This window comes from Cajanus cajan, chromosome 4 (assembly GCF_000230855.2).
Source record: "Cajanus cajan strain Asha chromosome 4, NIPB_CcT2T_4, whole genome shotgun sequence".
Taxonomy (NCBI): Eukaryota; Viridiplantae; Streptophyta; class Magnoliopsida; order Fabales; family Fabaceae; genus Cajanus; species Cajanus cajan.
Window position 1 is genome coordinate 14,812,734 of NC_138520.1, and position 61,694 is coordinate 14,874,427.

The 61,694-nt window shown below is 29.5% G+C and overlaps 3 protein-coding genes across 17 annotated transcripts in view; 1 reads left to right on the forward strand and 2 right to left on the reverse strand.

Moving 5' to 3' along the window:
- Positions 1 to 3,776, reverse strand: part of LOC109787669 (putative metal-nicotianamine transporter YSL6) — a 6,672-nt gene extending 2,896 nt beyond the window's left edge. Inside the window, exons 1-4 of the mRNA XM_083072302.1 lie at positions 3,240 to 3,776; positions 2,236 to 2,408; positions 1,272 to 1,369; positions 901 to 1,038 (exon numbers count right to left, since the gene is read on the reverse strand). Of these exons, the coding sequence (XP_082928428.1) occupies positions 901 to 1,038; positions 1,272 to 1,369; positions 2,236 to 2,408; positions 3,240 to 3,585 (755 nt within the window). The 5' untranslated portion in view covers positions 3,586 to 3,776. The remainder of the gene's footprint in view (positions 1 to 900; positions 1,039 to 1,271; positions 1,370 to 2,235; positions 2,409 to 3,239) is intronic.
- A 32,127-nt stretch (positions 3,777 to 35,903) lies between these two features.
- ABCI11 (non-intrinsic ABC protein 14) lies at positions 35,904 to 55,338 on the reverse strand. Of its 14 annotated transcripts, none has more exons than XM_083072305.1 (10): positions 55,034 to 55,332; positions 54,551 to 54,630; positions 54,359 to 54,410; positions 54,106 to 54,239; positions 52,231 to 52,345; positions 51,984 to 52,070; positions 51,775 to 51,823; positions 48,157 to 48,241; positions 45,825 to 45,945; positions 35,904 to 36,483 (listed from the first exon to the last, which is right to left on the reverse strand). In XM_083072305.1, exons 1-9 carry the CDS (start codon positions 55,235 to 55,237, stop codon positions 45,867 to 45,869), a joined length of 885 nt encoding a protein of 294 aa, XP_082928431.1. In that variant the 5' UTR covers positions 55,238 to 55,332; the 3' UTR covers positions 35,904 to 36,483; positions 45,825 to 45,866. The 14 variants fall into 14 exon arrangements, 9 of the variants coding, with proteins under 9 accessions (XP_082928431.1, XP_082928435.1, XP_082928432.1 ...); XM_083072309.1 differs by lacking the exon at positions 35,904 to 36,483 and adding an exon at positions 36,594 to 37,698 and having other exon boundaries at positions 55,034 to 55,333; XM_083072306.1 differs by lacking the exon at positions 35,904 to 36,483 and adding an exon at positions 43,857 to 44,241 and having other exon boundaries at positions 55,034 to 55,333.
- LOC109787667 (protein LAZY 1) lies at positions 37,901 to 44,778 on the forward strand. 2 transcript variants are annotated; one of them, XM_083072303.1, is made up of 5 exons: positions 37,901 to 38,240; positions 38,320 to 38,386; positions 38,991 to 39,760; positions 40,338 to 40,413; positions 44,585 to 44,778. In XM_083072303.1, exons 1-5 carry the CDS (start codon positions 38,235 to 38,237, stop codon positions 44,602 to 44,604), a joined length of 939 nt encoding a protein of 312 aa, XP_082928429.1. In that variant the 5' UTR covers positions 37,901 to 38,234; the 3' UTR covers positions 44,605 to 44,778. The 2 variants fall into 2 exon arrangements, with proteins under 2 accessions (XP_082928429.1, XP_020201794.1); XM_020346205.3 differs by having other exon boundaries at positions 37,902 to 38,240; positions 40,338 to 40,623.
- Positions 55,339 to 61,694: the final 6,356 nt, after the last annotated feature.

Consider the following 61,694-nt stretch of genomic DNA (forward strand, 5'->3'; position numbering starts at 1 on the left):
GCATTAATATTATGCATGTCAGTCATTTAATATTTGTGTTTTGTGTTACATTATACCAGAGGCTGATTAATAAAACTAACCAGTTCTGGGAAAGAAAAACAAAATCAGCAAGTGATCAGGAAGGACACAGCCAACCAATAGCAGCAAGAACACAACACTAGAACTCTACAAACTAAAGGCTAAATTGCAGACCTAGAACCCAATTTCATACTCCTTCCATTTCACTTTATCTATCAATTTGAGAAAATAGTCAACAGATTAAGAATGTAATTTTCTAAAAGTATTTTTAACCACTCTCCCTTGGTCTGTCATTACAACTTGCAATTATTCTCAGGAATTCAAAATAGTTCCAGGATTTCAACTCAAATGTTAATAGTATGGTAGTTAAGGGTTGAGTTTATTAGAAATAACTAGTTGATGTTTGTGACACTGCCCCATTAGTTTCTTAAGAAGGTATTGTTATACATAATCATAATTGAGTTTTGGTGTTTACCAAGTACAGGGAGATATTCATCATGAGGGGAAGTATCTTTTGTTATTTATTGAGTTCATTAAGTTACAAGTATGCTAAGTTCTGTCAATTAAATAATAACGAGTTAAAAGTCTAGCACTAGCTCAAGGACTTCAATCAAATCGAAAATGCTTCTGTTTGTAATGTACCTTAAGGTAGTGTTCCTTAAGGCACAAGTGAATTCATAGAAATGACACAATAACATATAAAAATACAGAAGCAGACTTATATACAATGTAACTCTCAGACTGTTATGGTAGTCATTACTCATTAGATCTCATTAAACAAAGTACACATGTGATACCCAACAACAGATGCTGCATAATTTAATGTAAGTGGGAAATGAATTCAATCATATGAAGAGCAAATCAAATTCACTAAACACTTACGTGTTCTTAAATAGAGTTAAACCAAAGCTAGGGAAGTTGTCAAATCCGCATGAATCCCCAATACCACTGAAGAACCACTTAAAGCAACTCCAGAAGAAACTTATGCTTAGATATTTTCCAAGCTGCCGAACTTGATTCCTGTAAGATTCTCATAGACAATAGATTAATATATATTAAAAGGAAGAAGATGGAAACAAAATAATCAATGCATAAAAAATTTAGAGGGGTTAAAAGGTTAAAGGTGTTTCCACAATGCTTTGATTAATAAGCATTAAGCAGAAAGGTTCAGTTACAATGTGCATGACCTGTATCAGAATGTAAGATATAAAAAGCTTCTGAGTAATCAAATTAAAATAACTTGTAATTCATACCCTGCAAGTTCTGCTCCAGTTTTTGTGTGGAAACTGTTAATTAGCATTGCTGTGGCTGTCCCACTGGGATATGTAAGCTTATAATCCAAGACCATAACCTGAAATTTCATTCACAGATATCAGAATATATTGGCAAAGGAAATGATATATCAAAATATCAAATGTGCAACATATTGAAGTAAACAGAGGTTACACCTATCAGCAAACAAGCCATAACCAAAATTTGCACTTCCAGTTCCACTCTTATATTCACTTTTCTCATTATACACACATACTACCAAATTGATGCAATTTTGTGGGATAAAACCATTTGAAAAATTAAAAGCATTAAATTAAATAATGCCTCTTTAATTAAACTTTTCTATTTAGTTTTGATCGTTGACAGCCACATATTTACACAAACTTTTTAATCCCTCACAACAGATAAAATATTCATATCTTTGCCCCCTAAATAAATAAATAATTCATATGAGTTGGACTACATATATGATTCCTTCCATGTCCATGCTTTCAGCCAAAGCAACAAAATGAACATGATGAAGAGAGCATTATTTGTAGTACATGGGAAAATAATACATCCTCTAAAAATATTCTGTATAGTTTTTTTTACGACAAATAAATAAACCAACAGAAAACGCATAGAATGCCAAATATTCAGCAATAAAACCACAAACATTGAAGTTCATGAAGAAAAATACACTCATCATATAAATAGTTCCAAAGATAGTCTAAAACCCTAAAGAAAAACTTCTATAATGATTAACATTTCAAAGTTTGACAATGTTTTATCATGTGATCTTCCGTATCACAAGGGATAAAATTCTTGAATCCTATTTCATTCTCCTGCCTGTTTTATCTTAGCTCTCCACTTTAAATGCAATTTCCTTATGATAAAAAGAAAAGGAGCAAAGAAAGAAATAGAATTCTAGCAAATCTAACACAAATTTCAAATCACATAGATTACCTTACGAAGTGGCACAAGACTAAAAAGTCCAAGGAAACTGACAACAAACATGAAACCCATCATCCAACCCAAGCCTGGGTTTTTAACATCTTCAGCTCTATTACCAGGGTAATTAGGGCCTATGAGTTCATACGTTCTCTGATCCATGGCAATCAAGGATGAACCAAACCCCCCTGTCAACAACATCACAGTTTCACATTAGAAAAATTTATGGGAAAAAAGCTCACCCATATAAGCAACGCCCATGACCAAGATGTTTGAAGTTATAAACCAGAGTGCTTAACTAGAAATGAGACAACAGAAAAGAACATCACAGATAGATAACAAAATATTTTCACCTTGTACAATCAAGTAAATAACCACATTTCAACATTCACTATTTATTGTATAGAGAACGATTATATGATTGTTTTAAAGCGTTTCAACAGATTGCTTTCCTAAGACAATCAAATTCCATGATTTTGAACACAAATGCAATCTCACAGTCTATTAACATTCCAAGAAAAACATATATATTAAAATATCTGGAGTGTAGAAGGATGTCATCTTCATTTCCTGCTACATTGTCAATTCACCACAAAACTCTCACAACCTCTAACCTTCACAACACTAACTCCAACCTGAGACGCACCTTCCAATAAAGCACGAAGCTCATGCATCGCATAACAGGTAAAGAAAACAGAAGCACATCCCAACAGAGTAAAAAAAAAATAAAAAAATAAAAACAACTTTTCCCATGTTTGAGATTCTAAAGTGAATTCAACAGTAAGAATCCACAAGAATATTCTGCAATCAAGGCTTTAAATTGCGATCAGTTACGGCTTCATCACAATCTTCAATATTCCTTAAAACTACGGAAAAGTAAAGATTCTAAAAACCTAGCCTTTTTGGCAGACCTTAGTTGCTGCTAAGCCAATCCAAGGCAAGACAACTGAATCCAAAACAAACAAACAAAGTGAGAAATAGATAGATCGAGAGAGAGAGAGAGAGAGAGAGAGAGATACCACTAAAGGCAAGGCCATAGCAAGCAACAACACATGTCTGAATAACAGTGTTCTCCTGTCTGGTGAAGGGTTTGGTGAAAAATCCCATCTTGGTCAAGAAACTAGTCCAAGTCTTCACTAAGAAGAACCCCAACAAGCCAGCAGCAACGTTAAGAGAAGGGATGATCCCAACAGTGAGGTTGAGTTTGTGTGTGATGATGCAGAACAAGCTCCCCAACACAGCACTCACCACCAACCCTCTTAAGGTAATTTGCTCCTTCCATTCAGGAACCTCCTTTTCCTCGTTGCTGTGAGGCTCCCCAAGCAAGGGTTCTATAACATCCACCGATGATGTCTCTGTACCCATTCCGAAGAAATCGAAGAAAAGAGAGATTGTGGGGTTTTACTCTTCTGGGGTGAATCAGAATAAGGATAAGGGCATGTTGAGGATTCAGATGTAATGAACAATGATTGGGTTATGTGAGCTTTATTCTAATAGGAACAACTCTGATTCTGTTTAGGGAAGTGACAGCAATGACACGCAACTTATCTTGGGACTCCAACCTAACACTCTGTCATCACGTTGCTTAGATTATTGTTAACCAAGTTGTCCACTATTCTGGTTCCAGCATAAATTAGAATCTCTAATTAGAGGTTCTTAATATTTTATTTTTGAGAGGTGTATTTTTATTTTTCCATATTTTATTTGAAAAACATAAATTTGTTTCTTAAATATACAAAGTAAGTTTCATCTCAACCGATATATTTAGAAAACATTTAATTTTGTTTATTAAATATATGGTAAGTTTCATCTCAAGTGGTATGCACAGAAAACATTTGTCGGAAGAATTTAATCCTAAAATAAGTCTAAATACTTTGACATACTTATATAATACTTTTTTACATTGTATTTATATAATACTTCAACTATATAATCTACCCCATATGATTTATTTATTATATCTTTTTTTTTAATCAGTGTTTTACCTTAGATTAATTTGAGTTAATCGAAAAAAATTAAAGTTTAGTTAAAAATTATTTTTATCAAATATCAAATTCGACTAGAATTCGAACATTCAGATTTGAGTTGATAATTTCCTCTTTATTTATTTTAGGAACATAATTTATTCTTTGTATATACATTACATATTATATACATATATGATTTATAGTGTTTTCATTTCATGTGAAACATAATTTTAATTAAAAAAAAACTCTAAATTTATGTACATTTATTGGAGAAAATAATGGATTGAGATCCCTGCCGTTACTTTTCAAGCTGCATGCATCATAACCTTTAAAAGAAATTTTTTTTTTTGTTTCGTAAAATATTTTAAAATAAATATATGCTGTTAGTGAGAGCCATTAGATCTAAACGGTACAAGGTGCAGTTCATTTGTGAACTCCAGAGGATCCATATCCAAAATAATTGTTTACAATAATTTTTTAGTGAATTATAAAATAAAAAAAACAATTATTTAATAAAAATTAAACAACTATATATATGTTTCTAATAATTAGCCAAAAAAATATTTATAAATATGTCTTACAATGAATTAAATAATAGCTATACGAATGTATATAAAGAATGAATCATGTGCTGTAAGTTTTAAGGTAGCTTAAAAAATTAGTCATAATAAATACTGTAAATTAAAATAATGTGTGTATGTTTTACTTACTTCAAGAAATATTCTGAGTTAGAGTTTTGTGCACCTGAAGTAAAAAACTCATCGGAAAAACTAATGTTGTTATACTAAAAAATGATTTTAATTCAAATAAAATTGACTCATGAAATTAAATTTAGTTTGATTTAATATTATAATCATAATAATTATTATTAAATATATTAGATGTCACAAAATTTAATATATATATATATATATATATACGATAAATATTTTGAGTATTATATGGACACTTGTAAATGACTTATGTAACACTATACTTAGGTAAGTTGGGTAAGTGTAAGGGTCTCTTGTCATAGGTCGAATTGACCCTGAGCAGAAAAGTATATAAGGTTCTATTTTGAATAGGATTTATAATCATTTGCTCTTTAGAAACTTTAGAGAGAGAGTGATCTACAGAGAGGAGTTGTGATTCTTCTTTCCTTCTTCTTTTTAGGTTCCTCTGGAGTGAGAGATTTGTAGTTGGGAGTGTTAGATTCAAAGATATTAGGGTTGAGAGTTGGTGCAGAGCTTGTCTTCTTTAGGCTCAGACTGATTCTTCCTTCTCCTTCCTCTCTTTCGGATTCCAGTTGCCTGAAGATTGAGATAAAGCGAGCTAGGACGATTTGGTTGTTTGATTTGATGAATTGTGTTGTTTCTTTCATCAAATGTAGGTAGAATATGGTTGGAATCAGATTGAAGGGTAGGATTTTGGTGTTGTTGGGTGTCAAGGTGAAATTTTTTGTGATTTACTTAATTTGTTGTTGCATGTGTTGTTTTTTGTTACAAATGTGTTGTATATGGTGGATATACATGATTGGTTGCAATGCACATTGATGGGTTTTTTGAGTTCCAGGTACTTGGGGCAATTTTCGTGATCTACAATATGTAGAAATTACAATCACATCAGGCACGCCCTCATGGTACCGAATGTAGTTCTAATCATAGATCTTTGCCTCAATCATGTTAGGCATAAGATTGGAGGCGTCGAGTGTGAGGTGAGAGAGTCATCTTAGATTGGGATGACGTTGAGCATGGTTTGAACGATGTCAGGTGTGAGAGAAAGGGGAAGTCTTTGACTTGGTGTAGTCAAGCACTACTAAGGTGACATTGGGTTGGGTTTTGTCATGCCAGGCACGAGACCCCATGGGATCTCCACCTTAGTTACACCTGGCACAACTTGAATGGCATTGAGCGTGAGCAAGGCAAAGAGCTCCCTGCCTTGATAGTGTTGGGCATGAGGTAAGTTGTGTCAAGCGCAAAATGTCTAGATGATATAGTGTTTTGGTGGATTTGTATAATGTATGAAGATTGTTCTGTATATGTTAATTGGATATGACATGTGTAGATGTTTGTATGATGTTGGAAGATGGTGAATATATATCTACGTTGTATGATGAATGATTTGTAGAGCATTAATATGCCATGTGTGGATGATATTGTCGTTAATCCCTATATACATTGACCGGATATGATATATATAGTAGATGTATGATAAGGTGTGTAGATGCTAAAAATGTGATATGACATTAAGGCATGTTAGCTAACTTAGGACTTAAGGTGAGGAAATTAGTTTAAAAAATTGAAGATCCCATATAGGGTATCTTGAAGATGTGCTCAGGTGGGTCACTATTGGAAAACCTTCCTTAAGTAGGTGTATCTCTTGGAGTAGGTTTTTGAGACGTATTGAGTCTTTTATAGGTCCTTAGTTAGTGGCTGGGTAAGATAGGAGGTCAATGACTACAACCCTTAACCGAGTACTTGGAGGATTGTGTGGTTCCTTGAGGATGGTCAATGGGCTAACTCCACATATGACTTGGTAATATATGTCAAGGTTGTGGTACGTTTATACCCAGTTGTACTACTCCTAACGATGGAACCAAACTTTTCTAGTATAAGTGATAAGATCCGAGAAATCAGAAGAGGGATTGGTATGCCATTTTTGTTGTGATCAAGCTGGTGCTGCGGGTGTGAAAACGATTGGGTTGGTTCGATAGGGTGAAAATTACTTAGATTGTTCATGTTGTTAAGAGATCTTCGTAGGTGAATGTGTAATAGCACGTTAGTTGATATGTTTGCATATGATGGGTGTTTAGGTGTTTTCATATGCATTATTGATGTCTAGCGTGACATGATTTGAATAATATACATGTTTGCTTGGAGTGTTATAATTTTCATGTATGGTTGTGGTATGATGTTGTATATTATAAGATTGTTTTCTATGTGTACATGTTTTCAAACTCTAGCTTAATCTTTTTTATTTCCATGATGGTTTGGACTACGATAATCATACATTATTGTATATGAACAAATCAAGGCTAGGCTTGAGGAACTGTTGTGAGTAAATGGTGTGATCTTTTGTTGATGACAATGCTACTACATGTAGCTTGTATAGATGTGTTTGACTAACTCTAGAATATAAGATTATTTAGGATTATTGTATACATGTATATATCTTATTTATATTAGTTTAATTGTTTTAATTATATATGCATGTTATATATATGTATATCATGTTCCTTTTCTTAATCTTGTATATTCTAGTAGTATAGTTTCTGCTACTAGGAGTAGTGATTCCGTTGAGTATAGCGACCATGACAGATTATTACAACTTAAATATATTTTTAATCTCTCAAATTTACAGTAAATTTATTTTTGATTTTGTAAATTTAAAACTATTATTTTTAGTTTTTGTAATTCTCAAAAATCTTATTTTAGTCATTCAAGTCAATAATAACATATCTAAAAGTGATAAATTAAGATCGTTATGTAATATCAGTCAGATTTAATATGATATTTTCACTAATAAGAACATTAATATGTAGATTTTATGTGACAATATTTAACAAATTCTTTCAAAAGAAATTTGAGTATAAGAATTAAAACAAGATTTTTTGAAAGAGAGAATATAAATATAAATATAAGACTAACTTGAATATATATATATATATATATATATATATATATATATTCACAAGAAAGAGAGAATATAAATATATTATTTTATTTTTAAAATATAAATTGAATTTATATTTAAAATATAACTTTAGAGAATTAGAGTTCTATTTTTTTAGTAAATTAGAATTATTTTTATTTAAACAAGTAGGATTGAAGTACTTCGTGTCTCTATATTTTATTTAATGAAAGTATTTAAAATTTATCAACATTTGTTAGATTAATTGGTGTTGTGTCTATGTCTCAAATCTTAGGATGTTAAGTTCGAGTTTGTGTTTATAAAAGTAATTAATTTTTAATAATAATTTTTATTATTTAAAAATTTACATGTAAAATTGTCTATAAAATATGTACACTAAATCAAACTACTTTATATATGTTATAGATTAAAAATAAAATAAATAAAATAAAAAAAAAACCAATATAGGTGTATACATAAAGAATGAATTATATACATAATAGATTTCATAGTTTAAGTTTATAGCAAGTGCTATTGTGGACCACTTTTATAAATGGTCTATGTGGACCATCTTAATTAACCATCTTAATTAGCCATTAGATGTATCTAGCACTAATAATAATATTGTACTTTTCTTGTATCGATTTATTTTTCTCTATTTAACACTAACCTAATTATCTTCTATATCACGTAAGTAATTATTTTTTTATTTTTATTTTTTTGTAAATGTTAATTGTTAGTTATTATGTCACTGAGAAAATTTGAACCAACATCCTCATTATCACTCCAATCTTGTATCCCTCCTCCAAACTACTCTGGCCACCTTATAACTCCACCTTTTCTTGTTATTCCCCACCATCTAAATCCACCTCAAAACTATGAATATAAAAATAAAAAAACAATTTGATGTAAAGGTCCACCATGTGAATATTATATATGCGTTTGAGGGTTAATAAAGGTTGTGCATGGTAGACCACATGTAAAGATGATCTATTGTAACACTCATCTTAGTGTATATGATATAAATCGATAATTTTATTACTTATTAAATACATATCATTCATGATTTGAACTCATTATAGTTTTAATCATATATATATTTCAAATTGTTTTTTTATTTATATAGTTAGTTGTCTTAACTATGTATGCATTTTTAATTTTAAAATAACTTTATATCATATTTTATTATTTATTTTAAATATAAAATACAAGTAATTATATGTTTTAAAATATTATAAATTTTAATTATAATATTTTATAAATTTAAAACATTTATTTATTATGAATTATAATTATACATAAATAAATTTTGTGAAATGTGTAGAATAAAATAATAATTTAATATATATTTTAGAGAAAAAAGACGTGATATATAATTTACAAATTGAGGGTGAAATTCACAAACAAATAAAAAATAAGGACAAAATTTGCACAACAGTATGATTTTGAAGGTAAAAGGACAATTAAATCTTATAATTTTAATATTATTCTCAAATCCTTAAAAGTTAAAAAAGAACAATTAACAATAGATTTTTTAAATTAAATACTAAAGTGTTTGGCGTAATTCATCTTTAAAGAAAAAGCCTAAAAAAAAAAAATAGGTCAACTACACTATAAAGTTGAAAATGTTACTATTTATAAATGATAATTGACATTTAATTTTTATGAAAATAACAATATTAACTAAATTAGTTATCATTTGACCTTTTTATACTTTTTCTTAAAATTAATAAATGATTAGCTCATAATATAAGTATGCGAAAGTGATACTCTGCAAAAATAAAATATAAACAACTAAAAGTAATCATATAAGTTCACAAAATATAAGTAATTGAATATAAATATATTGGTAAATAAAAGTACCAACATTATACTATATAAGTACCAACAACATTATTCAAAATATAGGTAAATATATAACGTTTAAAGCATTACTGGTTAATGTTATTAAAATAAGAAAATAATAAAATTTAAAAATATCTATTTTTATAAGAAGATATTTAAGTTGTCTTGATAAATGCAAATATAATTTTTTATTATTTCATTTTTAGCAGGTATGAACCATTATAATAATATAAATTTTAGGAATACACCCTTTTAAAACATTTTATTTTAGTGATTAAAATTTATTTAAAAAAATAAGAAAAGGACATTAAATAGAATATAAAGCTTACAAAAAAAATTTCATTTGTAAATTTAATGCCTCGATTTGGTGTCCATTCAAATGATAATTTTCAAAAAATAAATATAAAAAATATATATTTTTTACTACATTATGTTAACATATTCACTAGAATTAATTTAAAATTTATTATGTTATAGATTATGAGAAAAACTATGCTCTCGCCAATACCATACTTTAAGCTTTATATTTAATGAGAAAATTGGAAAATTTTCGTTAGCTTTATATTCTATTTACTGTCCTTAAAAAGCAAAAAAGAGTGAAACTTATTAAATAAAAATTAAATTTATATAAATTTTAATTGAAAGTAAAAAGAAAAAAAAAAAAGAAGTTTAAAAGTATGTTTGACTCATTATTCTTCTATTTTCAAATGAGTACAAGAACAACATAACTTTTCAAATAAGATAACAGTTTGATGTTTTGGTCATTGTCTTAAGTCTATTTTTCTTTATAGATGTTACGTGAATCAATAAAATAGTAAAAGTTGAGACATCTTCGAATAAAGCACCATGTAGCACACCACAAATGCAAAGAAAATAAAAGCAAGTTTCAAAATTGAAAAGGCAACAACTTTCAAGATTCGTGAAGTTTAAAAGTGAATTCAACGGCAACAATCAACAGGAACGTTGTTATCAGCGTTAAATTACATTTATAGTTGCAGTTTTATTGCAATTCTTGGTATCGCTAAAAAATCATGAACAAAGATTCTAAAAACCTTGGGAACACTATCTTTAAAAAAACAAAGTTATTAACGACAGAGATCTTTCATTAACCAGGAATAAGGTTATAATATCGTATATAAGTATGGGAACAATTCTCATCTTCCAAGTTAACTTTATAAGGTTGAGTTACATTCTTAACACACTTTCGGGTGAGTTACATTCTTAACACACTTTCTTAAGATGATATATCAAAGTTTATCCTAACAAGTGTTATTAGATTTATTATGTCATATGTTATTGAGTCATTATCGGATCACCCGTAGATGTTCAGTCCTCAACATGAATATGATGTGTTGAAAATCACATATCGATTAGAAATAAGGTCATAATAATATATACAAATGGAGAACAATCCTCACCTTATAAGTCATTTTTGTAAGGTTGAATGAGGTTCTTAACCTACTTTCTTAAAAAGCAACTCTCACTCAAATACTCTATTACTAACACTTTCTATATTATCAGTTGAAAATCAAAAATTTTGGTGGGTCTACTACTAAATTAGGAGAGAAACTCATTAAATAAAATGTGGGACCAACTAATTTGTGATTTCCAATAACTATCAACTCATAAGAAAGAGTGTTACATAGAACTAGAAAGTGTTAGAGACAATGCAACTAACCTTCTTCTACTTTTTCCTGCTTTTAAAAACTTCAATTACTATTATGGCAAGACAATTGAATACAAAACAATACAGGTGGGGAATACAGAGAAAGGTACCACTAAAGACAAGGCCACAACAAGCAACAATGCATGTTTGAATGACCGTGTTCTCTTGTCTGGTGAAGGGTTTGGTGGAAAATTCGATCTTGGTCAAAAAAGCAGTCCAAGTCCTCACAAAAAAGGATCTCAACAAACTAGCAATGATGCTAAGAGGAGGGATGATCCCAATGGTGAGGTTGAGTTTGCAAGTGATGGTGCAGAACAAGCTCCGTAACACAACAGTCACCACCAACCCTCTTATTGTAATTTGTTCCTTCCATTTTAGAACCTCTTCGCTCAAATATCACTTCCTTTCATCGATGTTGTTGTAAGTGTTAGTCACTTAGCCTCAATTAACTTAACAGGGGGGGTGAATTAAGTTTACTAAATTTCCTCTCAAAAAAATTTTTCAATTACTTCTTTATCATTTTATTTCCTTAGAAAAATTTAAAGGAATGAATGATGATGCAAACTACACAATTATAATTAATAACAAGAAATTAAAAGTGTAGGGAAAGAAGAATTGCAAACTTGATTTTATACTGGTTTGGCCAATCCTGCCTACATCCAGTCCTCAAGTCTCCCACTTGAGATTTCCACTACTCTTGTAAACCTTACAAGAAAATGAATCCTCCAACACCTTGGAACTCCCTTTCCTTGTGTTGAGATTCAAAACACCAACAAGGAGAAAAACCCTTTCTCCTTTATAGATCCAATGATCTATTAAGTATTACAGAATGACTCTCTTGAAGAGTGGATATTACACATTCATGATCTTTGATGAACTCTTTAGAGATTTTGCAAATGATTTTGGCCAAGTGATTTGTAAAGATTAATTTCACAATAGAGTTCGTCACCTTTCTATGAAAAATTATAGGTATTTATAGACAATTGTATCTTGAGTTATGTCTTTTCATGAAGAGTTGTAACTCTCTATAATTTTTCAGAAAATAGGCTCTGGTAATCGATTACAAGTCTTGGTAATCGATTACAACGGTTTAAGTTCAAAATGTTTGAAACGTTGTATAGTTCAAATTCGAATTTTGAAATTTCTCTTCTGGTAATCAATTATAGTCAGTGGTAATCGATTACCAGAGAGCATTTTAACATTTTGAAAGGTTTTCTTTCTCTGGTAATCGATTACAGCAAGTGGTAATCGATTACCAGAAACATGTCACTTGTTTTGGCTTATGAAAACCTAAGATATAAAGAGCTTCTATTTTCCAGTTAAAAATATTTTTATTTAATCTTTTGAATACTCTTTTTGCTTTCTTTTCAAACAACTTATTCTTATATTCAAAAGTATTAAGTTTAGGTTTTCTTGAAATTCTTATTTTAATGGCCAAGTCAAATTTGCAAATTCTAAAAGTTCATTTTACATACTAAGCTAAGCAGTCAAGACTTATCTAGTTATTACTTGAGATCTTGCTTCTTGATCAGCTTGCTTTAACTTGACCTTTATTTTCTTCAATGCTTTGGCATCATCAAAACTTTGTGCATATTTTCTTCCACATTCTCCCCCTTTTTGATGATGACAATTCACTGTAAAGGGAAAGAAAATAAAACAATATATTTCGATCACTCCCCCTTAAACTCCCCCTTAGTAAAGCATTGATTGAAGTTCCTTTTATTTTATACAAGGAGTTGTACTTATGTTTTGAAAAAGATTGTAGAGATCAATGTTTATATTTTTAAAACATAAGTGTCAAGTTGGGCATCAAGAATATTTTTATCAAAATATTTTAGACAAACTTAGCCTACAGTAATGTTAGAAAGAAGAATTGCAAGTATCACTTCCTTTCATCGATGTTGTTGTAAGGATCCAAAAACAATGGTTTTGAAACATCCACTAATTAGATCTTAGTAGCCATTGTAACCCTGGAACAAATAAAGATTAAGGGGTTTCCTGATTAAGGTGAATTAGAATGATGATAAAATGTTATGTAAAGAATGATAAAAAGTACATAAGTAAATGAAAAATGATCACCGTGATGATTTTGATGGGTTAGATCGTGACATCTTTTTAATAGGAATCGTGTGCTTCAATCCTTTTTTTATGAAAAAAATTGTGTGCTTCAATCTTTATTTATGAACAAATGACAAAGACACCAATTTTGATTAGGCTTAATTGTGGAAATCCAATCCTTTATCTAACAATGATCGTAGTTTTAAAATTTGCAAAATATCTCAAAATAAATGATGTTTTCACTTTTTAATATAATATTAATTATATTTTTTAATTTGTCCCTTCATAAATTATTCAACTATTACAATTAAAAATAATGCATTTATTAATAGCTAGAATGAAATATTTTAATTAGATCATATAAAAAATAATACATTTATTGTTTTCTTTAATTTGTATCTAATTAACATTATGAAACAATGAAAATATAAATTATGCAATGATAGTATAACATAGTTTCAAACCGTAATATACTTGTTGAAGTTTACAACAAATACATTAAATGGTGATTTTTAATGTAAACATTAAGGTGCATAATATCAAACTCTTATGAAATATGATAATCAAACCTTATATAATATATAGTGTAGCATTATTAAACATATTGGACAAGTAACATTAAGAACATTATTGAATTTTATATATGTATAATAAATACAATATAATAATGAATGTAATATAGATAATATAGCTTTATTAAATATGTGAATTCTCACCTCAATAAATGTAATATATTTTAAATATATATATATATATATATATATATATATATATTATGTCAAAGTTAATGAAATTACATTTTTAATTTTTTTATATGATATAAATTTAATTGGTTAATTATATAATATTATACTTATAATTATGTATATCAAATTTCACATAATTAGACTTTTTTTTAATATATCATCTAGCGATATTTACATATATTTTAAATATGTTATTATTATTTAAAATAAAGTAACATGATGAATTACCAAATAATTTTGAAATTGTATGAAATTTTTGTAATGTAAATATAATTAGTAAGAATATCAAATATAATGATTAAATTAGTTAAAATTTCATTTTACAAAAATAATATTAGAAGTGTAATTTCACTAACTTTAATAACTAATATCATAAATCTTGAGTTTACACACACACAAACACACGTGTGCAGTGACGGATCCAGAAATTTTATATAGTGGGGGCAATATTTATTTATATATTTGTAATATTAAAAATTTTATATATAATTTTTAAAGACATAAATATATATTATAATTATTTTTTACAAGCTTTTATATCTACGATTATAATTAAAGATGAAAATAAACTAGGTTAGATTAGATTTTATTACAATTTAGTAGGTTTAAATATAAGTTTATTTAAAAATATATATTCTAAGTATGACTTAATTATCTATCATAGACATTTTTTAAATGTTTGGGTAGAACTACAATCCTAAAGGTCTACTTTATAATAATTTAATACTATTAAAAATATAAAAATAAATATGTTAAATTTTATAAAAACCAAGTTTAATTTATTTATGATATAAATATATTTTTAATATCTAATATATTTTTAGATGATAATTTATTTTAAAATATAATTTATAATAAAAATTTTAAATGAAAAATAAATCTTCTAATTTTTTTTATTTTGATTTTTTTAATTAACGTATACAATTTTACTATTTTAATTTTTTTAATCAACGTATACAATAAATAAAAAACACAAAAGGTAAACATGCATACTGTAAATTTTATTTTATCAAAAATTAATTTTTTTAATATATTACATTATATATGTGAGTATTAATATATATATATATATTATAATTAAATTTTTTTAAAAATTGATTCGTTATTAAGAAATATTCTTTATCATATAAGAGAATTAATCTCCTTTAAAAGGTTGATAGGCATCAAATAAATAAATATTTTTTCTGAATCTAAGATAATTTAAATATATATATTTATTTTATTAGAATATAATTTTTAATTTTTAAAATATATTATTTTTTAAAATAAAAATTATATATGTGTCAAATAGTAGTGGGGGCAAGTGCCCCCACTCTCTATAACGTGGATCCGTCCCTGCACGTGTGTATGAGGAGTATATCCAATAAAAGCATATCTTATTATGGAAAATGAGAGGGGGTAAATTATAGTGTAACACCCTATATTTTTACAATTAGATTAATAATATATATTTTATTATAAAATTTAAAGGGTTAATATTATAGAATATTTTAAGATTGAAATTATATTTTATATATTTGTTTTGATTAAATTGTATAAGGATCATATTATAATATAATGTTTATTATTATTATTATTAAGTGAGAGAAAGAGATTTATAATAAAAATTAAGGTTGAGTAATAGTGGATGGATTAGAGGAAGGTTAAGTTAGGTTTAAATTTAAAAACAGAGACATGCCAATTTTTTACTCATGCTCTCACTTTTCTTTTGTGCTCTAAAGAACAAGGAAGAGAGGAGACAGAAGGAGATTATCCTGAAGACCTACATTCTTCACTGTTTGTTGATAGAGGTAAAAGGGGAGTGAGAACTCTCACTCTAAGACGTGGGATAATTGATGGATAGTGAGGTTGGCCCCCAACTTTTGTATGTTGTATGCATTGTATGAAGGAAAAATCTCAATTGTTTTTTGTTCTTGTTGATTATCTTCCACATGATTTTATTACTCCTAAATTTGTTATAAATTGTGTTTATATATAATTAATTTCATTCATTAAGCCATTTAAGTAAGAATTGAGTTGCCAATGAGTTATTGTGGAAACCCTAAAGGCATAGGTCGAATGGTTATTGTGTAAGTAATTAATAAAGTTGTGTGATTGAATGAGATTTGTGCCTTATGGATGTGTTGTATGAATAAATTAGGGTGTTTTATTGATTGAATCGTTTTATGTAAGTTGTAGTTTGCAAATCGCATGTTTCAAAATTTTACAGGTTTTGGATGTTTTGATATGGCGCTAGGCACCACTTTCATCTCGCCAAGCGCTGGGGTGCCCAAGAGTAGGGTTCATCCCTATTTTGTTTGTGTTGGGCTTTGGACATGTCTTGTTGGGCATTATCGAGGTCGTAAGTCTTTGTGATACTCATGTCGGGTGTCGATTAAGGCTCATTGAGCATGGAACATAAGGGTAGTCCCTATTGCTATCTTGTCAAGTGTGACATAGGTCATGCCAGACGTGAGTCATCCTAAGAGCTATGAATTCTCTTTGGATGAGTCGTATTGGATGCAAATGGATTCCTGTCAGGCATTAACTAATATGAGGTTTGTTTAAATACATGAGCTAAAAAGGTTGTTGAATAATTTAAATGATAATAGTGTGGCATGAATATGTATATTTAATAGATTGCTTGAATGAGATACTTGATTTCTGTTGGTAAATTATGTATATGGTAAAGTGTATGTATTATTAATAACAATTGAGAGTATGGCAAATCATTGACATACATATATATATATATATATATATATATATATATATATATATATATGTATGTATGTATAGTGATTTCATGTTATGCAAGAGTCTGTGTAACATGCATCATATGCATGCAAATCGACAAATCGACAAACCGTTTAATAAGCACTGCACATATCTTGTGATTGGTATCACATGCATGCAAATCGAGAGTCTATGTCCATTGCATCTCATATTCGCATGTGCTAAATGACTCATAATTTTTGTGTTGTTAATAAGTGATTATGTTAGTAGTGATGATTGATTGATTGTGATAGTTAATTGTTATTATCATGCTATTGTATAAATAATGTATGGAATATGTTTGACTATCTATTTCTTATTCCATGCCATGAACTATAGAGTGAGAAGTTTTCTCACTCCTCTTTATTTCCATGTGTTGGCTATATGTATATTCTTGCAGGTAATGCTCATCAGGATCTTGATGATGCCGATAATGAAGCATAATCCTTGTTTTGGGAGTGCTCTAATAGAACATGTGACACTAGGGCTTAAATTAGGGATGTTCGTATTTGATTTCTAAGTGCAAGATTTATGTTTAGTGTTATATTTTCTCAATAGTCTGGAGTTTGTTTTGAAACTTGTTATGTAAGACTCTTTACCCTAGGTTGGAGGTTTCACTTTGACTATTTATGCATGAATTTGGAGTATTTATATGTGTGTGTGTGTGTTAGAAAGTTTTAAATATTTTAAATTTATCTACGTATGCGCAGGATAAAGGTTATCACATATAGCCTCTAGAATATAAATAAAAATGATTATTGGTTAAAATTAAAATTTAATTATATACATTCACTTATAAGATTATTACTATTGTCACTTCCATGACTACCACGATCACCAACTCCTATCATCATCATTGTCACCACAACCATCATTGTTGTCATCGTAGTCGCAACCTCTATCTTTTTTATTGTCACTGTTGTAGTCACCGCTTCCACCACCATCTTTAATGCCACTTGGTGGTGATTGTGGTGGTTGCAACAACAATGAAAATGATGGTAGTGGCAATTGCCTTTAACACCGCCACATTGTTGTCCCCACCATTGTTGTCATCGTCACCACTACCACCACAATTATTGTCATTATTGCTTCCACCATTGTTGTCGTTTCAACGTGTTGGCGATGATGGTGGTGGTGGTAGTTATGATAGGGATAGTTGTAGAGGTGACAATAGTTATAATGTTATAGGTGAGCGTTAAATCGTCAAAATAATGCATAATAAACTGATATTTATTTATTTATTTGCCTTAATTTAATATTAAGTCTTTGATAATACTTCACTTTCTTTATTAAGTATGCAACAAACAAGAAAAATACAAAAAGAATGAAACTAGGTCAATTAAGGGATAAAATTAAGCAAAATTGAAGGTTAAAGACATAAACGATCATGCTTGTTTGATGCACAATCGCGCTTCAAGAGAAGCACGACTATATGCACTACGCAATATGATCGTGCTTACCAACATACATAATTGTGCTTCCTTTAGAGCATACTTGGACGACCAAAGCAGGCCCTCACCATTGATAAAGCACGTTGGTGCTGTGAAGCATGGTCATGCTTTTCCATAAGCATACACATGCTTTTCATTTTAATGAAGCATGTCCATGTTGTTGGGCACGACTGCACTTACTAAGATGCACTATCTCAGTTAAAAGTTTTCCTATATTTTCTTATATATAAATAGAGATGTCCAAAACACGTTGTAATCATCTATTTTTTAGCTTTAGTTTCTCTTATATTTTTTACTTCTCTTTCTTATGCTCATCAAATCAAATTTTGTTTCTTAAAACTACTAAAAATCAAGACTAAGTTGGTAATTGCTTGAACTTAATCCTTTGGGTTCGATATATGGACTTTGTCCATTATTACTATTGCGATAAGGTACAGTTGTCTTTAAGCACATTTTAGACACAACAATGGGTGTTTATAATTAAATTTTAATTTCAACCATTAAATTTTTTTTATCTATAATCAAACGACTATGATTTGTCCCTCTCATCTCTTATACTAAGACATACTCTCATTGTATATGCTCCTTGTATATAGAGAGGATGAAGTATAGCCATTCATTTTCTTAAAGACCAAAATCATCAATCATTTTTTGCCAACCATCAATAAAGTCATTTAGCTCCATTGAATCATACACAATAGTTCTTAAGGTTTTATTTATTTCATTATACTAAGTCAACCCAACTAATTTCTCTAACACCTTCATTATAATATGCCAAAGGCAAAAATGATTATAAGATTGAGAGAATACCTCTGCCATTATTGCTTGGATAATCAACATTGATATGTAACTATTGTTTTTGGAGCTCACTTGCACATAAATTCCAACCCTGATTTAAACAACCATACATATGTATCTTTGTCTTCCCTTGATAGTAAACCATTCCCAAATAAGATAGGTTTTCCAAGATGGTTCACTCTAACAAAAAGAGAAAAAGACACATTATATGTATTCATCAAATATACGTTATCAAATGATACAACATCCCCAAATGAGCCATAATTTGCTCCAACTCTTGCATTTGTCTAGAAAAACATTTCTTAAATGACCTCTTTCACCTATATCAGTGACATAGAAACAATTTAAATTCTTCTTTGCATATGAATGAAGAAGTAGTTTTGAAGTGCGTTGACATCTACAATTCAATCTTAATAGCCTCATTTTTGCAATATTATTCCTACAATCTTTTCCCCCAAATTACAAGTTCTTTTACCATTTAGCTTCAACTACTAATGAATGAAAAAATTTATGTAGTGGAATTTTCACAAACTCGTTTAACTCAAGTCTTCTTTTTGAATAACTATCCATCTTATAAAAGCTTTGAAACTGACTTTTTTGGACTTGAAGCATGATCATTATGCTCTAGATTAACAAAAAATTGTACATTTTCCACTTGAATGAATGGTCACATAAATTTTTGCTTGGCAATCTTTGCATAGAAGAACTTTCCTTACACACAAATTTACCTCCCTTGGAACAAGCAAGTGAGTTCACCCTTTGTTTTTTGTGCTAATTTTTTGAATCCTATATCTAACTTCATAAGCATTTCTATACCATCATTAAAGAAAATTATTTCATTTGGTGTACACATTTTTTTTTGGATAATTTTGTCCCTATATATAACTACTCAAATTATTCTTTCTTTATCCACTATTTTTCAAAAGAAAAAAAGCCATAATCTTATAATTATAATTATCTAAAAAAATTTCAGACTTTAATTATTAATTGTTCACTTTGATTTTATTTATATATATATATTTTAAAAAAATACATGAAGACACAAAGTGTCATTTTTATGCTAATTTCTTATAAAAAGCATAAAGTTTCTTTTCATAATTTAATATAATTCCAACCTTCAAATTTTGTTCTTCAATATTAATTAAATATATTTTGAACTCTTTATTTTCTTTAATGATTATAAGATTCACCATCTCCATACCTTAACAATGACTACATAAGAAGATAGTTACCATTCAAATTTAATTTCATGAATAATTACTCATGAAAAAGATGACCAAATAAAAAAAAAGTAACAACTAATCTGTCAATACACTTCTTATTTGAGCCAAAACAAGAAATCTTATAGTTTTATTAATAATTCAGTGGTCAACCTATTATTTAAGCCTTTGTCTTGTCCTTTTTATCGTTTTACTACATTAATATCATTTAATAAAAAACAAAAATTTATTAACCAAAACAAAACTTATTAAAACCAAACATGGTTAATAATTTTACCCATGTTTTATATTCATAAATTCTTATCAAGATCCTACTCTATCGTAAAGTTTCAACTAAAGTATAAATATAAAACACAATATAAGAATTTTTATAAGAAGCTAAATTTTTTTTAAAAAAGTTAAAAATAAATATTTTTTTTTTATCTAGATAGGTGTATATTTTTTAAGCTGTTTGATGAAATTTCAAAATGTGTTTGGAGGCTTAAGTATTTCTATTCAAAAATAGATTGATTATTGAATTAATAAGACATGTGATTTAAGATTCAAGTTCATCCATAGTTGAATTAAGATTAAAAAAAATATATTAATAAAATATATAATATATTAAAGGAATAAATGGCTTTAGTATACATATTTTCTTCTTATTATTTTACTCACATGACTACCTCAAACTACTTACCCTTCTAATTGTAAACTACCCACTATTATTTAATATCTATCATATTTATCTTTTATTTTATATTTAAATAAAGTACATAGAAGTACAAACTTCCTTTTTCCCAATAATAATAATAAATACATAAAATAATATTATAGAAACATAATATGATAGCTTTATAATACTGAAAACTAAAAATAAAATATCATAATGTTTTTAACATTTAGGATTAGTTTGTTTAATTTTTTTTTAAAAAAATTAGAGTGTTGATTTTTAAAATAATAATTTTTAAAAAGCATATTATTGAAGGTAAAACAAACAAACAAAGTGATGTTGAGTGCTAATGATTTTTCGCAAACCTTTTCACAACGACGAATAAGACAATTATAAGGAAAACGTGAAGGATAAGGTGTTTTAAAACATGTTATATTTATACCAGGTCACTCAACTACGTTCGGTTATCTTACAACAATATTCTTAACTATCACTTCTCACTTACAAAGTATTCTCTATGTCACTTTTGACTTACCATTATAAATTAAATTTAATTTACAAACAAATATTCTTCACAAACATCTTTATAATTAGCTAGGAAATGATAAGGTCTTTATAATGATAACTCTCATAGAAAAGATATATAGGTTTGAGTATAATGTATAGCTTAAACAATGATCGTCTAGTGGACGATAAACTTATACATATTACAAGAGTTTGAGAGAATAAATTGACAGAATTTTCACACAACTTTTCATTAGGTCATTTTTATTCTCAACTCTTCATCTTGACTTGTATTTATTGTCCCTTTGTAGATATTTGTTGTGAGAGAGGACTTTGTATATTCCTCTTGTTCTCAATTTCATTAAATGTCTTGTGTAATTCTTTACGTTAAGGTAATATGAAATACATTATTGGAACTTCTACAAATGCGGTAGGTTAATGGTGGTTATTGAAACTTTTACCAAACGAGGCTATCCTTTTCTGACTTGATGGGTTGCTTTTTTTGTACATGCTTCTTTTATTCTTTCTCTTTATTTAATGTCTTGGTGGAAGCACAACTTTTTGACCAGAGCTTGTACTTATACATCAGAAAAGCGTATCTACATTCAATGCAACATATTCAGAACAAATTATCTTTCTATAAAGATATCATTCAGTTTCAAATTTAAATGAGGAAAAATTTAAGTGTGAAAGTTATTCATTGTTAAAACATGTAAGCATTGGACATTTGGACTTGCTTTCTTATATAAAAGAAAGTTCATTTTTACTTAAGAATATAAAAACCTTTGGATACTCTTTTGAAGTATATGTGTAGAGATCCATGTACATATTTATATTTATGTGTAGCACATTGGACACTTCATAGATGTTTGTGATTATATCTTGTACCTTTTTAGACATGTGATTCTTAGGTTAAGTTATCGTATATGTTAGTCCCTCAAAATGTATAAAATTTGTTATCGTCAAAATTTTAATGGTTCATGAATATTTAAAAACATCTTTATTTCAACAATTATATCTTTTTAGAAAGTAATTTAGACAAATATATAATAAAAAAAATTCTTATTTTATTAAAATAATACTTTTAAAAAAAGTTAAGCAAACATATCCTTAAAATACTAACAAAAGTTCAAATCAAATATAATATTATAATAGTTAAGTTTTTATGTTCTAACAATACACGTTGATATTTATTAGTAATAAGATTATATTTAAAATAAAAAGATGATAAATACTTTATGTTAACTTTCATTTTTAAGGAAAATATTAAAATAACTTTATATTTAGATTTTTTATTGTGAATTTTTTTTTAGTGTTCACCAATTTTTATCAAATTTTCAAGTTTTTACTATTTTTTATTTTCTTTAACCAATATTTCTCTAGGCGAATTTTATGGTTTATTTGAATTGTTCACCAATTTTTCAACATGATTAGTTGATTTGGTCTACTTGTTAAAACATTGGTATTTTTCTAATTAAGGATAACAAAGAAACTATACCATAAATATTTGTAAGTAAAACTCATAAAATGAATAGATAATACTTCTTTTTTAATAGTAAAGAAACGGGTATTTGGGTATCTATACATGTGGGTACCCACACATTAAAATTACTTAAATACTTTTAGTTATACATAAAGTAAATTGTTGTAATTTGTTTTTAGTATAAATATATATTTCAAAATTATTTATTTTTAATATAAATATATGTAACAAGTTATGTAACGCCCTATTTTTTTAAAACATTATTATTATTATTATTATTATATAGTATTTGGTCAGAAATATTTTTATTATTATAGGAGAATATTATTTTATTTTATTTTATTTATTTAACTATTTTGGAGAAAAGATAAATGAGTCGAGAAGAGAAGCGGGTTGGGTTGATTAAGCCTAGTAAATTATTTTAAGAAAGAGGTTAGACAGAGTTAATCTTATCTGCCTCATTTTGCATTCTGAAGGGTTAGGAGAGAAAAAGAAAAGAAGAAGGGAGCTTTGAGGAGAGTGCTCAGGGTCAATCCCAGACTGCATCAGAATTGTTCTGATCAACACAAGGTACGAGGGAAACAAGAGTGTTTCATATGCGTGGTTACAGGAAGGAATGGGTATAGGGAGAAGTCCATGAAATTCTTAGGATTTTCTAATTCATTTTTGTTTATGAGTTTGATAATTTAATTAATTTTTGTGTAAATGTATGGTTATAATTTAGGTACTATTTGATGAAAATTGATATTTTGTTTGATAATATAATCCTCTTGAAATACCTCTTGGGTTAGGGTTTATAAGGGATTGAGATTTTGTTGATCGGTATGTTATTTTGTGAAATTGCTTATTCAATCAGGTTTTATATTAATTTATAAATGTGGTTGTTATATTGTTTGGTAAAATTGATGATCTAGATGATAATTGAATTGATTGGGATGTGCTCTGTAAGTAAGGGTTCTTGTAGATTGATGAACACCCTTAATTATATTAATTAACGAGTAATTGAGAGATTTTACTTATGAATGTAACTTAGTATTTTTGTAATATCTTTCTGTGTGATTAACCAAATCAATTTTTGTTTGTTGGTTTAGAAAGTAGACACTTGAGGCTATAATTTAGACTCTAGAATTATGTAAAAATGTTAAGAGTTGATTGAGTCATGTGAGTTATAAGTTTAGCTTCCATTATAGTGCATGAAATATTAAGTTTTGTGTTGTTAGCCATGCAAGGTGACCTTAACGACATTTTTAGGCTTTGTGTTCTTCACAAAAGTTGTAGCCTTGGGTGTTATCTTTCCAGCAGCGTTGAAATCACTAAATGATGTGTATAACTCAATTTATGGTCAAAATAGTGAGTAGAGGTCAAGCTTTTACGATTTACGGTGCCTGGCGTAGGTATTCTATTTCAGTTTGCGTTTTTGACGTTTTAGGACCCCTTTTTGTTATGTTTGTGATACTTTATGATTTCTTAGTGATTCTTTATAATACTTATGATATGATTGAATAAGTTTGATGTGAGATTGTGAAATATGGTGTTATATTGATGGATTTTGATGATGGTTGTGAATCGTATGATGTCCAGTAATGACTATTGTATGAATAGATATAAGTGGTGTATGTGAACGCTCATTTTTCTCACTATACTATTTGTGGTTATTTTAGGTGAGGATGAACTGGATGTGGGTGACACTTAAAGTGCCGACAGTTGAAGTTAAAGATTGCTCTGATAATGTAATATCGGAGCAAGGGACTTAGATTGAAAATCTTATTTTATTTGAATTTTATTGTTTTTGTTAGTCATAATTATAAACTTATATTTTATAATTTTTGTTTCAAATTGGCTTGATGTTTGAAAGTGTTTCATACGTGAACTGTTTTACTTAAAATTATTAATAATTTTCTCCTTTTATTCTATTATTATATATTGGAGTAGAAAGAGTATTGCAAGTTATTTTTTTTTTGTATGAATATATGTTTTAAAAAAATTACTTTTAGTTGTATTTTACTTATATTTTTAATTTAAAATTTTATATTGTAACAAATATTTATAGATACTCCTAGAAATGTGTGGATATATAAAATGTTGGTAGACACCTCATGTAAGTATCGATGAAAATATACAAGTTTCTATTAGTCATCATCTGGCCAATTGTCATCCCTATTTTCAATTATATTTTTTTCCATCTACAAAATTCATATTTATAACCTTACTTAAAAAATCTAAAATATAATTCTGCTTAGATCAATGACATATTGATTATAAGAAATAAAATTCAAATAAATAATACATATACTATTAACTAATATTTTAACTTGAATATATATTGCATAAGCTAGATGTTTATTATATATAAATAAAATCTATAATACATTATATACATAAATAAATATTATTATTAAATATATAAATTATATTATTTTTAAATTTTGTATAAATAAATATTTTTGAATGTATAGATTATACTTTAAATTGATGATAAATATTTTATATTGTGACAAAAAAATTTAATTATTGATTATTTATTTTAAAAAATACTAAATTTGATTAAAAATAAATATGATAAATAAAAGTTGAAATAAATAGAAAGTTAACAAAAATTTTACAATTTCTCATTAAAAAAATGTATAAAAATATTCTCCTTAAAAAAATTCTTAAAATATTAACAAGTTAAGGTACCTATTCTCAGGGACGGAACCAGGATTTCAATACTGGGGGGCCGAGAATTGGAATGATCAAATGAGGCGCTACATTTTTTAAAAAAAAAAAAAATTCCAAAGTGATACCACATAGCAGGCCGTACCAGAAGTCCAAAAGTTGAATAAAAAAATAAATTTGGGTTATTCATTTAATTATACATATGAGTTTATATTAAAAATAGGGGGTGCCATATAGTAATATATATGTATATAAAAAAAATTAAAATTGTTGGGGGGCCGTGGCACCCGTAGGTCCCCCCTTGGCTCCGTCCTTGCCTATTCTCATTTATATAAATCGAGAAATTATCTTAAAAACTATATACTAAATACCCAAATTTTTTTATCGGTTTAAAAAACTTCTTTATTGAAAGTGAATGGATATTAATCTCTTTATTAAGCTACGATTTGTGGACCCTTTTTCCTATAAACATGACATGATGGATCAGAAACTTACATAACATTTCAAGACTGGGCCCTGATGTTGGGCTTAATGGGCCGTCATGTCAGTCCAGAACAAATAGGGCCCTAGAAACCCATGGTATGCACATCAATGTTACCATGATGTGAACTATGAAGAGAAAAATAAAAATAAAAATCTTAAGAAAAAGACACAAACCCCTATTGGTGAATCCATCAAATTCTATTTTTACTAGAATCTAGAATAGTATATTTTTGAGAGAGATATTTTTAAAGCAAATAAAACACAAGGAAGAAAAACAATCCTTTGCAATCATACCATCTTTGTAGTTGACAGTAGCTTATAAATATATCCTTGTAAACTTATGGAAACTTTGTAATACGTAATAAATATCTTCCTTTCAAAGTTTATTACTAAAAGTAGAATTATGTCTAACACTTGCTCATGCCATGAGTTATCTCCTAACATGAAAAAAAAAAAGAGAATAAATAACACTCATGTATTTATTTTAACATAAAAATATAAAATGAAAAGGTAATTTAACATACATATAAAAAATAATGTTAATTAATAAAAAATTAGTGAGACCAAAGCCTTGTTAAAACAAGTACAATTATTTGTATCAGTGTGTTGACACAAATTATTTATTAGTTATAAAATAAAATATATATATTATTGTTGGTTCCATGATTACTTGGAACTCTTAAAGACTTCTATTTTTATTTGTTTTATGTTTTTTTTTGGAAGAAAATGAAATAATAAAAGTGCAATGTTCTGAATCCTAATAAAATCATCATTTACAACACTAAAAATCTATTTGGATATAAGTTTAAAGTTATTTAAGGAAATATATATATATATTTTTTATAGAGAAACTCTTAAAAATATTTCTTATATTTTAGAGAAACTCTTAAAAATATTTCTTATTTTTTAGAGAAACTCTTAAAAGTATTTCTTATTTTTTAGAGAAACTCTTAAAAATATTTTAAATTTGTATTCAAACATTGATGTGAATCCAGCCGGGTAAAATTTAAGACTAACAAGCCCAAAGTCATATGATAAAAAAGAAAGAATAATGGGATGAGATTTAAGTAGTTTAGGGGTGAATAATTAAATAAGTTCATTATCTTATTTTTTTAATATAATTTTTCATTTTATTATTCTATTAAATAAGTCAGATGGCTTTCCAATTACCTAGGTCAGCATTTAGTGTTTTAGGCTTCTTAGTGGAATTTAATTAGTTAGTGGACTAATGAGGAATCAATTCTAGTGGATATTAAGTGTTAGTGGGAATTTATGTCATCTTGCCCATCTAAGCTTATAAATAGGAACTTTTTGTAAAATTTTTGGACAGAAAATGAATTATTCAGAATTTGGATATTTTTTCAATTGAGAGGATTTTCTCTCTCTAGGTTCTTAGGAATTACTTTTGATTTTTATCCTTGAATTTCCTAATTTAAAGTGGTGAATCTTCCTCAACTTATCAATCTTTAGGGATTGTGGCGTTGTTCTTCCATTTCTTACCTCAATCCATATTTTTTTTTCTTTTAATTTCTTAATTATGAGCATTCCAGCCTAGATAGATCCGTAAAATGAATCCATCCCTCTAGGTTCATATCATTTGGTATTAGAGCTTCGGCTCTAGGTTTGGAATGGCAATGGAAATTTTCTATACAAGATGTTTGGTTGACGACCATCTATTCTTGGTCACAATAGATGAATTCAATTTCAGAAATGTCGTGAGCAGCAGGGCGATTGAGAAATTATGTCTGCCCACTACAAATGGACAAGCAATGATTAAATTCTCTATTGGAAAATATGAAGATGAAGTTCTTTGTGATATTGCCCCCATGGAGACATGCCATATGTTATTAGGGACGCCATGACTATATAATAACATTATAAATCCTGAACAACCTTCTATTTCTTTTGTGCATGGTGGACAAAGGATTAAGTTGATATGTCTATCATTCGACATTGTACATGAAGATCAACTAAAATTGAAAATAAAGATAGAAAAAGAAAGAGAAGAGAAGATGAGAGCAAAAGGTGAGATACATAGAGAGGAAGATGACAACTTTAACATTACATTTTCTTCTTTTGATGTGTCAAATTTACAAGGACAAGTTTTCTTGTTTGAAGAAGCATGTCAACATCATTCCTAATGCACCTTTATACATTCAACCCAATTTTCATAATAAAATTCAAGAGACCTTGCACCTGGAAAATGGAGTTGATTTGTTGTTCGAAGTTACTATTTTCCAATGTTACCACTTGAATGAGATTCAATTCCTATTCATTGAGTACGTTTGTGGTTATAAGTTTGAAGAAGTTTTATTTGTTTCATTGATGATTAATATCTTACTAGCAGGTGAAGCTACAGATGGATACAAGCGAGATGTCTTTGACCCAGGAGGAAGCATTTGTGTTTCTGCAGTAGTTAGTGAATTAAATAAATTAGTAAATAAATAAAGCCTTAAGATTCAGGACGAATCTTCTCAAAGAAGGAGGGTATGATGTGAATCCAACTGGGTAAAAATTGAAGACTGACAAGTCTAAAGTCATATAATAAAAAAAGGATTAATGGGCTGAAATTTAAGTAGTTTGAGGCTGAATAATTAGATAAGTCCATTATCTTTTTTTTTAATGTAATTTTCGTTTTATTAATTTTATTAAATAAGTCAGATAACTTTCCAAGTTACCTAGGCCAACATTTAGTGTTTTAGGCTTCTTAATGAAATTTAATGAGTTAGTGGGCTAGTGAGGAGTCAATTCTAGTGGATATTAAGTGTTAGTGAGAAATTAGTGGAAATTTATGTCATCTTGCCCATCTATGCTTATAAATAGGAACCTTTTGTAAAAATTTTGGATGGGCAACATGATATAAATTTCCACTAACACTTAATATCCACTAGAATTGACTCTTCACTAGCCAACTAACTAATTAAATTCGACTAAGAAGCCTAAAATACCAAATGCTGGCCTAGGTCATTGGAAAACCATCTAACTTATTTAATAAAATTAATAAAACAAAAATTACATTAAAAAAAATAAGATAATGAACTTATTTAATTATTCAGCCCCAAACTACTTAAATTCCAACTCATTAATCTTTCTTCTTTATCATATGACTTTGGGCTTGTTAGTCTTCAAATTTACCCAGCTGGATTCACATCAAACATGCTCTAAACAAGACAATGCAAATTAGATAGTATCTTTTACACTTATACGAAATTAAATTTTATGCCTTTTTAAATTCATTTTTTTTAATTTTGAAAATAATCTAATCAAAAAGTTTTTCTTGAATTTTTTTTTATAGTTACCATGATTATAAAATTAGCTAATGTCATAACAAAAGATGTATGATGCTCGTTGGTCTTAAAAATTTTGGGGGGTAACATAACTTTATATTTGAATGAGAATGATTAAGTGAACTAATCAACAAAGATGCTAAATATACATGATCAAAAGATGTCTAAAGTACACATGATGAAAACTAGTTTGAAGGATCAAATTGTAATGCTATACCAGGATCGTTTGAAGTCGTATTCTTTATTCTTTTTTCCTAAACGAATATGCATGCAATCTTGTTTGAGATCAAATTTGAGACAATTCCAACCTTAGTAGGCCACAAACAATATACTTTAGTACAAACAAGAAGTAAAACGAAATGAAGAATTAAATGTTTCTCAAAAATATAAAATAAAATCATTGACACCAATACAACAAATATTAGAAAAGTAGAGTATATTGCTTGTAGAGCAATTGTACAATAGGACAATTATTGGATACAGATCCACTCCAGCAAGCTTCCAACACCTCTATCTCTTTCTACTTTTTTCTCTCATTATTTATTTTTAACTTAATTATATTTTTAGTCTTCTAAACTCAAGATAATTATTTTTTGAAACTTCAAATTTAAGCCAAATATTTTTAGTCTATGTAATTTTAAAAAATATTATTTTAGTTCATGTATATATTTTTTTTATCTCTCAAATTTAAAATGTGTTTTAGTCTCCTAAATATAAAAAATATTATTTTAATTTTTCAAATTCAAAATTTACCTTTCTAATCCCAATAATTTTAAAAAAAATTGTTTTAATCCCCATAGACTCTAACAACTGATAGTGGCAAATTGAGATAAATATGTAATATTAGTTAATTTAATATGATATTTCTGCTGACAATTATATTAATAGAAGAATTTAGTGTTAAAAGTTTATTAATAACATTTGAGCAGAAAAATAAAAATAATACTTTTTTTATATATATATTTTGTGATTAAAATCATGTATTTTAAATTTAAAGGACAAAAAATATATATACAATGATTAAAAAATATATATATTTTAAATTATATAGATTAAAAAGAATTTTTAAATTTGAGAGACTAAAATAATAAAAAAAATTATATTTTAGAGACTAAACACGAATTTTAAATTTTAAAGATCAAAATAATATATATATATATATATATATATATATATATATATAATTTAGAGTACTAAAAAGAAAATTAAACCTTGATTTTTTTTTTCTCATCACTCTTTGGGTGTTTCTTCCTGCAATTATTTTGTGTGATGGAGAGGGAGGAAAATCAGGAGAAGATTCAGTTTCACAATTATTGACATTAAATGATAACTCAAAACATTCATTCTGTTTTAGTCTGAGGTCACCATCTTCGTCCTTTTTGAAATATTATATACAGTCAATTATTGAAGATGGGAAATAGAATATGATGCTACATCTTTAAATAGATAATATCTTCTTTCTTCTTTTTTTTTTTCAACCTTTTCTCTTTGTTCTTGATGTACTTTTTTCTCCACACTCTATGTAGGTTATCACTGTGTATCTTCCATATCTTGTACAAAGCATTAAATCTTTAGTTTGTGTTGTTGCAGAAACAAACAACATAGTGAATGTGCAGTCTTTTTTTTTTTTTTTTTTTTTTACAATCACATTGATATTAAGTAATACATATTAAGTGAGTATTTTTTTTTAGTCCCTTAAATTTAGAATAATTTTATAAAAAATAATACATATTAAATAAGTATTTTTTAATAATATTTTTATAAAATTAGGCAAATTTTTTTAAATATTATTAAAGTAGTATTTTTGTAACATTTTAATGATGTTACTAAATTTTTATTAAATTTATAAAATGATAATTAATTTTAATTTAGATATTATTATCAATTATTATATTTTTATGTCTTTTAAATCCCTAGGAATTCTTCAAGAGAAGATTAAAGACATTCTTAATTAGTCACTACTAGTTATATATCAAATATCAAAGTTCATTTATCTTAAATATAACTATATGATTATATATACTCTTTATGAGTCATTCATTTATATATAGGTAACAATTAGATATGAGATAAATATTTTTTTTTACTTGACGTAGGACGTTGATTCTAGAAACAATTATAGTAACATTTTTCAAGAAAATGTTACAAAATAACTTATGTGACATTTTTTTACTCGATATGAGACTTTGATTTTGAAAATAATTGAAAAGAATAATATTGAAATAAAAAAATGTTACTCTATCTATAATGACATTTTTAAAAAAAATGTTGCAAAATAACCTATTTATTTAATATATAGTAACATTTTAACAAATGTAAGAAATAAAATGTTACTAAAGAGTTAAAATGTAGTAGTGTAATATTTGAGCTTTTTTATTTTTATTTTATTTTTTAATTTTTAAGGAAAGCTTATTTTCTACAAAAGATTTAGAAAAGCAATTCAATTTTCCCTTCTTTATGTTTCTGTTCTACAACTATTTTTAAGGAATTGACATCATAAAAGTTTGTAACAAATGAAAATCGCATATCATGTGTCATGCTCGTGGTCAAAGCGATCTGTATGAATTCAATCAATGTGAAGAAGACTCTAATTTAAAACAAATAACGGTGCTTTTTACTACAATAGCACAAAATTAGTATAAATAAACCTACAAACACTAGTAGGAAAAAAAATTCGTTGTAACTTAGTGCTAGAAATATACTTTTTAATTATTGATTAAAATTTATATAAAAAATAACAAATTTTGTTGAGTCCAACTACTTATTTAACAACTTTCTCAATTTTATAGTTTCCAATAAATTATAACATATGTTAAAAAATTAATTACTTTTTTTATGAATAAAAAGTGTATTACTATTGTTATATGTTAAAAAAAAAATTATTGCTAGCACTTCTTTGCCTTGAGAAATAATTACACATTCCTCCTTATTTTACTTTTTAATTCCAAAAGAGTTGGAAAAAGCTTCTACTCCCTCCGACATGAAATATAAGGATAGAAACGAATTCTCGTTAATTAGGTTAGTACTATGATGAGAAGAAAAAAAATTGTACCTGTAAATATTTGTAGATAAAATTTATAATAAATAATAATTAGATACTTAAATAAGTACTTATAAATAAGTTAAATGAATATATTTATATATGTTAATAAATGAGAATGAGGATGAATATTAAGGTACTCACTTGCAGATATTCATTATAATAAAATTATTAAATATCTTTGTTTGGATATATAATATATGTTAAGTGAAAATATGATATTAATTAATTTTTTATTTTATTTATACTTGTAAGATTGAAATATAATAATTTTTTAATTTTTATTTTGAATATGTGAGATTGAATTATTTACTTTATTGAATTCATTAAACTTATAATATTGAAGTACGTTAACAATTAGATTTAGTTTTTAAATTAATAATTTTAATTAATAAAATTGTATATAATATTTGAATAATTTAAGTTTTAACTTTTAAACTATTATTTTTAAAAAAATATTAGAATAAATAAAAATTATTGTTAAAATGTTTTTTAAAATTATTCATCAGATTTTTTTAAACAAATATCCTCTTATCCTTGTGGATACCATAGATATTAAAATGTTTGTAAGTATCTACTTAACATGTATGAAAGAGATATTCTCAGTGAGAAGGGTAGTGGAGAGCTACTACTCGTACTTGTCCCGCTTCGCCCTATTGACATCCTTAGTTAATACTATCTTTAGTCTTAATTATAAGTAACAAATTAGAATTTTCTTTTATCTTAATTATAAGTAATAATCATTTATTTTTAATAGGGGTGTTCATGGATTGATTTAATTCAGATTTGGAGTAAATTAAAGTTTAAATTAATCAATTTTGTTTGGTTTGATTTGATCAATTTATCCAAAAAAGAATTGCAATCTGAACCAAACCAAATCGATCGACAATGGGTTTGTTTAGGATTTAGGATTTGTTTAGCGTTTAGAGTTTAAAATTTATATTAATCAGGTTTTTTGAAAGAAAAAAATGGCATCTTCATTTCTATATATAAGACTCAATTACCTAATTCACTAATATTAGGAAAAGTAGTTAATTTAGTTGATAACAATAAATTTGTCCAATTTATATTTCTTTTTTAAAACTACCCTTAATTAATATTTGTATAATCTAAAGGCCATATACTATTTCTCTCTTCTAGTTAATATTCATATTTCTCGTAACCAATTATAGTACATTCTCTTTAAAGAATTTATAATTAATGAATTTTCCCAAATTAGGAGAACACACTTTAACCAGGGATATTTTAGTTTAAAAATAAATAATATGAGACAATAGATCTTATATATATGAATAAACAATTGCTTTAAGTTAGATCTTATCAATAAGAATGAAAGTAATATTTTATTTTTTTAAGACATAAAAAAATATAATATTTTATACCAAAATTTAAATAAAAGCCTTTATTAAAAGTGTAAATATAATTTATGCATAAAAAAAAATAATGTAGAAAATATGAAATTAAAGTAGTCAAGCATAGTCTAATATTTGAAATTAAAAATATTTCAATATTTAAAACTAAGATAGTCACTCAAACATAATTAAATTGTTTAAATTACAATCATTATTCAAGTAATCTTCATGCATTCTAATAAAATTATTATATTTTACTAATAAAATTATAATATTATAAAATAATATAAAGATAATGATGATAATAACAATAATAATGATAATAATAATAGCAATAATAATAATAATAGTTTTAATTGGTCTAAATCTCGGATCATCATACTTATGAAATGAAAATGTGATTTAAATGGATTAAAGTTAAATTTAATTCATAAAAGAAAATCAAACCAACTCAATTGATTTGTTTTGGATCATTAATTTTATCAAATTGTCCAACTGATGAACACTTCTAGTTTTAAAGTTACTCAAGTTATATTTCTCTTATATCCTTTATTTATCGTTAACACTACTTCTTATACATTTACTTATAATTAATATTAAATATGACAATCATCATGCAAAGTAAATAATATATTTAGAATAAAACTTGAATTTATGATAAAAATAATTAAAAATATAATCACATTAATTACTTTTCTTAGTTTTGATGATTTATTTTATATTGTTTAGAACTAGAATAGGAAATAGTATCATATAATACCACTGGTCTCATTCTTAATATCAAGAATAAAAAGAATTATTAGAAATGTAATCTCAATTAAACAATGGATATTTAGGAATAATAAATATTATTCTTCATATCAAATTTCAACAAAATATAGTTTGCTAAAATAGTTTACTTTTAAAATAATATTAATAAAATTAAATCATATTAACTATTTTTCTTTTTCTTTTTTTGGTTCTTTGGGGAAATAAGACTGATTTATTTTTCTTAGTTAGTATGAATTAGTTTTTATTTTTATTATCTTAAATTTCGGTCTGAAGAGAGTAACCGAGAGAAAAAGCTATTATTAAGTGGTTGTCAGAAAAGACTAAGTTTGACTATTAAGTGTCAACTGTCAACCAAATCTAATTTCAATAATCACATGGAATTCACATGGTCACCATCCATCCTTTATATGGGCCACACATGTACCCTGCACTGATTCAGAAGTGACCCATAACTCTAAGGACTTAGTGTTTGTTTTGGATATTACTTTTTGAAATGCTGACTTGAGTTTGTCCTTACTACTCCCTCTGTTTTTTTTATTAGTCATTTAAAATTTTTGTACGAGACTTAAAAAAATTATTAATATTTTAATTTTAAAAATATTTATTACTTGCTTTTTTTTTGTTGTATTTTTAAGACTGTTGAACTGCAATCTACTCCATTAATTATTAATGCATTGATTACATGTGAACTGTAACTTACTGTATTTAATTATACCTGTCCCTTTTTTTTTGTTTTTTTTATAGTATTTTGTTGGGAACATATTACTCTTATAAATGCATATTAACTTTATATGGGTAGTTAGAGAAAAAATAGATAGACATTAAAAATAAATATACACATTGTTAAGTAAATATGTATTAATTATCAAGGGTAAAAATGGAAAAAAAAATAATAAGCCATTGATTTTAGTAAAATAACAATGAAAAAAATAACAAATTCTGATAAAATGACTATGAAAAAAAAATGGAGGGAGTAGTAAGTAACGTAAAGTGTAAACCCTCCAAATGTGGCAACTTTCATATGAATCTGCCCCGCCTGTTGCAAAATTTGAAGAAGCCATAGCACAAAAGTTGAGCACATTACTGGGGTTTGTTTGAATCACTTAATAAGCCTATCTAACTTCGCAATTATTGGTCAAGGACATGAGACACGTTTCCCTGTTTAAACATGGTGTATTAGTGTCGTGACGCAAATAATGTTTCTAAATTAGGAACGTCCTAATTGTGTTGGTCAAGTATTAGGCCTTGTTCCAAATGGAGAGTAAATAGAAATTAGTGATAATGTTTAACCACTTGAAGGAAAAAATCAAGCACGAAAAGTTAAACAAGATTTGAGACCATATTCTTGAGAAGCAGGTAAATATATGACAAACAAATGCAGTTGATCCTGCAAGTGTGATGCTGACGCTGCACACTTTATATCAACCAATCCAAAGTAGAATATATTAGGGATGACCCATCAACATTAATCCGATCGTACATAACTCAATGATTCAACTCTTTTCTGGATTGTACAGAAGCAATTTAGTCTTCTGTAGTGTACTATTATTCCCAAAGTTATTGGTTTATGCCTCACTATTGAACCTAACGAATTCTAATTTTGGGCTCAAAGACCTTATCAAATATAAGTATGTTCAATATATTGAGCTAATTCAATTACAAATTACCATCTGTGAAGAAATAACGGCTTTAGCATGTTTAAATTTGAATGGGCTGCAACAATTATTTGTTCCTGTTCCAACACAAGTATGCGCAGAAAAGTAATCACACTTATTGCAGCACGTGCACTTATAGTTTATAAATGAACATTGCTTAATAGTGTTCACGCCTGAATTTACTACAGTTTTCCCCTGGGGATATCTCCATCGCTTTCCAGGCATGATGTTGAACTTTCAGGAACAGCAATTATCTCCTGCAACATGCTGTACAGCAATAAAGGCAGTTCAGAAGGCGTGATTACAAAGAAAAATGACTCAGATATAATTCTATGAGATTGAACTACGGATAACATCAAACGGGAAGTGCTCCTTGATTTTGAAAGATGCTAGTCGTCGAGTCATATCAAACAACGTGCCGGGTAAGGGGTTAACATCCCTTCTATGACAATGTTCCCAAATGTAAAAGTGCAATGGGAGGAGGACTAAATCCATGATCTCTTAAAATCACATGGCAAACACAAACGCTATTTTTCCTTACCAAGAAGACTAAACGCAATTTTTAATCAGTCAACAAAGTGCTTCTGTGGATGTGTGAGGAACTAGAAAGGTAGAAGAGTTATATCTACAATTACCAGTTAGACATCACAAACAAAATTTATAACAATCCAAAATTAACATAATTAGTCGAAGAGCTTTTAACTCGGTTGGCATTGGTCATGCGATAATGATTGAAGTTTGATCTTGACCATTTACACTTCCCCCTCCTCCCCTGCCCTCCTTTCTTTATCCAGGTACTTGCACCTCCTATCTATATATGCACGTAGTAGTAATAATAATGATAATAATAATAATAATAATAATAATAATAATAATAATAATGACGATGATGATGGTGATAGTAGTGGTAGTCACATCAGTATATTAGCAAAAAGCTTTTCAGGCACATCCATCACAAAGGTTTTTTTAATGCTTTAAGTACATCCAGAAACTTTGCACCTTAGTCTTGCAAATAATGAAGTCCATTCTATTTCTAACATTAGATGTGTCTTAGTAAGTTCTCAAGGTTCACATAACAGTGTCAGACAATTCAATACACCGGGACTACGGACTTCATAAGTTAAACATGGAAAAACTACATCAGTTTACAGCTAATACTTAAAGAAATAAGGTTTGCACTCTGCACAAACAAAGAGCAGAAAGTATGAACCATTTTAGGAGTGATCCACTTACTAAAAGAGTAAGTCTACTTAGACTTATTCTATTCAATAACTCATGTTTTACATATTTTTTTTTAAATATGTAAACTTAATCTATGCATTAAAATTTTTTAATTCAACGATTAAATTGTTAAAATTTGATATATAACATGAGTTACTGAATGAAGTTTAGGTAAATTTATTCTAGGAATAAGTGGATCCCTCCTCTTTTTGAATTAAACATCTTTCCAACAATAGCATTCACCAAAAGAGCGTCCAACATCTGCAAATTTAGAATTTCAGTAATTACTTCTGTGATCCCCTAATGGATAATAGTACATTATTAGGTACATTTGTAACCATAACAAAGTATATTTTTCTGATCAACAGTTAAGAGTGCCTTAGCTTCATCATTCAAAATTGACAGTGTCTGGGATCAAAGATTATGTATTTACATCCGTGAGTGATCCAACTTCATGTACGTTCATACAGAGACAAAAATACAGACAAACAGCACTTTCTTGGTACCTATTTCACACCCAATTCACCCTCGTGATTAGATTTTGAAAAGAATAGCCAACCACGGTGTTGTATCTATCTAATTGTTTTTCTCTATGCACACAACTAACTTAGACTCTTCTAGCATAAATCTAATTACAACTCATAATGAATCACAAAAAAAAGGTATTTTGCCTTTTCACTTTATCTATCTAACCTCCCAATCCTAGAGATCTTTTACCTTGCACATATATATATATCTACCAAGCATAATTTGTTAACTAAGAAATACTTGGTTTTCAAACAAGAAAAGAGATCATAATGAAGGTGAGTCTAGACTTTTCCCATTGACAATGAAAATTTTCTTCCAGTCCTTCATCTTCATCCCTGCCTTTCCTTATTGCAGTTATTTCAATGGGTGCATCGAAAACTTCGGCAGAATAGTATAGATCCTTTCAAGGATTTCACACTTGGTATTGAGCTGTCCTTAATATCTTATCTCGTATAATCCATTTTTTCCTTTCTTTTTCTTAATGGGAGTGAATGAAAGGGGAACAGAATGTTAGCAATGTAAATGGTCTTTAAGGCATTCAGTGAAGGCTAAAAACTGCCATCAGTAATCAGTCACACCTAGACACAACTAATTGTGTGACTAACTGGCTACTGTCCATCAATGAAATAGCACAATATGTGTATTATATTGATTTTTCTAAGCTCTAGAGTCTGAATAATAATCTAACCAAAATGCTAAAAGACTATGGCTAGAGTAAAACTAGGCTTTTTAAACAGACAAAGAGCACTACTGTGCTCGAAACATCTGCTTCCCGTTTTATCAGGTTGGTAGCAACCACTAACCTACTGCAGATAAAAAAATTGCACTTTTATCACTTTCAAGGACCCTTGTCCACATTTAATTCATCTGATTATTATCCTTTCTTATCTCATGTTCCGTTTTGCTGTTTCCAGAGTACAAGGAAAGTAAAACAAATAGAAAGAAATCAAAGTTTCTCCAATTTATGTAGATGATAGATTGCTAATTTCACCAGTTTAGTAATTTCTTTTGGACTCGAATTTCAGGAAACCCTTGTACTTGCCTTACAGTGCAACCAACACTTGACAATCAATGCTCCCAGACAAAGCCAAGCTTCAGCTCCATAAATCAACCCAGTTTCTCAAAGCCACACCATCAGGAAAGTCAAACATCTTATTCTGGATTGGTTAACAGCAGAGAAGATAAGTGCCAAGAAGAAACACCTGAAATCATCTCTGATCTCTTTGAAGGTTTTCTAACAATTGGAACTCTTGGAGCAGAAACAGTCACCAATGAGCCTGGAACACCAACATTTGCAATGCCTTCGGAAAACATAACAATGAGAAATGAAGTGGTGACAGAAAATGAATTGAGTCACATAAGTTATGCGCTTGAGACATTTCTTGAGGCTGAAAAAGAAGAAAGTCTCTATGATTCATCAGGAAGAAACAGCTATGTTAGCACCATCACACTTGGTGGAAAGGAAATAGATGGATCCAAAGCTGAAGATTACAGAAATAAAGTTGTATGTCCACTGCAAGGATATTTACTGGGGTCCTCATTTGAACTACCAGAAACAACACAAGTAAGGAAAGAGAGAGCATCACTTTCTGAGCTACTTTATAAGACAAAGGCAGCAAGTCAAGATTGTACAGAGACAGGAGTAAGAAAAGAGACACAGGTCAAGCAAACACCTAAGTCAGCTGCCATGCGTATTATTAGAAAGATACTTAAAACGGATCACAGTTCTTCAAAAAGCTGCTACAGTTCCAGGAATGATGCTGAGTCTGCTTCAACCAATAAAAAACTCCAAAAGGTTGGTCTCTATTACTAGATCTTCTGAACCACATTTCACAACAAATCCCATGGTTGTTCTATCACTCATTACCTTTGGTTATTGTCTTATCATCTTAGCAACATATCAATGAAAATTGACACGCATGTTCATTTCTTTAATCACACTAGAAATAACGTAAAAAAGGATGAAATCAAACACCCTATACAAACCAGATTGTGAGAATCATCTCATGCTCAGATTTATTGGCCAAAAATTATCAATAAGATAATAGCATAAATTTATTGGTTTCTTGTTTCCATCTAGAATAAAGTAGAACACAGTACATAAAGGAGAATCTAAAGAAAACCAATATCCCAACATTTAAAATTTGTAAAGCATATCTGAAGAACATTGGCTGAAGGGATTCCCATCAGCATTTAAAATGAAATCAGGCCAGAAAGTAACGTGTTAAATGTCACTCCTGGTCTGAAAAGTGCCAGAACAAGTTTAGCCATAAAAAAATCTTACAATTTCAATACAAATGTCTTGAAAATATACTGAATAAAACTATCATGTTATAACTAATTATTTGGTCCATTCATCTGTGGATATGCAGGTTCTACGAATGTTTAACAGAAAAGTCTATCCTGAAAGCCTCATAAATGGAAAAGATTTCATTAAATCCGACAAAGGTGAGATAAAAAATCTTCCTCCTGAATCCTTCCATGAATATAATAATGAAAACTCCACAAACCCAGAAAAAGGCAAAAGATTTCAATCAGATACCAAATCAAGAAAGTGGTCCCAACACTATAAGACCAACTGGAACCCACCACAGCCTGGGCTAATTTGCAGTAGCTCAACTGGAAACAATGAGCACTGGATTAAAACAGATGCAGAGTGTAAGTACTACATATTTTTATGATGCAGTTCCTTCCACACACATAGTTACACAAGTTCGATAAATATCTTCCATTAGCATAATTTTAAGTATTTGTTGGAAATATTATGTGAAAAATGTAGGAAAATTAGATCTTGCAGTCAAATTGAAATTAAAATTGAAGATGAAAAATTATGATTAAAATACCATCAAAAGTTCATAGAAGAGGATGCCTATGTATAGGTTTTCAATCAATTTAAAATTCCTAACAAATCTTATCTGCTAACAACTCTATTTGTTGATATTATATTGAATAACTGAAAACAAAAATATAAAAATAACACTATAACAATAACAAATATCCTATCTAAAATTTATTCAAAATTCAAAATTTAAATAAAGAAAAATCTCATAAATCTAACATTCCTTGAGATTTGCCATGAGCATCACAAATTTTAGTTATGAACTCCAAAACTTGATTTCTAAAGTGCCATGTCATCAAGTTGTTGCACATCAATTTGTTGGCCCAAATCATTGTCTTCATAGTCATTCGGTCTTTAAATACCATTTGTTGGGATTTGTTATATCAAATACATCTCGCATAAAAGTGTAATCAAATCTTCCATGTCAAACATTACTCTCATCAATTTTAACAATAAAATCATGATCTTCAACTAAATCAAATTTCAAATAAAAGTTGTTTTTAGTCATCTCAATCTTTGCAATCTCTAAACCATGTTCATCCATGATAAAACAATAATTCTCTTTAAAAGAGACTCTATATCTATTCCTTAGCATTTGTGGAACACTAAGACGATTTTGATCCAATTCTGGAATGTAAAAAACATCTTTAACAATTATCATACTTTCTTGGTTGAAATAGAAATTGTTCCTTTTCCATTGGCTTGCACAATTTCACCATTTCCCATCTTAGACTTTCAATTCAATTGATTTGTTAATGGAAGTAAAAAATGATAAACATTTAGTCATGTGATTAGTGCAACCATTGTCAATGAGCCAAGTATTTAATTCATGTGAATTGAATTCTTGAGATGTCATAAATAAATACTCATCTTCATTATCATTTTTTTCTTCAATCACATTTGCCTATTTTTCTAGTTGTTCAAATTGATTCTTCTTTAATCTGCAATACTTTTTCACTGTGGCCATTTTTATTGCAAAAATTACAATGAAAAAGAAGTTTATCTTTAAACCGACAATCTTTTTTAACATGGTTCTTTGGCAATGAGAATAAGCAAAAAAAAAAAAAATTCTTTTCTCGAAGAATCTTTTAACTTTTCCTTTGTTCTTATTGAAAGTTCGTGACTTTCCAAAATTCCTTCCACTGTGTTTTGGTCAAAAGACACCTTCAATGACTTCATCACTTCTAATGGAGACTCTTTGCTCTTGTGTGTGGAACTTGTTGGTCAATTCAGTAATTGTGAGAGTTTGCAAATCATAAGACTCTTCAATTGCAGAAATCTTGGCTTCAAATCTTTTAGGCACTAAAACCATGATTTTTTTTACAACCTTTCCCATCTGTAAATGATGTTTCACCAAGAAGTTGCATTTGGTTCACAACATCCATTAACCTACCAGAATAATCTTTGACAGATTCATTATCCTTCATCTTTATCAATTCAAATTCTCTCTTCAATGTGAGAAGCCTAATAGATTTGATCCAATTCTGGAATGTAAAAAACATCTTTGACAATTATCAAACCTTTCTTGGCTGAAATAGAAATTGTTCCTTTTCCATTGGCTTGGACAATTTCACCATTTTTCATCTTGACTTTCGATTCAATTGATTTGTCAATGGAGGTAAAAAATGACAAACATTTAGTCATGTGACTAGTGCAACCATTGTCAATGAGTCAAGTATTCAATTCATCTGAATTGAATTCTTGAGATGCCATAAATAAATATTCATCTTCATCATCATTTTTTTCTTTAATCACATTTGCCTATTTTTCTAGTTGTTGTTTAGGCTGATTCTTCTTTAATCTAAGATACCTTTTCACTTTGGCCATTTTTATTGCCAAAATTACAGTGAAAAAGAGGTTTATCTTTAAGCTAACAATCTTTTTTAGCGTGGTTGGTTCTTTGGCAATGAGAATAACGCAAAAAAATTTCCTTTTCTTGAAGAACCTTCAATTTTTCCTTTGTTCTTATTGAAAGTTTGTGACTTTCCAAAATTCCTTCCATTGTGCTTTGCTCGAAAGACACCTTCAATAGCTTCATCACTTCTAATGGAGACTCTTTGCTTTTGTGCGTGAAACTTGCTGGTCAATTCAGTAATTGTGAGTGTTTGCAGATTACAAGACTCTTCAATTACAAAAATCTTGGCTTCAAATCTTTTAGGCATCGAAACCATGATTTTTTCAACAACCTTTTGATCTGTAAATGATATTTCACCAAGAAGTCACATTTGGTTCACAACATCCATTAACCTGCTAGAATAATCTTTGACAGATTTATTATCCTTCATCTTCATCAATTCAAATTCTCTCTTCAATTTAAGAAGCCTAATAGATTTGACTCTGCTACTAACTTCAAATTCATCTTGAATCTTGTCCCACACTTGTTTAGCTGTTTCCAAGTCCATGATTTTAGTAAAAATATAATCTGCAAGTCCTGCATGCATGCAAGTATTGGCTTTATCTTTCTTCAACTTCTGCTCCTCATGAGCTTTGATTTGTGCAATGGTTGGATTTTTTCTCAATGGTGGTGGATCAGCTTAAAAAATTACAACGTTCCATAAACCTTAAGATTTTAAAACAAATGTCATTTTAATGCTCAAATATGATAATTTTTACCTTTAAACATTGGAATTGCAAGTGAATTGGTGGAAGTAGACATCCTTGCACCAAAAATTGTTTGAACAATAAATCACTCAATTTAACATTCAACCTCATTGTGTTTAGTGCTCAATAAAAGTTTTCCTCACAGCCTATACGAAGCAAGCTCTTGATACCACTATTGGAAATATTTTGTGAAAAATGTAGAAAAATTGAATCTTGTAGACAAATTGAAATTAAAATTGAAGATGAAAAATTATGATTAAAATTACCATTAAAAATTCATAGAAGAGGATGTCTTTGTATAAGCTTACAATCAATTTAAAATTCCTGACAAATCTCATCTATTAACAACTCTATTTGTTGAGATTATATTGAATAAGTGAAAACAAAAATATAAAAGATAAAACTGTAACAATAACAAATATCCTATCTAAAATTTATTCAAAATTCAAAATTTAAATAAAGAAAAATCCCATAAATTTAACAGTATTCATAAAAAGTCTTATCTCAACAACATAGAATAGTACAAAACTAAAAATTTACAAAATAAAGAAATGACATGTTGATCTTATGATGGGCCATTGACACATGTATACAAGACAAGAAAAAAACAAGAGGGCGGATAAGAGTGTTGGACCAAGGAGTGTTGAGTATTATTGTGCAACAACGAGAGAAAAGGAAACTGTTAAATAAGAAGGGGGTGAGAAATAATTTGGTTGCTTGAGGCAGGGAGGGAAGAGTTTGTGCATCAGCTATGATTGTATTCTCTTCTGCAGCATTTTTCTGCAGTTTGTCCTCCACTAACTGAATATTTTCAGCATTAATACCAATTCCTGTATCTAAGAATTATTTACATAACAGAAATACAGATTAGGTTACAACTTCTTGCACTTAGATACTTATAAAGATAGAAATGTTGTAGCATAATTCTTCTTTCCCACTGCCTTTAATACTGGCCTTACAAAATCTTACAAATTATACCCAAACACCCTGCCAATAAGTATCGAGTAAAATATGTTTTTATAAGAATGTAACATAACACCAATCTCAAAATAATCGTCAGCAGGTTTCTAGATTTCAGTACAAATAATATATCATGAAGTATCATAATATAAGCAGGACTAAATTATAATTAGATTGTATTTATGTATTATTACTAATTAATAATTTTTGACATTGTAGATTTGGTGCTGGAGCTGTAGAAACTTAAGCTGTACTAAAGTGGTGATGAATTAAGCCTCTATAAGAGAGACTTCTCAAACTAGTATTGATATTATGATCATGCTATGCTTGTACTTAGAGTGATGATAATGCATTGAATACAGTTGTGAGTTTTGTGCAATTCCTAATAAATAAACGTGTTTGATTTGCTTTTAGTAGTTTTTTAAATTTTTTTGAGGATGCTTCTTGTTTCACAACTGAAGTAAGACAAAGCCTAATTAATGAGTTTGTTACAGAAGTCTGCACAAATTATGTCCGCTGTTGAACTTGATTAAGGTGAATGAATTAATTCTGCTACTTTGCCTGTATCAAAGAAGAGTAGAGCCTTTGCCAAAATAAAATAAAATAGAAGAGTAGAACACAAATGAAAATGAACAAATAGCCCACAACAAAAGATATGCATCATTAACCACCAGAATGGATTTCCAGGATCTGTTAGGTCAATATAAACTCCCTCCTCACAAGGGTTTAAGAGACAATGCAAGTGACCCTCCGATAGACCTAATGACAAGATTGTATAGGTGTCTGGTTAAAATAAAAGCAGCATAATTTATTTTTAAAATGATACTCCCTCCAGTCTATATTATTAGACACAAATTATAAGGAAATTGTCCTTTTTATAAGGCACTTTACAATCTCTGTAAAACATTCATTTTATATTTCTTCTTTTGCCCTATTAAATATTGTGAGAATATATGCTTCATGATTTCGTTTTATAAACCCATCAAAATCAACTAATATAACTACTTATATTAGCCGATGTAATTTGGTTAAAAGTGGCTTATAAGTTATAATAAAAACCGGAGAGATTAATATATAGTTATCTTACTCGCACAGATTCTTATATGCATATTAAACAATTATATCTCTAAAATTACCCCACTCAAAGGCCTTCGGCTTGAAACTAGGTAAAGCATAGGCAAATGCTGATATTGTAACTTGACTATGAAAAATGGGAGTAACAAGAATTAAACTCGTGACTAAATTACCCCACTACTTGTCAGTCATAGAGGCCATGAGACCATTACAAAGACTAAATGTCTGGAAAGCTTAGTTATTAATCGCCTAAGAATAGTGTATTTTATATCTCTAACAGCTGCTAAAGTACAGTTTCTTGCTTTTTCTTTTAAAATTTTCCAGTCTAAGCATCCAAGGTGCAGTAGAAAATATATCAAGCAATTGAAGATCAAAGTTTTCAAACCTCATAGCATCTAATGCTGATTAACAAGGCAATGAACATAAATCATAATTGCAGAAATTCCTCTCTAAGGTTGCCGCCCATTTCCATTCTCCATGATCGGTCAACTAGACTTGCAAACTCTCTGAAATGCACATAAAAATCTCCATAAGTAAAATTAGTAGGTCACAAAGTATTGGGATAGAAAACAGAAACAAAAACTTCTCTTTTGACAAACAGAATTTATTATGATAGAGGTACAAATGTAAGGACAAGAAATCCTTAATGTTAGAATACATTAGTATATCATTTTTGGTATTACTGTAGTAGGGTGCACAAGCTCTTATGTTGAGCTTGCTGTATTGTATTCTTTTCATTAGCTTGTTAGGTTGTTACTATTCTGTTATGTAGCTTCCTTAGTACACATACAAAACCCTAAGGTGTGTTATGTACTCTTCAGCAACTAACTATATATAGTTACTCTTCTATTGTAATCTTCAGATTACAATTCATTCTCAATAACACAGTATTCAGTTTCAATATTTCTCTCTCTGCTCTGATTTCTGTTAGTTAAGAAACTAAGGATGTGTGGATCATACAAGGAATCTCTCTTATCTAGAACAGAACGGAGATTGATTATTCAGCAACACCAAAAGAGAATAATTCAGTGAATTCCCTACCATGAGAAATAAAATTCCAGGAAACAGTAGTAAGAGATGAAGAATAAAACTGGATTATTTATGAGCATTGTGCAAATTAGAGAGATAAAAAAGTCTAGGGAGCATTAGAAACAGGAATATTACCCACCCAAAGGTCCAAAATTTTATATGGGAACCATCACCCAAACCCAAGGAAATAAGCAATTTGAAAGAAGCATAGAAAATTTCCAATTGCTAGCATGCTAGGTTCAACTGCTGAATTGTCACCCCACTCATTTGAATGCAAACCATACTTTGGATAATCTCATGTCATAAAGAAGTAGTCTATAAACGAAAAAGCAAACAAACATTTAGCACTGCATGTTTGATTTAGATTAATTTTGGAGAAATAATTGCTTATTTTTGAAAATCTCTCCAAGTAGACAAAAATAAGTAATCATTTCTCTAAAACAACTTCAACCAGACATTCACTAAAGCAATGATTTTGGAATCCAAACTTCCAAGCCCCAAACCTCACTTTTTAGGTCTACAGCAGGTCTCCCAATTAACAAGGTGATATCTAGTAAACACATTAGTCATTCCTTGTCTGTTCCAACTTAAGATTTGTGTTTTTAGGTTAATACTATATATTTATTTTTTTGGTGAAATCATGAGGCATCGCAAAATGTTTGGCCCATTTGAACTGCCCATGACACAAATCCCCATTTGTCCACAAGATTGTAAAGTTAATATTATATTTGATAACTGTATCTTACATTCTTACTTATGTCACATCCTACAACTTCTATAATTTGTTGTCTCTATCAATGTTGTGTTATATTTGCATTCCATGTCTGTATACGAGCATCCTATCCTAAACCTTTTCAAGTCTATCAGTAATCAGTAATCCAAACTAAATTCCTGATCTCAAGACAACTAACAGATACTTTGGTAAGTTGCCTAATTGCAGCCACCCCTTGCCCATCTTAATTGTGGCCTCTGTGGTCTGCCTTCATTGCAGCCTCTGGCACCTTCATTGTGCTGGGTGTGAGGGTTTAGGGCTTAAGCTTAAATCACCAAGAGATATGGCACACATGGTGCTTAGAAGGCTTGAACAATCCTCACCTTACAAATCAATTTTATGAAGTTGAGTTAGACCATAAGCCAAAATTCTAAGAGGATAGAAGAAAAAATGTGTCTAAAAGAAGTGAAAATATGTAGAAAAAAACCTATCCAACCATCAAGGCATTTGTATTTTCTTCAAGCACAATCTTATAATACCCAAATATCATGAATTACACCCTAAAGTCACATCAAGAATTTCTAATCACAACCCCCACATGATTAAACAGAACCACAAAGTAGAAAAAGCTCAAGATTCCATTTAGTGGCTACCAAATCAAACTATTTAAATATCACCAAACTGTGACTCTTTTGAGTTCATGATGTTCACAAACTAATAACCTCCGCATGTTAGTTACCTACATAAAACCAAGCATCTACCTTGATATGCAGAAGTCATGTAAATATCAGCACATGTTTATCCATCAATATATCAACATCATTTTGAAGCTCACCAATGTCTTTGTAACAATCAAAGTTAGAATTCTAAATGGCAATTGCCAATGCAAATCATCAATTAAGCAAAAGAAAAACCCATCCTTGAACATCAATTATGATTAAAAGCCAGATAAACAAAACTAATAAATTGGAGCAACCTCAAATCATGGCTAACAACTAGCACAGTTAATTCCTTTTTCAGATACTTCAGGAGCTTCACAACATCTGCACGTGCTTTCCAATCTGATCAATGGAAAAGTATTAGATACAGCTTAAAAAAAGTGTAGCTAATTAAAAAAAAAAGATATATTTCTCGAAGAATTAAGATTCACATCCTTCAAATTAAAATAACTATAAACATGCCCCCAAGCCTTGGCTCAAGTGGCTTGATCACATGATCATATTCCATTGATGTCACTTGGCCCCAACTCTACCTTACCCTACCCTCCTCACACTACCTCTTAAATCTACTTTGTTAAAATCAAAATAAAAGTAAAGGGTTTTGCTAAAGAGTTTCATAAGGGAACTGGTTGAAAACCATTAAATATATCCCATAAAATGGTTTTGTTTACCTAAACAGCAAGTGTCAGATGACTTTTGCATTTCCAAACAGCAAATGCTTCTTTTTCTAATAAAACTTTTCTACTTTTGTTGCCTTAACCGGCGGCCAAAGCATTTGCCAAAAGTAAAAGAAAAAACATAAACAAGTGATAGTCCTAAAAAAATATATCACAATACCAAATCACTATTGTGCTCATTATTCATAGTTTCCATGTGATCTAGCATAGGAGTGCCTAACACATTATTAATGTGATTATATGTTATGTGATACAAATCACTAACTTATCTATTATCGAACTCCAATTTTATTTTTTATTAATTGTAGTCTGCTGATTGATTCTAGGATAGATGTGTGGCCACACAAGAAAGGACAAGATATGAAATGATTGCATATGAGAAGATATTGCTATGACACCTCTCAAGGTAAAAAAAAATGATAAAAAAATTGGTTAAGGTGGTTTGGACATGTGCAAAGATCATTGGAGGCACCAATGTTGAGCGTACATCACACGGTTTCTAACCTTGTAACCATTGGAGGCAACAATGATGAGCATACATCACACGGTTTCTAACCCTATAAAAAGGGGTAAAGAGAAACCAAGGACAATGGAAGAAATTATTAAAAAGGGATCTCATGGCGAATCATATCCTTGAGAATTTGGTTTTTGACCAAGCCTAATGGCATCATGTGATCCCTATAGCTAACTTCACTTGGTGGGATAATCCTATTGTTGTAGTTTTTGACTAATTGTAGTTTGCTGATTTTATTCTGTTGCCATAATTTGTTTAGTCAACTTTTAAATAAAGGGACTAGGAAGGCTTTTTCCCAAAGTTAAGGAGATAAGAGATTTAGTGCCAAAGTTAAGGGTAATGAGTGGCAGGTTTGTGTAAGGAACTTGTTGCCATGTCTCGCCTATATATTCATCAGTGTAATAATTTTGAATAAGAAAAATTCTGGAAAACAACTTCTACTATTTATCTAGGACAAGTACTAGTGTTTACAAGCCTAGCCCAATACCACTACTAACATAATGAAGACTCATACAACTATCACTTTGTTTGGTAGGGAAGATAAAAATAGAGCAGATGAAATCATGAAAATAGGTAGGATATAAGGTAGAATTTTTGGGTTGTTCGGTTTAAAAGAAGTAAAAGGAAAATTGAAGAGAAATATTTTGAAGTTGTTTGGTTTGGAAGGAAGGACAAAAAAAGAAGTTATAATATAATGTAAATACCTATTAGGTTGCAGAGAGAAAAATGCAAGAAAGAAAACTTAATATTCTGAGAAAATGAATTAATCACTTACAAATGATAAGAAATCAGCTATATATAGCCGTACAAGAAAAGAACCCAAAGGACTAATTAATTGTAACCAAGAGTTAGTTACAGAGTACAGCTATCACGATAATGACAGACCCAAAGAAACAACTTTAAATACAGTGATAATACACACAGATTACAGAGTAAAACTCCACTAATAATACCTATTATGCCCTTATATATAACAGACTAACATGATGATATGCATTTAATTGACTACACCATAAATATAATCGATTAATACAAATGCAGCAAGTATAGGTTATAATTTAATCGATTGTAAAAAATAATTAATCAACTCCATAGAAATGTTGGGGATTGCAAAATATAAAGGTTTTTAGCACATGATCAATTAACTGCACATTCTACCTACTATTTAATTAAATATATAACCATTAAAGAGACAAAATCAAGTATGTGTATATGAAAAGGACACATGCATGCATAATTAAATTAAAATGAAATAAAAAATCAATTAAAGTGAAACCAAATTCAATTAAAATGAAATGCAAACTGTTTAAATTAAATCACAATTGATTAATTTCAAGTGATAATCAATTAGAATGAACATGCAGTTGATTAAAAGTAAGTTATAATCAACACAAATGAACCTATAATATTAAAAGGAAGTTATAATCAGTTAAAATGAATCTATAATCAATTAAAAGGAAGTTTTAATCAATTAAAATGAACATCTAATCAATTAGAATCAACACAACAATCGATTAAAGCTAATTTGATAATTGGAAATATTAAAAACAATAGATAATCGATTATTCCCTGCGTAACTGATTATCTCCGCTGTTAATAGAACAAAAACCGTATGTGATCGATTAATCTATCTAAAATCAATTAATACTTACCCATGTCAGCGAAAAATCAAGAAAATCAACAGATTAGATGGATATATTTGGAACTTGTCTTCTATTATTCACGGGCAACACAATTTTGTTGCAATTTCCACACCCTTCACCAACAAAAATAAATATGTGGAGCCCACTCTAATTTCTCTGCTTTCCTTTCTTTCTCACATGAACCAAACAGAACAAATTTTTATTTTAAGCTCTGTTGTTTGCTCTCTCCCTAATTTCTGGTCTATCTCTTGCTCTACTGAACAAAGTGTATAAGAATCCTTAAATAAATTACATTAAGGGGAGATTTGGTAGAAGAGAAATTTTTTCATGTTCGAGAATCATGGTTTCCAAGAATCATAAATCCTATGAATCATGATTCCCAAGAATGATTTAATCTATTTGGTTGGTCATAAATGTTTTTGGGAACGTTTATAAATGTTACTTGAGAATCAAAAAAATTTACTACATTAACTAAGTAAATTAAGATAACGTAACATTTTTACAAGAGCAGAACATTATTTTTAACCCAGGAATGTTAGATTCCCACCTACCCCCATGGAAACAATTTGGTGGGAAACTTGTCTAAAAAGAATTTCCAGAAAACCATGTTTCCTAGGAATGTTATTTTTTAGATGATAAACCAAACGGAGAAAATGAACATTCTCAACTTTAGATTCCTTGAAAAGTAAAAACATTTTGCATACCAAACACCTCCTAAAAGGATAACTCTATGCATGAGGCTCCCACCCCTTGGGATCTGAGAGGATAAATGAATGTAGTCTTAGCCCCGTTGATTGATCACAGGATTTGAATCTGTGATCCCCAAGTCACAAGGCAACGACTTAAATGTTGTGCAAAGGCTCTCTCCCTAACAACAATTACATTACAAAAGAAAAGGTTTGTAAAAGAGAAAAATTGTAGCAAAAGAAGGATTTTAATAAGATTTAATTTAAGACTTGAATGGGAAGGAATCAACAAGTTCATTGGGTGCAATAGCAAACTGCAAATAGAATCAAGAAGTTAGAGGTTGCATTTTTATACCAAGTCCAGCAAGTGGTTCATCCAATATCAATAGATCAGGGGTTTGCACCTGAAAAGTACATTTGGAAAAACAATTAACAATATGCCAATTGATGATTGGTTGATTGACAACTAAATTTAGTAAATGAGAATGCATCCATAACTATTGAGGAGCCAGCATGTGAAGGCATGAAGCAATAACAAGCAGGCATTAAAAAAAAACATCTTACTAATTGTATTGCCAAGGCAAGACGACGTTTGTAACCACCACTGAGGGAGTGAGGATTTTTATCCAATGATATCCCACTTAACCCAACCTATATTGATATATAAGTAAGAGCATTGCACATGAAATATATAAATACATTATAAGAGAAGAAAATTTTAAATAATATATTAAATTAAATAAAAATATAAAAGATAAAGTTATATATAAAGTATAAGAAGACACTTGGTGGTATACAGAGGCATAACTACCCAGTTAATTGCCCTCTGTAGCCCTAGAGCAAGATTCTCCCTCAGGTAATGGTTACCCTTTTGCCTTGGCCACCCAAAAGTGACTTCATCAAGCACATTATCAGCCACAAAATACCTAGGTTGAAACACCAATATATGTAGAACTTTAGAAATGACAATCCAATAAAAACGAAAAATGATCAAACAAGATTTACAAATGCCTTAAACTATAACAACAAACCACTTGGACTAAAGGATCAGAAAAGGTTCAATTTAGTGTCATGAGCTATATGAAAGGTATTTAAACAATGTACTGCCACAAATATTTTGATAATACGATCAAAAGAGTTATCCTTCTAAGTTCAAAATATTTCAATTAGAACAAAGAAACTAATGATAGATGAAAGTTATCTCTAATCCTACTAAAGGTACTGTATTGCTGACTGTTGTTGGACAAGTGCCTGAAAAACAGATTTGCATAAATCTCTTACTTTCATGTCACAATGATATAACAGATTTTTCTGTGTCAACAAAAAAAATATGTTATTAGGAAGTGTTGGAAAGTTGCTTTAATTGTTGTTACCCCTAGTCCACGTTAATTGCAGCCTCTTTGAGGGTTGCCTAAATTGCAGCCTCAAGAAGCTATGTTTAATCCTACATCACCTAGAGATATGACTCACATAGAGCTTATAAGGCTTGGGCGAATCTCATTGTACAAACCGGTTTAGTGAGGTTGAATTAGCCCTTAAGTCCAAATTCTAAGATGGTTTCAGAGTTCAGAACCTATCATGTATCCTATTGGAAATAAGAATATTTTATGAGATAGGAACTCCTTTGATGTTTATTTTTTCAAAGTTACCTAGATTCTTGGTATAGCTAGGTTCAATGCATCATAGCAAGTAGTAGTATCTTAATTCTAGTAAATTGTTTTGGCATTAATTATCTTTGTAATTCCCTTGTATATAATTATAAACAAATCCATTCTGCAGGGTGGAAAGATCAGTCAAGCATATTCAGAAAATATTTGTTTCTCTCTTTTTAACAGGTCCATTATTGGGCTTGGGCAAATGCATTGTTACACTCTAGGCCCATAGCCTAGGCATGAAAGAGTGTGTTGGAAAGTTATCTTAATTGTGGCCTCTTTTGGGGACTTCATTCGATTTTGTGGAGTTGAGTAAGGCCTTATGATGGTTGGAGCTCATGTATTGGACAACCCATTTTGAAAAACAAGAAAGTATAGAAATATAGATGATAAGAAATTCTCCATAACAGATTAGAGAAGAACAATGGAGGTAGAAAAACAACAAAGAAGATACATAAATGAAGGGTTCTCCAATCCCTCTGCAAATTTGACAAAAAAAATCATGCAAAAATCCATGCAAATTAGACCAACCAAGAAGCTTGAAAATGCATCTATCTCATAACAAAGGAAGACAGAAACTTTTCTTGAAATCAGAAAACAAGTCCCTCTTTGATCCTTAATCCTCAAAATAATCAACAGAAATTGAAAAAAAAACTCTGAAGGCACAATCACTTCACCAAAAACACAAGAGCAGTTTCCACAGGGATATGTATTCATCAATACAACAAAAACCATTTTGGTAGTTGGTACACAACTTAACATATTGGTTGATATTTAACTAATGTATAATATTAATGTGTGTACAGACTTATTATTGGGAATTTGGTCTGCAACACATTCATGTATACGCTGCACTGCTTCCTGTTTCCATGTCTATTCTTCTTGGATCGGAGCCACATGAAATTTGCAGGGATCCCAAGAGTCAAATAACATAGTTGATGTGTAGGTCAAGATTTACAACAAAAGATTACACCAAATGCATGCCAGAGAGTAACAAAATCTCCTAACTATATCCAATTAGTTTATATTCATACCTCTCAGGAAATTGGAAGACAATACCAACCCTTTCCGGCACCAAGGGCTCTGGAGGTTCGCTAGGATTTCCATCATTGCCGTACTTCTGGATGCAAATAGATCCAGAGGTTGGTTTGCTTATTCCTGCAAGAAGCTAAACAGAGAAATGCGAGCCAATTTGATGAGCAATAATGATTATTCAACAAGATACATCATGCACAAATGGTCAAGAACAATCATCTCTTCTACCACTAGAAGGATAAAAAGTAAGACCTGCAAGAGAGTTGTTTTTCCGCTACCACTCTGTCCGAAAATTAGACCTAAACTGTGGCAAAGACATAAATAAGCTGCCACAGATATACTAAAAAGAACTAGGAAGATACATTATTAACAAAATTCATGGGCAGGATAATCATCTCAACATTGAAGTCATAAATACAATGAAATAAAGGCGCGCAGAAGTACCTTTTCTCTGGAAGTGAAAAACTAACTGAATTTAGAAGCCTAAGCTGAGTCCCTGGTGGTTGATAGCTAACATCTCTAACCTTAAGCAAAAAATATCACAGTTCTTTAGTACATACATTCCTGCAATTTCAAAAGTAACATCCCAATTTATGCACATTTAAGAAACCCAAAGCAATTATGAAAGCGGCTAAACGTGAAAGCAAAATCAAAATCAATGGACACTTTAAGCGTGTGTTAGGGTAAATATCCGCAAAACCGATTTTGAATTAAATTGGTAATGCAAGATTGATTCGGTTAAAATTGATTTTAAAGCGTTTGGTGAGTGATTTAAGTCGAGATTCGTTTATCCTATATGCTTTCAACCAAACGAAATAGCTAATTTTCATCGCTTCTAGTTCTTTACCAAAGCCAAACACACGCTAAGAGAATTTTTATGTTTAACAATGGAGACAGTGAAGTAAAAGCTAGTGGACAAGGGCATACTTCAAAAGAGGAGTAATTGCAGTAGATTCTGGGAAGCTGAGTCGTTGGGAAATTGAAGCTGCAATGGCGAATATGGTGGAGTGTGAGTGGGGAAGAAAATGGATGCAATTGAGGAGAGTGAGAGAGAGAAACGCACGATATGGGAAAAGGGGAAAGCGATGGTGGTTGGAGGAAGCGCAACCCAATGGGTGGTGGTTTCGTCATGGCGGGTAGAAGTTCAGTTCTGTTGTGTTTGTGTCTTCCGTGTTCAGCTACGGCTGAGGGAAATACCACTCCACGGCTCAACTATTCCATTAATTTCTCTAGATTGAACTTAATTTTAGCCTTTTTTTTTTCTTCTAAATTATAATTTTGATTACTCTATTTTTATTAATATGTAATTTTTTTTCTTCCATTTTAAAATAGAAATATTTAGTTCTGTATTTTTAAAATTAGGTAAGCATATTCATCTAGAGAATGATGTCCTGGGCCCTTTTTTCTTAAACCTGAAATCACTTTTGTTAGATAACAATCCTACATGCCTTAGAAGTATATTCATTTTAGAAGGCTAATCTACAAACTTAGCAAGATCATTCCCAAGTTATATGTTTTTAGCTTACAATGTTGTAAACTCATTTGGTTTATTCCTTATGATTTTGTGTTTAAGAGTCTGAATCTCTTTGGTAATGTCTAACAAATCATTTTGAGTTTTTCATTTTCTATTTGTAATAATTTGCACTTTTCTTTAAATTTTTTGTGCTTAAGAGTGATCATGCGAGAGTTTGCCAAAAAAAATTCATAGGACATCTCCTCTTCATCAGAACTATCTGAAGAACAAAAGTTAGAATCAAATTCTACCTCCAATCTTATTTTGTTTGCATATGTCATGAGACAAAATTTAGTCTTATCGTTTGAACTGCTATTACTGATGTCTTGATCCTCCTAGGTGGCCATTAGAATCTTCTTGGCCTTCTTTATATTGGTCCATTATTTTCTAAGTGTTACACATTCAGCTTTTATGTGTCCATACATTTAATACTCATAACAAATGTCCTCTGTTTTCTTTTTGGACAAGTCTCTTGAACTTATCCTTCTTTTTTTTGGAAACTCCTTAATCTTTCCTTCTTTTTAAGCATGTTCTTGACTTCTTAAACATGAGAGATATTTCATCATCCGCTGAGTTCTCAATATCTTCATCTAAGAAGTTATGTTTATGTTCAACCTTTAGAGTTTTGCCCTTATCCTTTTTTTGTTGGTTTCACCAATCCTTAAAGCAACAGAATCATTTGCTTTTAGATGATCCTTTTTGTTTAAATAGACTTCATGAACTCTTAAGACTCCTAAGAGTTCATCAAGTGTAAGAATTTTAAGATCTTGGGCTTCTGATATAACAATTGCCTTTGGTTCCTAGATTTTTGGAAGACTATCCAAGATCTTAAGATTATTTTGAGTTTTAGTAACTCAATTCTGATATTTACTATAACTTAGTCCCTAGGAATTTTAGCCTATTAAGAATGGTATGAAACCTTCCAAACATCTCATTAATGGTTTCATTCTCCTTCATAGAGAACAACTCATAGTGTATCTAAAGAGTAGCAGCTTGTTTAAGCCTCACATCTTTAGTACCCTCATAAGTTAACCTAATGACTTCCTATGGAGAAAAGACACACACTAGAAGGGGGGCTAAATAATGTATATAAAAAACTCACACGTTTGAATAGTGAAAATAAAATGAACTATCAAATGAAGCATTGGAGAAGAGTCAAATGAAGCATTAGAGATTTTTATACTAGTTTGCCTCAACCACTGAGACTACGCTTAGTTCTCAAGCCAACTAGATTGAGTTCTACTAACTTTTACAAAGTTACAAGTATTCTTTTACCAAGCTACTTCTGACTCAATCCTAAGTAGTCTTTGACTTGTATTTTCAAGTAACTACCCAAGTATTCTTTAAACAAGTCTCTCCAAGTTTAGCACCAAGTATTCTTTCAACCAAGCCTTTTTAGGTTCAAAGACTAAGTATTCTTTCAAACAAGCCTTTTCAAGTTCAAACACTAAGTATTCTTTCAAATAAGCCTCTCTTGGCTCAATACTAAGTATTATTTCAAACAAGTCTCTTCAGGTTCAACACTAAGTATTCTTTCACACAAATCTCTCCAAGCTCAACCCTTACAACATGGTAATGGATGATTACAAAATTTTTTCATCTTTTCTAGATGTGATGTAATCAATAATGAAAAACACAAGTAATCTACAAAGAAATATGTACAAGATTTACAATAAGATGCTTCTTTGTAGTTTTTCAACTCTATGTATTTTTGTATGCTTCTCTAAACAAATTTCTCGATGCATATCACTTCTATTGCTTTTGTTCTATATATGTCACTCTCTCTTTGTTGACCATTGCGGCAACTTTGAGTTAAACATATAATTTGTTTCATGAGTTGTTTCGTCTGTCTTCTTTATTGATCATAGAAATTATCATTGATGCATTTAATGCTGGCATTAAATGCCTTTCAGCAAAGTGTGTATTTCGTATCTTATCTAGCAGGCTATTTATCATCATTTCCTTCTAAAATGAGAAAGGACAAGAGCATACATCAAAAGAGGAGTAATTGCAGTAGATTCTGGGAAGCTGAGTCATTGGGAAATTGAAGTTACAATGGCGAATACGGTGGAGTGTGAGTAAGGAAGAAAATGGATGCAATTGAGGAGAGTGAGAGAGAGAAACACACGATATGGGAAAAGGGGAAAGCGATGGTGGTTGGAGGAAGCGCAACCCAATGGGTGGTGGTTTTGCCATAGCGGGTAGAAGTTCGGTTCTATTGTGTTTCTGTCTTCCATGTTGCGGCTGAGGAAAATACCACTCTACGGCTCAACTCAACTACTTCGGTGGTCTTTAAACTATTCCATTAATTTCTCTAGATTGAATCTAATTTTAGTCTTTTTTTTTCTAAATTATAATTTTAATTACTCTATTTTTGTTAATATGTAATTTTTGTTCTTCTATTTTAAAATAGAAATATTTAGTCCCACATTTTTAAAATTAGGTAAGCATATTCATCAAAAGATGATGTCTTAGGCCCTCTCTTCTTAAACCTGAAATCACTTTTGTTAGATAACAATCCTATATGCTTCCCGAGTTGTATGTTTTCAGCCTACAATGTTGTAAATTCATGTAATTTATTCCTTATGATTTTGTGTTTAAGAGTATGAATCTCTTTAGTAATGACAGGTCATTTTTTGAGTCTTTCATTTTCTATTTGTAATTATTTGCACTTTTCTTTAACTATTTTGTCTACATCTATTACGAGACAAATGTTAGTCTTCTCATTGTCTGAACTGCTATTATTGTTATCCTGATCCTCCTAGGTGGTCATTAGACTCTTCTTGACCTTCTTTTTATTGGTCCATTGTTTTTTGGGTATTAGACATTCAACTTTTATGTGTCTATGCATTTTATACTTATAACAAATGTTCTCTTTATTTTCTTTTTTAGACAAGTTTCTTGAACCTATCCTTTTTTTTTTTTGGAAGCTCCAATATTCCATTCTTTTTAAGCATGTTCTTAGATTCTTGGACATGAGAGATATCTCATCGTCTGTTGAGTTCTTAGTATCTTCATTTAAGCAGTTATGCTTATATTCAACCTTTAGAGCTTTGCCCTTATCATTTTTTTTGTTGGTTTTACCCATCCTTAGAGCAATAGAATCATTTGCTTTTAGATGATCCTTGTTGTTCAAATGAACTTCATAAACTCTCAAGACTCCTAAGAGTTCATCTAGTGTAAGAATTTTAAGATCATGGGCTTCTAATATAACGGTTGCCTTTGGTTCCTAGATTTTTGGAAGACTATCCAAGATTTTAAGATTGTTTTGAGCTTTAGTAACTTAATTATGATCTTAACTATAACTTAGTTCTTAGGGATTTTAGCCTATTGAGAATGGTTAGAGACCTTCCAAACATTTCATTAATGGTTTCATTCTCCTTCATAACGAACAACTCATAATGTATTTAAAGAGTAGCAGCTCATTTGAGCCTCACGTCTTTAGTACCCTCATAAGTTAACCTAATGGCTTCCTATGGAGAAAAGACACACACTAGAAGGGGGTTGAATAATGTGTATCAAAAACTCACACATCTGTGAAGTGAAAATTAAATGACTTATCAAATGAAGCACTAGAGAAGATTTCGATGAGGCACCAGAAATTTTTATACCGGTTTGTCTCAACCATTAAGACTATGTTCAGTTTTCAATTCAATTGGATTGAGTTCTACTAACTTTCACTAAGTTACAAGTATTTTTTTACCAAGCCAATTCTGGCTCAATCTTAAGTAGTCTTTGAGTTGTCTCTTCAAGTAACCACCCAAGTATTCTTTGAACAACAAGTCTCTCCAAGTTTAGCACCAAGTATTCTTTCAACCAAGCCTCTCCAGGCTTAAACACTAAGTATTCTTTCAAACAAGCCTCTCCAAGGTCAAACACTAAATATTTTTTTAAACAAGCTTCTCCCAGGCTCAACACTAAGTATTATTTCAAATAAGTCTCTCCAAGCTTAACACTAAGTATTCTTTCACACAAGCCTTTCTAGGCTCAACCTTTACAACAAGGTAATGGATGATTACAAAATTTTTTTGTCTCTTCTAGATGTGATGTAATCAACAATGAAAGTACAAGTAATCTACAAAGAAATATGTACAAGATTTACAATAAGATGCTTCTTTGTAGTTCTTCAGCTTTGTGTATTTTTGTATGTTTCTCTATACAAATTTCTTGATGCATATCACTTCTATTGCTTTTGTTCTATATATGTCACTCTCTCTTTGTTGTTTGAAGACCTGATCCTTTTATAGTAGCTTTAGAGAAGATGATCGTTGCGGTAACTTTGAGTTGAACTTATAATTTGTTTCACAAGTTGCTTCGTCTATCTTTATGTTGATCCTAGAGATTACTATTGATGCATTTATGCGAGCATTAAATGCCTTTCAACAAAGCATGTATCTCTTATCTTATCTAGCAAACTATTTATCGTCATTTCCTTCTAAAATGAGCATGGTAGAAGTAATGTCAGCGTAGAGTAGTGAAGTCAGTGCAAAGCCGTCTTTTCTAGAGCCTTTTTCCATGATATCCAAGATTTTTCTTTTTGCTTCTAATGAATATTTTGTCTTTTCCTTCTTTAACAGATTTCAAGAGTTCTAAAGCTCCTTTCTTGTTTGATCTATCAAGGAATAAAATATTTAATAAAATTTAATGTTAATCTCACTTGAAGGTATACGTTTATTGCATAGAGACAAACTGTATGTTTTATCTTATTTTCTTCATCTTACAGACGATATGTATTTCTCACATTTTATTTGATGTAGTATATCTTTGTAGATATTTAATTTTTTTTTAAAGGAAAATTTTCGTTTGTTATCATTAAAACTTAAGGGATCCAAGATTGTCTTTTGACTTAACATTTCCCACATTTCCTTAGCAATCTTATAACTACAAAACATGTTGTACTCCATTCTTGACAAAGAGCAAGCTAATATGTATCTTACCTTTGTGTTAAACTACAAGACGTTGTAGTCTTCTTACATGTACTCACTTTTTGGCTTGGTTACAAAAACATAACCACCTGTGATGATCTTCTAAGGATGATTTTAGGTGGACTTAATGAACATCTCTATCTTGTCCTTCCAATATGGGTAGTCTTCTCCATTAAAAGTTGGTGGCCTTGTAAGAGAAGCTCCTTCAAGCTAGTACTAACCTTCATTGTTTCCCATCTTAGGATATTTTCCTTTAGCACAATTAGATGCTTAACCCCATCAAAGGTTGAACTCTAATGCCAAACTGTGGAGAAAATAAAGACACTAGAATAGGAGGGATTGAATAATGTCAATCAAAAACTCAACACTTTTTCAAAATAGTACTAAGACCTTATGAGTGCAGACAAGGAGGTAAGAGAAAAAAATACTGTATTTTTATATTAATTCGTCTCAACCATCAAGACTACGTCCAATTCTTGATCAACCTGATCAAGTTCCACTATCTTTTATAAAGATAATAATATTCTTTCACAAGCCAAGTATTTTTTGGACAACAAAGCCTTTCTAAGCTTCAACAACCAAGTATTATTTTAACAACGAAGCCTCTTCAGACTTCAACAACCAAGTATTATTTTACAGTCATTTCTCTTCAGGCTCAAAGTGATAACACAAAGTTAAAGTTGAGAAATCACTTCTTGTTTTGTCGTACTATCAAGATATGTGATACAACTAATCTAGGTACAAACCTTTATATAGAAAGAATGAATATGAATTTTTACAATTGTTGTTCTCTTTTCTTTCTGAATCTTCAAACTTTTTTATATAGGTGCTTCATGAAGATGACCATTGCAAATCTTTATATCTCTCATAAGCTTGCTTTGTCTATATTCATCTTCCTTCTTTGTGAAAAAAGGTGTTCATTAGAGCATTAAATGTGGGCATTAAATGTTTTTTACCAAATGGTCAGTTCTTATCTAATCAAGGAAACAACTTATCACCTTTTTGGTACCAAATGAAAGAAATTCTTGTGTGTCAATCAAGAATGACTTTTTCTGAGATTTTGCATGCTTCGAGGGATTTTCTTGTTTTCTTTGACATAAAGCATGTTTTTGTTCCTTTTTGAAATACGAGTATCAAAGATGCTTTCTAT

Bases quoted from the DNA above. Each gene is read 5' to 3' on its own strand.
- LOC109787667 (XM_020346205.3), top strand. The intron at 38,387-38,990 runs GTATTGAGCTGT...CTCGAATTTCAG, and splicing joins TTTCAAGGATTTCACACTTG to GAAACCCTTGTACTTGCCTT. The intron at 40,624-44,584 runs GTAAGTACTACA...TTGACATTGTAG, and splicing joins GATTAAAACAGATGCAGAGT to ATTTGGTGCTGGAGCTGTAG.
- ABCI11 (XM_083072305.1), bottom strand. From the start codon at position 55,237: ATGACGAAACCACCACCCATTGGGTTGCGCTTCCTCCAACCACCATCG. The intron at 52,071-52,230 runs GTAGTTATGCCT...ATATCAATATAG, and splicing joins TACAGAGGGCAATTAACTGG to GTTGGGTTAAGTGGGATATC. The intron at 45,946-48,156 runs GTTGCTCCAATT...TGTGCATTTCAG, and splicing joins GTTGTTAGCCATGATTTGAG to AGAGTTTGCAAGTCTAGTTG.